This window comes from Lontra canadensis, unplaced genomic scaffold (assembly GCF_010015895.1).
Source record: "Lontra canadensis isolate GAN:19392208 unplaced genomic scaffold, GSC_riverotter_1.0 scaffold119, whole genome shotgun sequence".
In the NCBI taxonomy this organism is placed as follows: Eukaryota; Metazoa; Chordata; class Mammalia; order Carnivora; family Mustelidae; genus Lontra; species Lontra canadensis.
In genome coordinates this window covers 3,576,214-3,648,302 of record NW_022631113.1, presented here as the reverse complement: position 1 = coordinate 3,648,302, position 72,089 = coordinate 3,576,214, and the positions used below count along the sequence as shown (strand labels likewise).

General features: G+C 35.5%; 1 pseudogene; it reads right to left on the bottom strand.

The window, feature by feature from the left end:
- Positions 1-49,008: 49,008 nt before the first annotated feature.
- Positions 49,009-62,605, bottom strand: LOC116857174 (annotated as a pseudogene).
- Between the last annotated feature and the right edge of the window lie 9,484 nt (positions 62,606-72,089).

The window sequence follows — 72,089 nt, the reverse complement described above, 5'->3', positions numbered from 1 at the left end:
CACAGAGATGATCTGTTTGAGGCAACGAATAGCTAACTGTGCCAATCAGAATTAGAGGGGCAAGGGCAAAGCAGGAGAAATCTTGGAGTGGTCACCTACCTCTTATAGCTACTTCTATTCTAAGAGAATTCTCTAATTCTGATTAGAGCAGGAGGTTGAAGATCCAAATGATGGCTCAGGGAGTAGCACTGTGACTAGACAAAGATGCCAGATGAATTTCTGGTGGAGACATGGAACTTCAAAGACATGACTGATTTCTATCTTAATACATTTGCTGAATACTGGTTTCCTGAGGTTTATGACTAAAATCATCAGCAAAAGTTCTCTGACAAGCAAACAGGACATTTTCGGAAGCTTTATTAGGCAAATATTGGAGTTCGAAAACAATTAGAGTAATGGACCCCCAAATAAAAGAGGATTATAGTTGAAAACTCTGGAAACCCAAAGACAAATCCAAAGTAAACCTATATTTATAGGGATTGCAATATAGCCTCAACTCAAGATAGTCCATAATTAATGAGAATAGCCATCACTCTATTTGCCTAAAAGAAGGAAAGGTTAATTATTTCCAAAGGAGGATAACATTGTCTAAATACTATAAAATTTTTCTTTTTTTGAAATGTCTAGGATTGTCAAACTTTAATAGACTCACAGGAATTCCTGGGTGGCTCAGTTGGTTAAGTGTCTGCCTTCGGCTCAGGTTAGGATCCCAGGGTCCTGGGATTGAGTTCCACATTGGGCTCTTTGCTCAGTGGGGAGCCTGATTCCCTCTTCGCCTGCTGCTCCCCTTGCTTGTGCTTTCTTTCTCTCTCTCTCTCTCTCTCTCTGCCAAATAAATAAATACAGTCTTAATTTTTTTTTACTAGACTCACAAATATATACACATATAAACACAAACACAAAATGTATTACTTGACTAGAAATCAAAGAAAAAAATAGAATTATATCCACAGATAATTCATATATTAAAGCTACCTAACAAAGAGAAAACTAATCACAATTAATAGTTTCCAGAATATACAGAAAATTATTAGAAAATAGAAAAAAAATCATGGAAGATTTAACAGTGAATTGGAATCTGACAAAATGAATTTTAAAAATCTAGATGTGCTAGGGCATATGGAATTAAGAACTCTAAAAGTAATTCAACAGATTGTATACAGCCAAAAAAAAAAAAAAAAGAAAGAAAGGAAGGAAGGAAGGAAGGAAGGAAGGAAGAAAGGAAGAAAGGAAGAAAGAAAGAAAAAAGGTGAACTAGGTGATAGGCCACTTGAATGGATTTCCACGCCCAAGTGGAAGCATGGGGATAGAAAAGAGAGAAATCATTTTGCAAAATATAATGTTGCTTGTCAGCTGCATTTTTGTTAATAGCTGTTTTTTTTCCTCATTCCAACTCTCAACTGATACTCAGTGGTAATAAAGGGATCTGATAAGTCTGCACAAAATTTTGCTTTTTGTGCTTTTTTGCACATTGCCTCCATTGAAATATTTCTATTGATATAAAGACATATAACCCAATGAAACACATTGAGACACAATCCTTTGTTCCAAATTCTTACTTCTTTCTCAGGTACTTTTGGTCAAAGGATAAGCAGCCCCTGAAGTAGAGCTATGTCTTCTCAGGACCCATTTGGAGCCACTTGGGACTACTGCCAACTATTTCCTGAAACTTTTCCTCCAAGACTCTTTTCTGAAGTTACCTTTAGATAATTTCTTTCTTTCTCCTTCTTCTTTCTCTTCTTCTTCTTCCTTTTCCTCCTCCTCTCCCTCCTCCTCCCCCTCCCCTTCCTCCTCTTCCTCCTCCTTCTTCTTCTTCTTCCTCCTCTCTTCCTCCCTCCTTCCCTTCCTCCTCCTCCTCCTTTTTCTCCTTCTTCTTCATCTTCATATCCATCTTCATCATCATCATTATTAAGTAGCCTCCATACCCAGCATGGAGCCCTGAACTAACAACCCTGAGATCAAGACCTGACCTAAGATCAAGAGTTTGACATTTAACTGCCTGAGACTTGGAGGCACCCTATTTCTTTATTATTTTTGAACAGCACTTTACTGCATTAGAAGCTTTAGTTTATGACTAAGGAATGTATTGTTCTATTGATATGATATGGCCTAAGCACCTCTATGCCTTATCATTTCATATATTCAAACAGCAATCTCCAAGGATCAGAAGGCAATCTGCTCTTGAATTCTAAACCCCATCTGAATCAGCAACTGCATTTTTTTCTTTTCTGGAGTTGGAGGAAGCTGCATAGCCAAATGTAATTCTCTCCTCATGTTCTCCACAGAAATGTCTATGATTATGTTCCCCTTGGAGAACTGTTTTAATTCATCCAATTAAAGAGGGTCTGTTTGCTTGGCAATAAGAACAGATCTTCGGTCATGTCCTAGGATTTTAAAAAACTAAATATCACGACCTGGGGACAAGATTCTAGGTGTTCCTGTACAGCCCTGTATGGTTCTCCCACTTCTGCCTATTTTCAAGTCTCACTTTTTGACTTCTGCAGGCAAAATGGTAATAGATTTCCAACTGAAATGTGAAAATGAGATTTGGAAGATTCCATTGGTAAACTGGCTTGCTTTTTTGTTTTCCACAAACTTGTAAGTTTTGGTCCAGTCAGCAAAAAAGATAGTAAAATTCCTTTGGGGTTCTATTGGTTCCATGAGGGAGGGCTACAAACAGTTCACAGATAAGATAATCAATCATCAATGACACATTCCCGATTAGCATTGTATCTCCCTAACAGCTCCTCTTGTACGGCAACTCTTTCGAACAACTCTTTTTGTTCTGAACCCTAGACAAATTCAGATTCATTTCTGATAACTTTTTGTATAGATGTTCAGAGGATATGCGATGTATATGTGTCCACCAAAATCTGACAAGTTTCATATAGTGTTGTAGTGCTTTATTGTTCAAGGAATGCAGCAGTATGTCTGTTTATCACATTGTTTGTGGAATGTCTTTTGTGGGCCATGCTCAAGCTGTTCTAATAATTTGACAGAATCATTAGGGTCCTGTACTTTAGATGGTTTAACTTACCATTATTATGTATCTCAATATGTATAGTATATATGCCATCACTTTCAGTCATATATACTATTCCATTTCTAAAAATTTCTTGGCCATCTTTTTTTGTAAAAGATAATGCTATGATATAAATCAATGTAATGAATCAAGTCTATACTTCTCATATCATCAGGATGTAACACTACACTGGAAAATTCAGACACTCTAAGGAATGAATAGTGGATGAACTCAACAAAAAGGTAGGGGGTGGGGGAGGATAGGAAAGGAAAGGAAAGAAAAAGAAAAGCTGAGCTTTCTTCAAAATTGAGATAGAACATAAAAGGAAACCTTAGCCAAGTCTATGACAGTCTAACAGTCCATTTTATACTTTAGCCTGTCATCATACCTGCCAGCTGATGCTATTAGAGAAAGTACGTAATTCATGCCACCAGAGTGAGCATTTACTTTTCAGGAACCATTTAGTTTTCTTAGAGGTCAGTGGGGACTCTCAACAAGTGGAGATATTTTGGGTCTAGTATGCTTACTTCTGCCATCCAATCACTGAATACAAAATTTCTGCTTTCAAAAATTCCAAAGTTTCTATTTAGCATAAAAATAAAACAAAGTTCAGACTTGCCCAACATCCTACTATAAGCCACCAATGATAGTTGCTCCCATTTATAGTCCCATTCCAATTACTCATCCTGTACCATTCAATTGTACAGGTTAATCTATAGTTTCACCATAACACTGCTTCCATGATGTGAATTTACCCACCAGGTTTCATTTTAGTATATTTCCAGATTTTGTACATCAAAATCTGTTTCTTCCAAAATTTGTGTTTTCTACCCTGGGCTATTTAACTTTAACCATAGCACTCAGGCTTGGAACCCTAGCTGGAGATTTGGTGAAATGATACTCTTCCCCACATCATTCACCGTCTACCACTAGCACATTGAAGGACTGAGTTTATTCAGTACCCTGGCCTGACATCTTGGTGTGTTTGTTTGTTTGTTTTAATTTCCTTTAACATTATTGGAATTAAGTGTATCCACAAAGATGAAGGGAGGGAATGTAGTTAACAGGTTCTTTTAGCTGCTGTGGGGCCTGGCCAGAGGTTGGTTTTCCTCCACTTAGATGACAACAATGTGCCACTACTTTTTTGTAACAACCACATTAGTCTTCTCTTTTTTCTTTTTTTTTTTTTTAAGGTTTTATTTATTTATTTGACAGAGATCACAAGTAGGCAGAGAGGCAGGCAGAGAGAGAAAGGAGGAAGCAGCCTCGCCGAGCAGAGAGCCCCATGCGGGGCTCGATCCCAGGATCCTGGGATCATGACCTGAGCCGAAGGCAGAGGCTTTAACCCACTGAGCCACCCCAGGTACCCCTAGTCTTCTCTTTTTTATTGGGGGCACCTGGCTGGCTGAGTGGGTAGAGCAGGCGACTAAATATACATATATGTATATATATAATTTGACAGAGAGAGAGGGAGAGAGAGAGCATGTGCACATGAGCAGGGGCAGAGGGAGAGGAAGAAGCAGGATCCCTGCTGAGCAGGGAGCCTGATGCAGGACTCAATCCCAGGACCCTGGGATCATGACCTGAGCCAAAGGCAGCCACTTAACCGACTGAGCCACTCAGGCATTCCTCGTCTTCTCTTTTTTAACTACCCATTATTGATTTAATCATACATACCACTCAGTTTGCTTCTTTCTTACTTCCACTATTATCATTATCATTATTTTTATGTCAACCATCCTCCTGCTTTTGAACGATTCAAACTTTGTTAATACCATTAAAGACCTTACTTGCATAATGGCAGTTTAGCCCAGGTTCCAGTATGGTCTCTTATACTCTTAAAAGCTCTTAAAAGGAGAGTTGAATCAAGGTTCATGCATGGGATGATGGCAACCTCTATCATAGCTCCTGCCATCGGTTAGATCACAGCCATATCATTTGACTTGCCTCTTTACTCATCACTGTTTTTTCCTTATGTCCCTAGTACCTATAACTGTTTTTGCAGTTGTGACAAGTTGCCACAAATTTAGCATCTTAAAACAATTTAATTTTTTTTAATTGTGTATTCTTAGAAGTCAGAGTAACAAAAATGTGTCTTTGGGGGGTAAAATTAAGATGTCAGCAGAGCTATATTCCTTCAAGGGGCTCTAGAGAAGAATGCACTTACTGCCTTTTCAGTTTCTGGAGTCGGCCTGTATTCCTTGGCTCCTGGACACTTCACTCCAACCAATACTGCTTCTACCATCTTTCCTTCTCTGACCCTGAACCTCCTTCTTTCCTTTTGTAAGCACTCCTATGATTACATTGTGCCCACTCAGATAATTCAGGAAAATCTCAAGGTCCTTAACTTAATCATATCTGTGATTCTTTTGCCATGCAAAGTAACATATACACAGATTTTGGGAATTAAGACATAGCATGTTGGAGGGGGGCATTATTTTTCTTGCCACAGTTTCAAATGTTTCAAAAACTTTGATTTTGTTTACTTTGCCTCCTATATTAGTGGAAGTACTATACTTAGAGATAGACAGCAATCAGAAAATGATATTTCATAACCACTTTCTATTTTTTATGCTTTTCCCCCACCCTTTGTAATCTACCTTGCAATGTCCCTTCTGCCTTTTATGCAATAGTGGTCATGGGTTTAGATTGACAATCAGATTCATGAGAAAAAACGGGCTTCTTTCCATACCAAGTTTATTTACCTAAAAGCCAAGAGAGGATATTCTCTTTTTCTGAGAGTAAGAGAACCAAAAACAGCTTAGCTAAAGTCTATTACTAGTAGTCTCTATTTCCAAAGACCCAGATATTCTGCATTCAATATGTGTATAATTGTAAAAGATGAACATAATTGTTTGAGGAAGAGGTCAGCTCAAAAGAGCTGTGGTTTCCCTTCAGTGATTACCCTAGCTGGTCACATTATTCCCTTAAGGCTATGTGACTAGCTAGCTATAAAATTCTCCAGGGATACATAATAATGTCCATTTTCTAGTGCAGCTGCATCTCATCGTCTCCAGTTACTCATTACTTGATAAACAATGTTGACAATGAGATACAGATGCTTTGTTCAGTGCATAGCCCTGGGCTGGATTCTCAGTTATCATTGATCCAATATTATCAAATTCCTAATAGCTCCTGGAGTTAATGTTTCAAGGTGAATTTAATCAAGAATCAAATTTTCAGGTATCTGTAATGTTAGAGGAAAGTCTACCAAACTAGGCATCTACCCTTTCTTTTTTGTATCATCCATTGGATTTTGGAAATGCATGTCCATTGCCATTTCAAATACTGGCTTTTTATAGCCTCTCTCTTTGTATTCTTGGATTCCAATTACCCATTTTTAGGTTTTCATTGGTTTCCACAATTCTTTAGTGTCCTCTTCTCCTTCCCCCTATCTCATATGTTCTACTTTTCCTGTTACTGACCTTGCTTTCATTGGGAGGAAAGGTATATATTCTCTCTCATGGAATCTGAGTTGGCCTTATGGACTGCTTAGACCCTTAGAGTCTAGGCTAAAGGAGTACTATATGGCTTTTGAAAATAAGTCATAAAAAGATTAGCTTCTATCTTATGAACTCTAAAGGTAATTGCCCTTGGAACCTAACATTCATCCTGTGAGGAAGTCGACATGGAGAGTCTACATGGATTTCCAGGATAGTAAATAAGGTCTTTCTCACTGTCAGTCAGCATCTTCCCTCAGACATGTGAATTAGTGATCCTTCAAATAACTTTATGTTCGGAGTCTTCCAGGGATATCCAAGAACATAATAGATTGTTTTATTTTAAGATTTTATTTACTTATTTATCTCTCAAATAAGTAAAAATAAATAAATAAATAAATAAATAAACGAAATCTGTCAAATAAGAGAGAGAGAGAGAGCACAACGCAGGGTTTGGGGGAGAGGGAGAGAAAGAAGCAGACTCCCAACTGAGCAAAGCCCAATGTAGGGCTGGATCCCAGGACCCCGGGATCATGACCTGAGCCAATGGCAGAGGCTTAACTGACTGAGCCACTGAGATGCCACAATAAATTGTTCTCTTTCATTTTGTTTTGCTGAGGTGGTTTGCTCACAATGTTGTAGGAAACTTTGAAATAATTTGCTAAACTGCCATTATAACTTTAAAAGGAGATGATAAGGGCATGAAGGACTGGCTGCCTAGACTGGCCAAATTTGTGCTTTATCTAAATATAAGGAATAGTAAATAGGGAATTCTTTGGAAAGTTTTCATATGTGTTGATGAGAATGGGGGCATGTGTTGGGGAATCCAGGGGATCATAAAATTCTCTCTCTCCTACATCACAAAATTTTGCCATTCTCTTGCCAGATACAATTACACCAGGCATCAGACTGCACTTACTATCCTGGCCGAGGGAGGCTTCTGCTCAGGACAGTATTTTATTTCCTCAGAATAACACAACAGTAGGTTGAAAAGTGACTTCCCTTTAGAGCCCAAACTAGACTTAATGATGTGCACACAAGATCCCATTGGTAAAGACAATCCCATTAGTATTTTATTTTCCCGGCACAAATCCTTCTAGAGAACAAACCAAAAAGGAAACTCTGGTAGTCTATTCCTGAAACTTTCCCTGTGGGTAGCCGGTATAGATGGCTCAGTCAAAGACTCCCATTCAGAACGTCAAGTCTACATAATAATAGGTAAAAAATGGAAAAGGCGGGGAAATTGTCACAGAAAGTAATGGAGCCCATAAATGGAAAATAATGCTGAGAAAGGATACCATCACTCTCTTCAAAGAACTCCTCTATCAGAATAAAAGAATATTCACACTTGTTTCTCTCAGTTGTGGTACCAATCCATGGCCAATTCCCAAAGACATCCCTGATTTGTTATCCTCTGAGAAGAATTGAATAAATTCAAGCTATGAAATTCACCTGACAAGTATACTTTGATGATTTGAAGGAAAGACATCAATCTGTGTCCTGTGATATTTCACTTGCAACGGCAGTGTGGAAATTTTCATTTGGGTTATTTTTTTTGTTGTTGTTATTTTTATAATATTGGTTCCTATTCAGCACAAAGATAAATCTTCCCTCTGAGCTTGACTAGATTTACTCTGACTGGCATACAACATCTGATGCATGTGTTGCTGTGAATCAGAATGACATCCTGTTCAAGCAATTTCCTGGGTATGAAGGACAACACATTTCCTGGGGGACACAATTCTAATAGGCAAATATATTATATGTAAATTGCTTCAATGCCACGGCATTCAATAAACGTAGCATTTGTAGTAACTTAATTGACAATGGGCCCAATTCACAGGGCATTGGCGATCTTGGGAACTAGACTGACTGTGTGGATCTAAAGAGAAATTTATTATCTGGAGGTTTGGGCACAATGATGATAACAAGGTAACTCCTAGATGGAAACACTACTGTCATTCTCTTCCAGGAAATTGGACATGTTTGTTAGTCACCTGAAAAATCTGACAAAGCTAAATACAACTATTTCAAAACTAGCATTGGAATAATCTCATGAAAATCCTGGAGAGGGTGCATACCTTCACTAAAGAAAGTATTGTTAATGTGTTAATTACAATACACTCTGATGTATTTAAAGGACATGGCTGGGAATGCTGGAGTCTCAGGATAATGAGGTCGATTTGGTGGAATCCCATTGTCTGTGGATATAATACAAAATCACCACTATCAGTTGTGCTATTTACTTCTGCACCCTCTTTACCACTGTGCCCCAATTTAATAGGAACTTATATTTCCAAGTACAATTGGTTAAACCAGTCATATTAATGATCAACATTGTATTGACTCCATGTAGGTAGACGAGTGACCCTTCTCAGTGATATTGGGAAACATATATCAAAGAAAAACATCTTTTTTGCAGGTTAGTTATAGTTAAAACCCCCAGATACCATGGAACTTAGAATTTACAGAGTAGTATGTTCTAAGGACTCTCAAGGGAGAATATGTACAGTACATGGGAAAGAACATTTTTGTTTGTTTGTTTTCCAAGAAGAAATAAAACTCTGACATTGTTATTAATCCACATGTGGTGTGTTAATCATTATACTACAACAAATCTATAGGGTTAAAAAATGTATTTTTGGTTGAAATGTATACTTAAATAAAAACGAAATTCTATAGAGAATGATCTCCGAGAAAAACATACATTTTGAATAGCTGACCTAAAATTCAAAGTGATATAATAAACATGGAGACTAATAACAGAAAAAAAGAAGAAATAAATTTAGCTTTGGTGAAGTTACACACACACAGTTAAATACTTCTATCAACATCTATTGAAATTTGCAAGTAATAATAGGTAAAGTTATGTGAAAAATAATCTATTGTTGAAGGATTATCAGAAAGCTTATTAGGACTATGGTCATGTTTAATGTGTTTCACAAGAGAATTCTAATTCTGTAATTTTTCCCCTTAAGGGTTTTTTGTTTTTGTAGTTGTTAGTTTTTGTTTTGTTTTGTTTTGTTTTTTGTTTGTTTGTTTGTTTGCTTTTCTAGATAAGCTGTAGCAAGGATATCAAGGTAATCCTTGACAGGTGCTTTAGGGAGGGAGTGGAAAAAAGAAACAGATAAAAAGAAGTTCTAAGATTTTTATTATAGTCTCAGGATGCATGAAGCTTTTGCCCATGTTTGAATACTTTGTATAATCTTTATTTATGGAACCATTCAGGGCTGCCCTGTATCTACTTTATCCAAGACGAAGGAGAATCTGAACAAAGACTATATGCCAGACCAAGCACCTGTAATTCCTTGTTGAGATTGTTCATTCAGTGCTGAGAACTAAGAATGATGAATTGCAGCTTGCCTGGGGAATGGAAGTAAGTTGCATTTCCCTGAGTGGATTATGTGAATAAGCCAAAGAAATCCCTTGGTGCATGGCTTCCTGGAGCAGAGATTGTCTATGAACACTCAGCCTCTAGTCTTGTGAACATCTACAGCCAATATGGAATGACTAGAACATCAGATGCATAGGAGTTAGGAGATAATTGAGATGCTGTTACTGAACATTCTTTGCATTTTTCCTTCCTGTTTCTTTTCTTAAAATTCAGTAAATGTTGTGTCAAATGGAGATACTGTTTTTATGAACTATATAGCAAAGCTAAATCTACTACTATTACTGCTAATAGGATGTGGGCATCAATCCATGGGATGAAGATTGTCTGTAAGTCATAAACAAAATAATTACAAACATATCAAGATATATCATAGTAAGACAACCAGACAGAGAGCGCCTGGGTGGCTCAGTGGGTTAAGTCTCTGCCTTAAGATCAGATCATGATCCCAGAGTCCTGGGATCAAGCCCTGCATCAGGCTCCCAGCTCAGCAGGAAGCCTGCTTCTTCCTCCCTCTGTCTGCTGCTTCCCCTGCTCCCCCCTTTCTCTCTGTCAAATAAATAAATAAAATCTTAAAAAAAAAAGACAACCAGACATCAAAAACACTATCTTCACACTATCTAGAAAAAACACGTATACATTACTGTCAAAGGAGCTATGACATGACTGACAGCGGAGTTTTCAAGAATATTTATTTCAAGTGAACATAGACCATTTACCAGAAGTGATTATATTTGCTGGCCATAAAGCAAGTTTCAACAAATTGTACAATGTTCAAATTATCCACACTATGATATCTGACCAAACTGACCATAAACACGTCTCAACAAGTTTCAGTGTATTGAAATCATCCAGGATATTATCTCTTGACATATAATTTCAAAAAGAAAACTAAGAGCTAATATTTTTGTCATTTACTTAAAGTGATATGGGGGAATATTTTGTCATGATGAAAATATTCTTAAGCTAGATTGTAGTGATGATTGCATACTGTGTAAATTAACTGAATTCTTTGAAATGTACATTATAATGGGAGACCTGTATGTTATGTGTGTATGATCTTATCATTTTTATTCTTTTTAAGTATTTATAAAAATAAAATAGATATAAAGACATTTTTAGAGTTAATCAAACCCACAATTTCCTGGACATGGCTTTACACCGAAACATGCTGAAACAAATTTTCCTACTACGTGATTTTTAAAAATATGTAAGTGTCTAGTATGGATAGAATATTGATAAAATGCAACGTGAAGTTTAGACATATTGGACTCTAAACAAGTAAAAATTTTTTTTTCAGAGTTGCTAATATGCTTAATAGATTCATACCTCTTCATGTAATGGAAGATATTAATCACTTAAGTTGAAAAAAATCACCATCATTTGAATAGATATCAAATCCATTTGCTTAAATTTAAAGATAATTTTCATCTTTTTTTATCACAGATTTTATTGTCTAAAACCATAGAGTAAGTGAGAAAAATCAGTAAGATCGCTTTTAAGTATTGGCTTTTATTCAGAATGATGTAATATGAGAATGATTACAAAGGAGAGTTCTACTTTGGGGAATAACAGTTTAGTCATAGCAAGAGGTGTCGGCCAAATTTCAACTAGTTTTGAGAGTAGGCCATCAAATAAGAGTTTTAGAAAATAAAGGAATTATTCTTGTAGTTTTGTACCTTTGGTTGTTTGGATAATAACATGTATTAAACAAAGAAGATAGGGAGGAACAAAAGGAATGTGTGACTTTTTTTTTTTTTTTTTCAATTCTATTGGGAGTCTTGGCAGAGAGAAAAACATAATAAATCCCAGCTACACATCAACCACGTTAGCAATTATCATCAATTTGACTTTTTTTTTCATTTTTATTTATCCACACATTCACTCTTAAACATTTAGTTAGTTAGATAGCATATTATTCATTCATTTACCTATTTCATTTAGCTACATTATTTGATTAGTTTAACTATTTTTTACTGGGGTATTTTAAAGAAAATATCAGCATGATAATATTCAGTTGGCTAAGACTAAGTCTCTGAAAAGCAAGAACTTTTAACATACACACTGTGCTACTATCATTCACACAATTCCTAAAATAATTTGTTAACATCATCTATACCCAGTTCATAGTCACAGCTCTTGTTAGATTAAAAAATGCATGTCTGTTTGAATTAGGATACAGGAAAATGTCTACATATTAATATTAGATGATATATATCTTAAATTGCCTTCATTTTCCAATAATCTCTCTATTTTCTGAAGTTATGAATTTGTTAGAGAATTGGGGCAATGAAATTGTAAAAGTCCCCCACACTATTAATAGTAGGTTAATTAAAAAATAAAATATCTTACTGAAAGATAGAAACATCCATTATGCAATATATCTTTAGTGGTGTGTCACAAACCTTTAAAATACTAAAATTATAACAAAAGATCTATCGAATTTTAAAACAGAATGGTTCATAAAACAGCACTTATGCATTAATGACCTATGGGGCATATCAAGGGGCAGGAAGAAACTCTCATGTAAAACTAAGCTACTGATATTCAGCTAAGTATTTGCAATTATGGTCATTTCCCAACCAAAAAAGAAATAATTGTCAACACTGCCAAAGTTAAAATCTATATGAATCAACAAGGAAATCATACTGCTGCAATATGCAAAGAAAGGATCATTAGTTACTTTTATTATACACATTCCTTTTAGCACTCAATATAAAAATCAGATTAACAAAAGGAGGGAGATTGGAAGATTGGACATAACACTGGAACAGTATTTAGATCCACAGAATTTTAATTATGATGATATAAAATATCAGCTTCAAGCTAAATATGTATATCAGGGGCACCTGGGTGGCTCAGTGGGTTAAGCCTCTGCCTTCAGCTCAGGTCATGATCTCAGGGTCCTGGGATCGAGCCCCGCATCGGACTCTCTGCTCAGCAGGGAGCCTGCTTCCCCCTCTCTCTCTCTGCCTGCCTCTCTGCCTACTTGTGATCTCTGCCAAATAAATAAATAAAATCTTTAAAAAAAAAATAAATATTTACATCAGTTAGGAGTCCTCCAAGTTTTCTGAAAATACTGAACTTTTCTTAGTATGAAAATGTAGTATTTTAATAATTTATTGTCCAACCAAGGTATGGGTAGACCACTGTTTTATAAAATATAGGGAAGAAGACTATGTGATTTTTTTACCCAGCAATTATGGAAGGAAGGATTCCCTTAGATCTAAGAAATATTTATAAATTAATTTCTTTTCCCAGTTTTAAAAATTGAGGTAAAGCTTCACATTCATAAACTAACCATTTTAACACGAACAATTCAGTGGCATTTAATACATTCAAAATGGTCTATAACTACCATCTCTACTTAGTTCCAAAGCATTTTATCACCCCAAAAAGAAACCTTATACCCAGTGAGCCCTTGTTTCCCATACCCCTGTCCTCCAGCCTTCAGTAACCACCTTTGAACTATGCATTCTTATAGGAATCATTTCTTTACATAGGAAACATTTGAAAGTATATTATGTATTTAAAATAATTATATGCTAAAAAGGAAAACATGAGTTTTGCAAACTATGTAAAAGCTATCACATAGTAGTACACATTTTGATGCTTATCTCGATGAGTAAACACTAAAAGTTTTGCTTCAATTTTGTAACAGTGCACCATTAGGTGATAAATGATCCATGTAACATCTACATTAACATATTTGTTCTTAAATTATCAACTGGAAATATACATATACATGTGTACATGTGTGTACATATATATATGTACATATACATATATAATGTATATATACATATATAATTATTAACTGGAAATATATAATATACAATTATAACTGGAAATATACATATATATTATATATATAGTGATGCTATATAATGATGTATTAATATGCTATAATCTCCCAATTGTTTTCACTAGTACCTTCTTATTTTATGTTCACAATAATCATTTTAAGTAGTTGTGACACTTTCATTTTTTATACAAAAAGCTTATTCTGAGACATATCCAAGGATACATATTTAGAGAGTGGTGAAACCAGAACTAAAATCCAGATGTCCTACCTTAAATGTAGTGATGCTTGCACTACACTGTGTTACATGTTTGTATGTGTGTATACTAAATATACACCTGTGTGTGATTTCAAGCAGTGTACACTAGAATGTTAAACTTCATATGCATGTTGATGCCATAAGGAAATAACTACAACCAATGCACCAGCATATGGAAGCTCCCTGAGTTCTCACCTCACCACTTGTCAGGTAACTGAAAAATAATGAAAATCTGAATCACAACTTCCTGTCACAGTATTATATTCAAGTGTCTCCTTGAAATTTCATATGGAGTTCCTGACAAACTTTGAAGAATTAACCCTTAATAGCTATGGCATTGTTAGAATTCAATTGTTGAACATATAATCCAGCAAAAAACATGTCTTTAGAGATATGACCACAGGGTGGCCAAAGTCCAAAGCAAAGGCAATAGTGTACGGGGATTGGAGTGGATGGGCACAGGACTGGAATGACCTGGAGTACTGAAAACAACTTTAGGAATTGATAGCATCATCTATACTTGTTGTGACCAATTTCTCTTACTTATTTTGTCTATAAACCCCCTCTCATTCAGATTTCACACGAAAACCATTGAAATTGCCATGTCAGTAGAAAATGATTACCCTCACTAGTGAAAAAATGTAAAACTATTGGATAATTCATTTTTTAAAGTCTCATAATTTCATAGACACATATCCTGCAACATAATGTCAAATAAGGAGTAATGATACTCCACTATATCAAAATCAAGGCAATAATGATCATAAAGATAAAAGTCTGAAAGTTAGCATAAATATGACTGTATAATTGTCTTCCCTCCAGTTATCTCATCACACAGAGACTTAAGAATATATAAAGTCCACGAGTACAATTTCTTAAGGAATTACCATTTGCACTATTCTTTGAAGTCATTTTAAAAATAATTGACTTATATAATCAGATTTTTATGAATTTATCTTAAATGCATAATTATTGTGGGTAAAACCATCTGGAGGAGATTATTTGGATGATGATTTTTGCAGTAAGATTACCTTTTATTTATTTAAATAGCAAATAACTGTATGTTCCAGAAACTCTTCTAGGCACAATGTAAACAGTGATATACTAAATAGTTACGATTCTTATGGACAATCTCAAGTTCACAAAGTAATAGAAGAAATAAATTAATGAAGAATATGCAATTGTTAGTTGAGAAAGATAGGCAGTCATAAAAAAGAAACAGAATAATCAAATTATGATTGAATTTAAGAAAACCTTTCTATGGAACTCATATATAAGCTAAAACCTAAAGGATGAGCCCAATTAAATTAGTAAGACAACATTTGAATTATGTATAATGAAGGCACAGAATACAGAATGTTTCAAAATACATTGACAGAGGGGAGCCCGGGTAGCTCAGTCAGTTAAGCATAAGACTCTTGATTTTGGCTCAGGTCATGATCTCAGGGTCATGAGATCAAGCCCTGTGTCAGGTCCACACGTGGGACCTCCTTGAGATTCTCTTCCTCTCCCACTGTTCCTCCCCCTGACTCACGTTCATGCATGTTCTCTCGCTCTTAAAAAATAAATACATTGGTAGCAATGAGCTTGGTGTTCCAAAGAAAATAAAAATAGACCAGTATGGATAAATGGAAAAAGATATATGAGCAAATGTATGTAGAAGTAGAGTTTGAGGAGATGAGTAACTTCTAGATCATGCAAACTATTATAAGTAAGGACACCCAAAAATTTGCCACTTAAACCCAGAGCAATCTTTTAAGAATATAATGAATCATGTGAATAAGTATGCTATGATCATAAATGTATGCCAAGACTAACCAAGTCAAATCAGGAATCCACATATAGATCATTATTTGGTTTTAAAGCAGAAAATTTCCTTTTAGACTTTTTAAGGTGTTGGGTTGACTGTAAAGATACAAAGTAGCATGAATACAAATGAAGCAGCAGATAAGAAGCAAAAGGATAGGGAGCAGGAGTTAAGTGGTAGCAGGAAGACCGTAAAAAACAAAAAGAAAAAGACGATGACACTCATGTCATGTGGGTAGGGCATGCCAGTGGCACAGAAACAGAAATCATCAAACTCAAATGAGAAGTGAAATTATGCTTATTTAAATTTCTGTATTCACTGAACTTTTTTTGTCATTATGTTATGCCCCCAACCCATGGGTATTTAATTTTCATTTTTCCCTTTAGATTTTAAACAACTAAATCCATGAGTTCGATTAAGGATGAGGAAACTTGAACAAACTTGAAGATCTTTGGTGTATGAATCCAAAGATCACCAAAAGAAGATAATGGCAGTAGTGCTGAATGTCTTGTAAATTCTAAATCTAGATATATTGAAATGAAAAATATTAAATATTTATAAAAACATTCTAACATTTCTAGAAATTCCCACAAGTTTCATGTTCTTATGGAATATGTGTATTATATCATAGCAGATATGCTGAATGAATGATGACATCATTAAAATGATAATCCCAACAAAAATTGCCAAAGTTTATATTAAATTGTTCGTATTGCTTTTAAGTAAGTATGAAGTATCTGGCTTTCACATATGAAGACTAATATGGGTCTATCAGACAGAGTTTGGTTGAGGAAACAGAAATCACTGTACATAGTTTAAACCAAGGATGTTGTACAAATAATTCAATGGCTCCAAACCTTTGGAAGGGCTGAGGAAAGGGCTCCTGCTAAGCTTCTAGGAATAATGTAAGAGGAATGCAAAACAGAACCAGCAGGGAAGCAATGAGCTCTGAAGGCACTAATGAAATTACACGTTCAAGAACAGTCATCTCCTCACTCTCCTCTTCCTGATTGGGAATTGTGATGTAGGCAAAGCTGGAATGACCACAAAGTTTTCATTGCTGCTAAGTGGATTGCACTCAACAGCTTGGGTGCTGCAGAATGAACAATGGATGTGTGTTCAGGAAAGATCTGAGCCTGGGTTTCCTGGTGACAAGATGTTGATGTGGTTATTAAATGTACTTACTTCGTTATTCAAATAAGTTGCAGTTGATCATGGGTATATCACCCTTCTTATATATGGCTGGATTTTATTTAATCAACATTTATTATGGCTTTTTGGATCTATGTTCATGAAGGACGTGTGTGTGTGTGTGTGTGTGTGTGTGTGTGTGTGTGATGTCAGTGTCAGATTTTTATATTTGGCTGACTCTGCTTTCTTATAATAAGTCATTAAGAACACCTGCCTCGGCTATTTTCTGAAAGTATGTGGGTTTGTTACAGTGGTGTTATTTATTTGAGAGATTGATGGATTTTTTTTTTCTACAGTGAAATCCTGAATCTCAATATTTGTGGAAAAGGTTTGTAATACAAGATATATATATTTTTTTAATTCTAAAGAATGCTGTTTAGATTTTCATTTGTTCCACTTTCTGTTTTGGTAAGGCAAATTATTTTGTAATTTTTTCCATTTAATCTGTCATTTTTTTTCACATAAAGTTCATGTCATTAGGAGCTCTAGTATTAATTTCTCTTTTCCTGTGTTTTCTGAATTAGTATTACTTGGGGTTCGTTTATCAATTTTACTAATATTTTTGAAGAACAAACTTTTGGCTTTGTTAACTTATGAAATAGTTGTCCTTTTTCTTTCTTTTTTTTTTTTTTTAAGATTTTATTTATTTATTTGACAGATAGAGATCACAGGTCAGAGAGAGAGAGGAGGAAGCAGGCTCCCCGCCGAGCAGAGAGCCCGATGCGGGCTCGATCCCAGGACCCCAAGATCATGATCTGAGCTGAAGGCAGAGGCTTTAACCCACTGACCCACCCAGGCGCCCCAGTTGTCCTTTTTCTATATGATTACTTTTTTCTCTTATCATCCCCTTCTTTTAACTTTCTGGGACTTTAATGTGCTTTTTTTTTTTCTCCTACTGTATAATTTTAAGGCTTAGACAAATGATGTGATACTGTTCCCGTTTCTAAGATAGGTATTTAAAGTTATAAATTGCCATCTGAGCACTGCATTATCTTCATCCCACACATGTTGATATGTTGTGGTTTTATTAACCTTCAGTTTGAAATATCTTGTAACTTTTTCTTTTAAGTCCTTTTTCGACTTATGGGCTATTTAGAAGCATTATCTTTCATTTTCAAATATTTGGTAATTTTCTAGGTGTTTGCTTTTTCTTCATTGACAGTTTAATGTAATTGTAACAAGAGAATGTATTCAGTATATTTTTAACCTTCTGAAATTTTCTGTGGGTGTTTTATGGCCCAGAATATGTGTTTTAATTTGGTAAATTTTCTTTGTGCACTTGAAATAATTGAAATTAATAATGTATATTCTTAAATTGTTGGATGTGTTCAATAGCTATCAGTTACTGGATTTGATTAAGTATTATCCAAATATTTAACATCTTTAATGATTTCCTCTTTATGGCTTCCTCAGTTCCTGAGCAAGGAACGTTCAAACATTGGCTGGGTTTATATGGGCTTCTATTGTGCTATTCTTTCTATATCTCCATATATTTAAAATATGTGCAATAAAATATTTTGGTAAAAAGGAAGATTCTACCTCTTAAGCATGCTTAATTATGTTATTGTACAAGGTTACTGAGCACCACACCTTTTTCTAATAGTAAAACAATTTTTAAAATAAATGAAAGCCAGGAGCATATATATAGCAGATAAAGATAAAGCTGAAAAAAAACAAAGCAATGTGGTGGTAGTGTCTGGGAGATCTTGAAATCTTTAGTGGAAGACTCTGTCAATTTAGGGACAATTTCTCAGGCAGTTTTTCAGAGCCTCTGTTATAGCATTGCATAGTGTAAATTCTGTCATGATAGAAATATTCTATATGCTACCAAATATGGTAGCCATCAGCTACGTGTGGCTATGTAATATGGCTAGGAAAACTCAGGAACTGAATTTTTTATTTAGTTCAATTTTATTAATTAACAATTAAACTTAGTCACATGTGGCTAATGGCTACCTTCTTTGACAGTAGAACTCTATAACTTTAACATTCTGTTTAAAGCCAAAGCACAAAATAATACAGGTAATTTGGATATATTATAGGCTGGCTATTACTTTGTATCTAAGTAATGAATAGGTGATCATAGAAGTACAATCCAAATCATTGTTATTTCTAATGTTTAGTTATTTCACATAGCAATAGCCAAAGTAAAAATTTATGTATTATTTTTATTTAAAATTGCATTATCATTTATATAACTATTAAACAATGAGAAAGATAGTTCCTTCTAAATATCTGAAGTCCTCAAATTGGCTTACATATTATTTGGTAATGATTTTAAAAATAAAATTTATGTATTTGATTTATATTTTTGTGAATTTCAAAAAGAAGTGTGTTTATGGGTATATCTTTGAGTGCTCATTACTACACCTTGAGCATAACTAATTGAGACGTTCAATAGATTTTGCTCCTAAAAAAATAAATATTTTTATCTCATATATATTAAAATGCAAACAGAGATTAAAATTTTAAAAAAGGTGAGAGGCTCCTGGGTGGCTCTGTCAGTTGACCATCTGAGTCTTGATTTTGGTTCAGGTCATAATCTCAGGGTCATAGGAGTGTGGCTCACATGGGGCTCTGTGCTCAGTGCAGAGTCAGCTGAGGATTCTTTCTCTCTCTTTCCCTCTGCTCCTCCCCCAACTCACATGCACACATGCTCTCACTCTGAAATACACACGTAAATAAAATTTAAAAAAATATATAATAAAAAGAGAAAGATCTTTTAAAAAATGTCAAAATCATGTCAACATTAACTTATTTCCCCTAACCTTCTGGGTGACATGAACAATTATACTTAAAACATTTTTAAGACTAAAATTCAGTTGAGTATAATAGTATTTTAAAATAGTGGATCAGTGTATTTCTTCTGAAGATTTTTTTTCTGTTAAACTTTGTTTTATAAGTCTCAACACATTAATACTTCAAAGCACTATTTTTTTCCTTGAAGGGAGAGTATTTAATAACATGAACAGAACCTTTGTCAATTATTATTTATATATAAGAATGGATTTCTAGAAACCAATGAAGTGTAAACTCGAGGGCCCTTTATTACATGAGATACTTATAGGTTCTGTATGGAATTTTGTATTTTAACTTGTATATTTCTTTTCTTAAATAAAATAATACACAGATGTTATAATCATTAGGTCCAGAAAGTCAAGTACAGAAACTGAGGAATAATTAATTAATACCTCACTTTTTTTTTTTTTTTTGAGAATTGAGAACAGATATCTGGAATATTCACTATCAGTTCTCATCATCAGGTTCAAAGATATGCAATCAATATGTTTAATTTAAAGCAACAATCACATTACTTTTGTCTAATTGCATATCTTGATCACTAGAGATAAATGTCTAAATAGAGAGGTGAGTTTGTTGCCTCCTTCCCTAAACCTCCCCTTTACTTCATCCTGTTTTTTTATTTTATTTTATTTTTCCTTTTGGTGAAAATTTCAGACTAGCACAAAAACACTCTGACAGTTTCAGAGCACTGTCAAGGTGAAAATGATTTTGTCATTTCTTCTTAGAAGAAATAGCTTATGAGAATTCTACATTTGTCATTCTATAGGAAAAATCAATTTCATATATACATGATTAAACACTATAAAGAAAGATATCACGTTCCTCAAATGATACATTATCATTCCTAAATTTGGCTTTAAAAATTAAAATATGTTAAATGTTCCAGTGGTGTGCAGATAATGCATTCTTTTAGTGTTGAAAATAATATAGCTGTATTTTTTGCATGTCTGTTTATGTGTTTTCACTTTCAGATTTACAAGTATATGTGTACATGTGCATTTACTTTATACAGAGAATTAAATCCATGGTCTCTTTATATGGTGAGTAATGTTTCTGGATTGTTTTGTTTTGTTTTGTTTTAAGTGCACTAGCTGGGTAAGCAGGTTGGCAAAGAGGAAAATGAAAGATGAACACAGTTCCTGCTGAAGATTTTTTCATATCGAGTCAGAAATAAAATTTATATAATTTAAAAACATATCTTCAGTTTATCTGTTAAGTTCAAGTGAATTCAGCTAAATGAGAGAAGGTCTTATTTTGGAAATGCACTGTGACGACAGGAGTTCACTGTTACATATTTTCAGGTGAAGGAGGAAGATGTACACTGTTCACATGACTCATCTCAGAATCATTTTAGTCTTAATGTTTCTGAAACCAAGGAAATATTGTGTATTTTGAGCCTTTCAAGTATTGTACTGAGGAAAGCAGGTCACTCACAACAGCATTTCTAATTTGACAGGGGATTACAGAAACATTTGGTGCTCTTTAACTGTTGTCACAACCATCTATTACATTAAGAACAAGTTGATTTTAATATTAGTCAAATTAAAAAGCATTGTATCATGCTAACCTTGGGCATTCATTTACATAATTGGCTCTCTGCTTGCTGTGTATTGTGTGACACCCTCATTTGATTAGTGTTCATTTTTCCTGAAACTCTGAAGCAGCATCTAACATAACCTGCATATTAATATTTCATTTTCATCAGGCCTTATTTTATGTAGTCAAGCTGCAGCAAATGTTACCTTTTCATTATTAAGCTCGTTACAAGTCACTTGTTCCTGAGCTTTGAAGGAGACAAAGTTCAATTCACTGCTCCGCAATCAAACAGTAAAACTGCCCTCTAAAGGGTTAGTGTAAGTAGGTACAGACTCCTCTTGCTGGAGTTGGTCTTCAGGAAATCTCTGAGGCTTAGATAAGAAAAATGGAACATTGATTGGCCCTTATATTAGTCAACTGTGTATAACAATAAAATTAAAAAAATAAAAAAATCAAATCAAATCTTAGCAGCTTACAGCAAACATGTAATTTTCTTTCTTGGATCTGCGGGTTATCTACATTTCTACCGGGCTCTGCTGGGTTAAGCCCCAGTCAAAGGTGTGCTTCAGGTCTGTTCTACCTGTCTCTCATTCCAGGACCTAGACTGATAAAACAGTGACTGAGTACTTGGGCATGTTCTTCTCATGATGGAAAGCAGGCCAGTTAGAGTATAATCCAAGCTTCTCAAACATATCTAAAGCCTCTATTCAACAACTAATCATCACTGATACTCACATCCATTGACAAAAATATGGTTAAAAGTGGACATCAGTGGTCCCACAAAATGTAGACTTTTCATTAATAATAGAAGATATAGTGAAGAAGGGCACTTCGGTGGCTCAGTCATTTAAGTGTCAGACTCTTGGTTTGGGGTCAGGTCATGATCTCAAGGTCGTGAGATCAAGCCCTGCATAAGGCTCCATGATCAGCATGGAATCTGTTTGGGAATCTCTCTCCCTTTCATTCTGCCCCTCCTACTCATGCTGTTTCTCTCTCTCTAAAATAAATAAATAACTCTTTTTTTTTAAAAAGAAGACATAGTGAATACTTACCAAAAAAAATAGTACACCCTGTCCTAATCCTTTAAGGGTAGGTCCAATTTACTAGACAATTCATACCTGTAGAGTCACTTGGTTCTCACGCAACCAGGATAGTCAGATCTTTTGTTTCTCCTTTGCAGGTTATGAAAGTAAAGCACACCAGCTTTAAGAGAGAACATGTACATGGTTGAGCTGTTTACTGAGCCAGGATTGGAATGGTGAGCTATTTAATCCAAAAGCCTTTTAGGAATACATCCCAGGTAGGCCTTGGTCCATCTACCCTACTCACTACATCTCCATCTCTCACTTTATAAGCTCAACTTTTGAAGACCAAAACTCTATTATAGTCTAAAAGAAAAGAAAGAAAAAGAAAAGAAAAGAAAGAAAAAGAATAGAAAAGAAAATTGTGTGTGTGTGAATTCTTTTCTTTTGTTCCTGCAACCTAACCTACCTTCCTGAATGAGGTATTTTTAAGAAAGCATCTAGTTAATTTTAGTCCAGGAGAACTCATAGAAGTAGCCTACATTTTTGTTCTTCTGAAAGGTCCCTATATAAGTAATTTGGGATATAGACCTGAAAGAAAAAGAGGAAATAACATTATAGCTAGCTCATGTAAAGAGATATGGAATAAAATGAGGATTTCCTACAACATTAAATGTCAAGATTGAATATAAATCTTTATGTCTTGTCAAATACCAGGTCCCAAGATCAGCACCAAAGGATTATAATGCTTTATAAATGTATGTGATTTACATGTACCAGGAGAAAGTCTTTCCTCTGGGAGAAAGGCTGAGGAAATATAGTAGACAAGAAGATGCAGGCAGGAGAACAATTAATTCTGCAAAACTGCTAAAGACTAAAAACTGCAGTTTTGTGTATGTATTGAGTTCTCAGTATCCAACCTAAACCCCATTTTCTAAAAAACTTATTTATTTACTTGAAAGAGAGAGAGAAGGAGAGAGAGCATGCAGAGGGAGGGGCAGAAGGAGACAGAGGGGATCTCAAACAGATTCCCTGTTGAGAGTGGGGTATGACACGGGGCTCGATCCCATGACCCCGAGATCATGACCTGACCCAAAATGAAGAGGCAGATGCTTAACCAGCTGAGCCACCCAGGTCCCCCTCTTTTTTTGTGTTTTAGATGATATTCTTTTATTTACCAAAAATGCAAGTGTTTTAAATAAGGTAAGCTCTGTGCTGAGTGTATCAGAAGCTTATTCTGGCAAATAAAGCAGAAAAGGCATTTAAAAAGTCATTTTGGATGTGTGGGAGTGCCAGAGGACTAGGTCCAAGCCTGATCTTCCACAGCTCTAACCAACACAACATAGATCTGGTCTGAGAAGGAAAGCTGCTGCCACCAATGGGCATTAGATGATGCTTTCTGCTACTTGTAATTCTGTAGTCAAAAGCCAACTGTGGGTGACCACCAACACCACTGAACAGCCTCATGATTTTCTCTTTACTTCTTACTAACCCTGAAATCAGTATAGAAACTGGTGCATATGTGCTGGTGTTGAAGAGGCAGTGGTAGAGGACACTACCACGTCTAGCTTCTCTCAGTAGTAGAGGCCAAGCAGGATTCATAAGGATGGATGTTCCACAGCAACGATGGTCAAATAAATGGAAACAAAAATCTATGTTCTAGTAAAGTGTGTAAAGTCTGTCAACATTGATCTGCAATTTTTTTAAAAAATATTTTATTTATTTGACAGAGAGAGATCACAAGTAGGCAGAGAGGCAGGCAGAGAGAAAGAGGAGGAAGCAGGCTCCCTGCCAAGCAGAGAGCCCAATGCAGGACTCCATCCCAGGACCCTGAGATCATGACCTGAGCTGAAGGCAGAGGCTTAACCCACTGAGCCACCTAGGCGCCCCAGATCTGCAATTTTTTTAAAGATTTTATTTATTTGAGAGAGAGTGAGAGAGCATGAGCTGAGGGAGAAGGAAAAGAAGACTCCCAACTGAGCGGGACACCAGATGTGGGGCTCGATTCCTGGACCCCGGGATCATGACCTGAGCTGAAGGCAGACGCTTAACCAACCAAGCCACCCAGGTGCCTTTTGATCTGTAATTTATAAAGGAATGTATCATCTCAATGAATTAAAAGACTAAAAGCAAGTTTATTCAGTTTGTTTTGCCCAAATATCTTGTTTGCAGTGTATATGGCTATTACATATTAATGCAGTCTTTTGGCATGCAAGTTACTTAAATATATCAATATGAATGACACGTATGGAATATCAGTGCACTGGATGCAATTAAATCTGTTGCATATTAATGACCTTATGGGAGTTTGCTAAATATGTGCAGAAAAACCTTTTGTAGTATTACAAACCATTTATTACTCATGTGGCTACAGTGATTTAAAAAAAAAAAAAAGATTTTATTTGTTTGAGAGAGAGAGAGTGAGCGAGTGAGAGAACACAAGCAGGGTCAGAGGGAGAGGGAGAAGCAGACTCTCTTGCTGTGCAGGGATCCCGACACAGGGCTGGATTCCAGGACCCTGGGGTCATGACCCGAGCCAAAGGCAGACACTTAACTGACTGAGCCATCCAGGCGCCCCTACAGTGATATTCTAACTTTTTTTTTTTTAAGTGCTGACTCTATACAGTGAAAGTCAAAGCACCTATGTGTAAACATCAAGTAGGATACTATTTAAAACAGAACTTGTGTTAATGGTAAAATAATGTAACAGTAGAATTTGAAATTTAGTGTGACATCAACTGTACTATAACTACCAATTGTCAGTTTTTCAGAGCTAGAATAGTAAACCTGACTTTACCCTTTTTCCTTGCAAAAATACATAGTCATTTTCTTCATCTAATTTTTCTTATTAAGCAATACTAATCAAATACTAAGTATAGGTCTCCTACATTTAAGCATTGTAACCAATACATTTTAAAGTTTTTTTGTTTTAAAAAAATAATAAAACAAAATAAAATTTTATGTTTCCATAAGAATAGAGAATAAATTTTCTACAAGCTGCAGTTAAGAACTTCACTAATGATAATGTAGCTTTTATGATATATAATGTTCTGGGCATTTTTTTTCACAATTTCATGGCATTAGTAAAATTATTTATTATTATTTTTCAGCATCAGTGAAATTATAAGTCAATGTATTTTATTTCTTTTTTTAAGTCAGTGTATTTAAACTTCTGGTAAAATAAAAAAAAACACCTTTTTATTTTACAATTTTGAAACTTCAATTCAGTTGTATTTCTGAATTTAGCATAGTATTCAAATAATGCATCAATGAAATTGAATAAAAAACTCAATTTACTGAATTCATTTAAGATAATACAACTTCAGGAGCACCTGGGTGACTCAGTTGGTAGGGCATCTGACTTCGGCTTGGGTCATGATCTTGGGGTCCCGGAATTGAACCCCACATCAGGATCCCCACTCCCTGCTTTGTCCCTGCACTTTGTCCCTCCCCTTGCTTGTGCTCACTCTTTCTCTCAAATAAATAAAAAAAACCTTAAAAAATAAGAAATAATAAAAAATAAAACAATACAGTTTCATTTATGATAGAAAAGAAGAAAAATTCAGAGGGAAAAATAAAGGATGAGTATGGTTAAAAAAAACTTGGAAAATTGTTTCATAAATATATTAGATATATGAATAGAAAGTAAATTGCCTTTCACTATCAAAATCAAGTAATATTTAAATTATGTGAATATCTTCATTTTCTAGTTGAGCATCCCATCAGAGGTGATGGGTTGTCTACCAAATATCAATTCTCCTCCCTTCCAACAGTAAATACCTTGATGTCATGCAAAGTACCAGTTGGCCAAAATAAAACATGCCTGCCTTATTCTCCCTTGAAGATAGGTGTCACCATGACATTAAGTTCTATCCAAGAAAATAGAAGCAGAGCTTGACTGTTGAGTTTTCAGAAAAATTTTCTTTAAACAGGAGTGACCCTTTTAAATCATGAGGTGACATCGAAGATTGAAACCACTTTTCAGGGTGGTGACATTGAATGGGAGATTGCTATATTGCGCCTACCTTGAATCTCTTTCAAAAAGAGAAATAAACCACTACTTTGTTTAATTTTTTTTTTTAATTTCTAGACAGCATTTCTCACAGCCGAAACATTTCCAAGTCATGACATAGACACAGGCAGCATCATTAGTTACATAGATTTACTATAGCCTTCATAGCCTCAGTTGCTTAAAATATCCTACAACAGTGTTAACACTCTAAAATATTGCCCATACTACCTCCAAACAAATTTAAAAAACATGCCAAGTAAAAGAGGACAGAGAGGCCAGAAATAAATTCATGCATGTATGGTCAATTAATTTATGACAAAGGAGCCAAGAATATACCATGGAGAAAGGACAGTCTCTTCAATAAACGGTGGCAGGAAAACTTTTTCTTTGAGGAAATATAGTTTTTACTAATTTTGCTAGATATCCTTTTTTTTTTTTTTTTTTTTTCTATACTCTTAGGTGCCCTTTTTTACACTGCTGCCTTTTTTCCGGAAAGCAGAATCAGAAAGACTAAAATAGTAGACTCTGGCAACCCAGCTTTCTGTTGTATTTCTCTCAGGGAAGATTTCTCCAAGCAAAGCTCTCCATCTAGTTCCAGTTTCCCTCACCTACTCCACATGCCTTGGAGAGCAGAACTCAAAATGTTTTTAGTTTTTTATTTCCCCATGTCCTACTTACACCTTAACCCCAACTTGAATGGTCCGAATTTGAGTGTGCAATCAATCTGTGTACTATTGGAAACCCAAACAGCATACTGAAGGTTTAAAGCAATGGCTGCATATTCAAAAACCTGCTGGAGATAAGAAATTAAGTATGCAAGAACTTTGATAAAAGATTGCTAATATTTTCACCCAGCATAACATCTGCCTCATCAGGGTGCCCGCAATGACTTCAGGCAATATACATCCCATTTGTGACTTGTGGTTTCTTTTATATTTTCAATTGCTACAAACACTGTAGCGTTTCTTCCCCTGAGTTCCTATAGGACTGTGTATTTTACATTTTACTGTATTTTATAGAAGCTAGCTACTATAATTTTATATCTCCCCAAGACTGTGAGCACCTGGAGGGTATGATGGTCTTATCCATCTCTGAATTTAATGCACAGCAATCATGGCAACCGCTAAACAGAATAGTTACTGACTTTCCTGATAATTATTTTGTATACTTAATTCAACATGTATAAGCAGTTGTCCTATGAGAGGCTGAATATAAATGTGAGGACAAAGGGTCCTTGACAATTCTTAGAGGTGGAAATCCCAGATATTTCTGTTGTGTTAAGACTCCATGCTCAGCATTCTACAGAGACCATGCCATACAAAGATGTAGTTTATTTACTTTCTTATAAAAGTGAACACATTACTTTAATCTGCATATGTTCCAGATACCCTGAGATAATGTGGGTTTGTTTATAGGATATTTAGGTTATGTATTTAAATCTTAGTCTTAATATTATTTCTGACAGTTTGTAATCATCTCGATTGAACAATCATGAACAAGTTTCTGTTACCCACCTCAGTCTCATCCTTCAGAATAAGCTTGTACTATGTTGTAAAAACTAAATCTACATTTTTTAAAAAGACTTTTTAATTTATTCATCTGAGAAAGAGAAAGAGAGCATGAGCAGGAGGGAGGGTCAGAGGGAGAGGAAGAAGCAGTATCCTGGTTGAGCAGGGACCCCTCCTCGGGGCTGGATCCCAGAACCCCAGCGTCATGACCTGAGCCTAAGGCAGGTGCTTAACTGACTGAGCCACACAAGCACCCCAAAACTTAATCTATGTTAAAAACAAAAAAACTTAATCTGCATTACATGACGACATCTTCATGGATGGATTTTGTGGAAGATATTTTGAAAGACTTGATGATTTTCAAAGGTTTTTTAATCCTAAAATATTTATTAAAATCACTAATGAAAATGTTAACAATAATTTAGAAAGGAAAAACTAAAGGTAAAATTTAACATGTGTCTGATCTTACTACAAAATGTTTTATTCATTAAAAATTGAAGGATTTTCAAGATCCTTGTGGCTTTCATCTACTGATAGAAATCCATGATAATGATTAAATACAAAATGAATATATTACTTTATAAACACAATATTTTCCCCCAGTAAATTATTTGGTTTTTGCATTCTTACAAATGTTCTTGCATCAAGATACCAACAAACAGTTATTAAATACTAGGTGGCTAGAGGAAAAGAAGAAAGAAAGAAAAAGAAAGTAAGTCTACTAAAGACAGATGGCAGAAAAATGATGCAACCAAAAAGGCATCTTATCAGCAACTAGCATATGTGTGCCACCAGTGAAGCCTTTTCTTCCACTTGATACAACAATCTCATCAGTCATAAACATAAAACCCAATTCTTGCAGTAGACAATCTTTACTTCTCTGTGAGAGTCAGATTATGCAGTTAAACTAATGCTTTGTTAACTATACTCCCACTGCATGAGTCATAGCACCTGTATTTTCAGGCTTAAGGAAATTCTTGCTTTTTAAAAAATCTTTTGCCCAGCTAATATAGCGCAGATGGTCTTATCCTTAAGCTATGAGAATTAAAAATAAAATGCATTAAAGCATTAAATAAAATTATTTTCTACCTCCACTGTTTTCTTAAGTAGTTGAATATTAAATATTAAAAATGTCAAGGAGATTAGAAGGCAAAATACTATAATTCATTACATCTTAGCTCTCTTTTAGGTCATTTTCTATAACATAGGACTGCTTGAAACATAAAGGAGTTTTCTGATCCCCTGGTCAAAATATTCCTAAATGTATGCAATATTTTGTTAGACAAATTAACATTCTAGCATTCAGTTGAATCATTAACATGTTTAACATATTGTCAAGGAAAATGTTATTTATATCTTAAATTAAAGGAGCTATTGTCCTTAAAGTATAAAATTTAATTTATTAATTCATGGCATAAAAATATGACGGAAACAATTCTAGAATGGCAATATGGAGCTGGAGATTTGGTCTCTCCTTTCATGTTTGAGTCTTCTTTGATTTTCCATGAATATGTTCACAATTCATTTTATTATTTCTACAACCTTGAGCACCTACTATCTGTGTTCAGGGAGTTGTGGTAGAACTCTGTGTTGCAAAACAGTATGAACCATAGACCTTGCAATCAATATTGCTTATGTTACATCTGCATTTACGATATACATAGAGGACTACATATTAAGTGTAAATGGATAGTTCAGTTGTTAATTTCTTTTTTTTTTTTTAGGATTTATTTATTTGAGGAGAGAAAGAGAGAGAGCGTGGAGGGGAGGGACAAGGGGAGAGGGGAAAGAGAGAAAGAATCTCCAGCAGACTCCCTGCTGAACACAGAGCCTGACTGGACTTGGGGCTCAATCCCATGACCCTGAGATCACAACTGGAGCTGAAAGCAAGAGTCAGTTGCTTAATTGACTGAGTCACTTCAGTCCCCCTGTTGTTAATTTCTGTAGAGACTAAAAAGTGGAAGAAATCAGTCAGGACTAGTGGAGACTAGAAGTAGTTCTAGAGCAGATGGTTTGAAAGCAGGGTCTTAAAAGTATGAGTCTATTGGAGAGAAATTGAGCTCTTAGTAAGAATAGGCAAATGTTACTAATTCTACGATACACATAGTAAAATGATCGAGCTGACTCAGTTTAGGTAGATTTTGCATGTAGGAACAAAAGGTAAATTAGGGTAGACGAATAAATAAGGATCTAATGTAAATAGCCTTGAATTTACATTATATAATTTATATTTAATATTTTCAGGACTAAAGGCAATAGGGGTTTATTATTTTTAATGCAGAAACATGCTTATGGTGTTTAAAGAATACACACCCATAGATGGATAGATATATAGGTAGATAGATATACTCACACACATACGAATGTATTTTAGAAATATATATATAGAAAGAGAGAGAGAGTGAATAGCTGATAGAGGAAATAGCTTTTAGAATGTTTTGCCAATATTTTAAAAAAGCATAAACACTTTTACTTAACAAGGAGATAATGAATTCACCTTCAATACAATGAAGACTGAAACTCCAGAGAAAGAGTGTCAGCAGGAATTTCCAGCTGCATCCTAGTCCTCCCTGGTAACAGAACTTTGATTTCCTAAGAGGCAGCAATGGACCCAGAAAAAAGAATCCACTGTCCAGCCTCCCTTGCAGGTGGGTAGGGCAAAGTGACAAGGTGTGGTAACTGAGCTGTACACAGATATTGTCGGGCAGGATTTCACATAGAACTCCTATGAAAGGAAGAGATGCGTGACACTCTCCCTTTTGCCCTTCCTAGTTTGCCTTTCCTGCTATCTGTCATGTGCCTGTGATTCTGGAAACTCCAGTAGCTCTCTTTGTGCCCTGAAGCAACTTTAATGACTGATGCCAAATGTCAAGATATTGACCAGAAAGATAGAATTTGGAATGATTAGTAAGTGCATACCAGCTCTTGGCTGCCTACATTCAGAGTAAAAAATAAACTGCTGTGTGTTTATGCCAAAATTATTTTCAATTTTCTCTTATATGGTGCTCAAACGGATATTGATAAAGGATCTCCGGTGAAATGTCAAATAAGGCGCTAATACTGTAATGCAAGAGTCATTAGAATGAAATCAAATACCTTATTTTTTTTTTAAATCTCCATTAGAAGAAAATTGGTTCCAATGAATTTTTATACATATTTGCATAGCTGGAAGATGAATAATAATATGCAACTTCCAACAACAAAAATAGAAGTAGAACATTCTAGGGAAAGGGGAATTTCTCAGAAGGGTACTGAAGATCCATAGCTGCCTTTCCCTGTTGAGAGGGTATCATCTGATGCAGGATATAGACTGTAACTATTCATATATAGTTATAGACTATAGGATAACTATAACTATATAACTATAACTGTAGTTATATAGTTATAACTATATAGTTATAGTTATAGACTATAGTTATATAGTTATAGTTATAGACTACAGGATATAGACTGTAACTATGCATATGATCACATAAAAATTCTCCAACAATAATTTATTGTGGTGAGTTGTATTAGTGGATTTTCTTAAAATGGACTCATCTTGAATTCCTAGAATAAAGAAAATTTATAACATATTAATTAGTTGTGTTTTGTAAAGGACTACCTAATACTGTTCCTAAGTTTGCTTCTATATTAAATGATATTAGAACAATCAGGTATGGGGATATAAAACTCAAGAGAGCAGATGACAGTAAGGAACATGAATGACTATAATGATGTATGGTTTAAATATTAGCCTTAATTTCTTGTTATAATCTCTACTCATTTCATAGCTGCTATCTGAACTACATGTGTATGAACCATATTTCATGCAGGCAAGCTGGACTTAAAGCAATTGAACTGAAATTTGGACTGCACCTGTTGCTGGAGAGAATTGATAGTATGGACTCAGCCAGATTAATTGCCCCCTTGAAATAATATTCTTCAGAGGAATGTGGCAGAAATTCATAATCTTTACAATATGTCATACTACTCACAATTTCAAAGAAAGACAAAAACATGACCCATTTGCAAAAGAAAAGATTGAGAGAGAATAAACATGAAATAACCCTGAATTTATAATTATCAGAAAAGAGTTTTAAAGTAGTTAGTAGATCTATGCTCAAGGATGTAGAGAAAATATAATGATGAAAATAAAGGGAAGAATTCTCAGCACAAAATAAACCAAACTGAGGGGTGCTTGGGTGGCTCAGTCGGTTAAGAGACTGCCTTCGGCTCAGGTCATGATCCTGGAGTCTTGGAATCGAATCCCGCATCGGGCTCCCTGCTCACCAGGGAGTCTGCTTCTCCCTCTGACCCTCCCCCTTCCCACGCTCTCTCTCTCTCTCATTCTCACTCTCTCTCAAATAAATAAATAAAATCTTTAAACAAAACAAAACAAAAAACTGAAATTCTCAATGTGACAATGCAATGTATAACATAAAATATTCACTAAATAGGCTTAGGAGCAAAGTGGAAATGACAAAGGAAACAGACAGTAAACTTGGAGATTGACCAGTAGAAATTATCTAACTTGAAAAAAAAAAAATGATCGTTGTGAAAAAGAAGTGTCTCAGGGACCTGGGAGATGATATCAAAGGTCAAACATAATGTGTAATTATAGTCCCAATAGAAAGAAGAGTGATGCTCAGAAAACAAAAATGAGGAAATAATGGCAGTTTGGGAAAAAGCATACATTTATATGAATTTAGAAATTTAGAAGCTTAGAGAATATCAAACTGAAATAATAAAAATAAACAAATAAACCACTTACAAACATCACAGCCAAATAGCTAAAGAACAAAAATAAAGCAAACAATTAGAAAGAAGCCAGAGAAAAATGGCACATTGCATATAACAGAATATTGAATATTCTATTCAGTAGAATAGAATAGAATAAAATAGAATAGAATATTGAATATTCAGAATATAGGGAGACCAGAAGAAGTGAGAAAATAGTTTTAAATTGCTGTGGGGGGGGGAGAGTTAACCTAGCATTCTAAAACTGTCAAAAATATACTGGAAGAATGAAAGCTAAATATAGATTTGAGATGAAAGGAAGCTAAAAATTGTGTTTTTTTTTTTCACCAAAGGACATGCAATACAAGAAATGCTAAAGTAAAATTCTGACCTGACACAAAATACAAAAAAGGGGAAAACTGAAGCCCATTGGAAATACTAATATGAGTGAAATAATCAAAATTATAACATTGTATTCTGCAGTTTATTATGTACAGAGATGTAATGTATATTAGAACTAAAACATCAAAAATTACACAGTTGAACGTGTTCTTCATTTTAGGAAGAGGGTAAAATAGTAACCCTAAGCTCTCTGATATTCAGTATTTATACTGGGACCCTTAAAAAAATAGACAAATGAGGTAAAAAAAAATGTATTTTTCTGGAAGTTCCCCCATTCATGTAGAACTTCTTAGGAAGTTCAAAAATGAAGTTAAATCACATTATAACTCTTAAAATTATGGGAAAACCTAAGAAGGGAATACACAAATATGTGCTTCTCTTTTAGAGATGATACTATGGTGACTTTTTTTTTCTTCTTTTGACATTTCCATTGATACTTAAATATGTGTGAAGCACTAATTAAAGTGGAATGTCTTACTAAAACAGAATAAAAATGATTTGAAAAAAGAGGAAGAAAATGTTGTAAATAAAAGACAAAACATGGTGTTTAATTTGCTGAATTACATCATACTCAATGTTATAGCCATACCCCAGAATAACTCACATGAGGTTAACTAATTCTAGCACCTGCTATAGGGCATGCTTATTCTCCTGATGGCTTTGATATGGTGAGTATTTGTTGTTTACCTGGTTCATCTATATTTTTATTAATGATAGAATTACTTCTATATTTTTCTGTGGATTCATTGATAGCCTTTAATCTGTTATTAAATAGATTTAAAATCTTTATTTTATCTTTATATTCTCCAAAATACACTGGAAAGTGGTTTATTCTGAAAAAGGTCTGTGATTAAGTATTTCATTTTTTAATACACCTAGTTTAGTTATTCTCGACAGAGTTTGTCAAGCATCTGCCTTAGGGTGAATGGCGTACTAACAGGGTCTCATTCCAGATGGTTATACTAGGCATTTTAATACAGAATCTTCATTTTCTGTGCCAGTGCAACCAAATTATGTTTCTAATATTGGACTATTAACTATGAGAGATCTTCAATTTGATGTCTGGATCACAGATCATAATATCAATGTAATTTTCTACAACAAATTGTCCCCTCATTTTTTCCCCCATAAGCATCTGCTGCTTTGAAAGGATTACATTAAGCTTTAGCCTGGATTTCAAGTTCAGGTTTGCTGTGTACAATTTGCACTGCTTTGAACAGCTGGCTATCACTTTTGCTTTCCCATTTCCCTCACAGTTGAAATGATTTACCACCTGTAGACGCATCCTGTTTCTTCTGTGTTCATTTGTTAGGTTAATTAACTTTTACTCTTTTTTTTTCCTTAATACAGTTCTTAATAGTTAATTCAACCATAAACAGCTAAAGGGTGTGCATTTTTGTACAAAAAAAAAAAAAGCACTGAAACGTCTATAAATTGTGTGGATTTTTCAGAAAAGCAAACTATTCCCTCAACTAACAAATATTATATTAAAGAACAGTCTTTTCATAGGAAATTTGATTGTGACATTAGAATGTTAGGCTATCAGTAAACAAAATTTTTGGTCAGAAAACAATCTTCTCTGTCTTCATAATTTTTCCCAAAGAATATCTGCTTCATTACCACAAATAAAATCAGAGAGCCCAATTTTATTTCCAACATACCCTTAGGTTGTGATATTTTCCTGATGGCTATAGACAAAATGTCAATCTGCAGATAAAAATGCTTCTCCCCAATTTCCCTTGCCACTTATTTTTCTTTTTGCATACCTCAGTTAACATGGTTCCTCTTTCCCTTAGAAAAAATTATAAATTCTAAAATGGTTGAGCCATGATGTAAACAAATAAAAATGATTTTATACTTTGTTTTTGGTTCTAGTGGATTTCACCTGAGTAACATGGATATAAACATTGTATTATTATTATTATTATTATTTTGCCATAATTACCTACAGCAGTTAATTCTACTTTAGTTAACATTGACAGAGAAGGACTCCAGGATGAGAAGTTCTGTGAACCATAATTTGGCCCCAGCTCTACCTTGAGCTGTTCAATCAGCAACCAGTATCAAGCATTCTCTGATTAGTTTTGTTCAAGTACAACTGGGCAGTCTCCTGACCAAAATCTTGCCATACACCTTTCACTTTTTTTTTCTTTTTTTTTTAAGGAATTTTTAGGAGACCATGGAAGATGCCATCTATGACAAACCAGGTGGGAATCACACATTCATACCTAGAAAGAGCAAGATTTAGTACTACAGGGCAAATTTGACTGTTTGTAGATGGCACCCTGTGGTTAAATGCTTCCCATCTTTCTCAGAGAATAGAGGATTTGAGGCAGGGGGTGTCTTTTTTCCTTCCAGAGTGCAAAAATAGCTTATGTCCAGATGGTGTCCTTTCAGCTTTCCAATCAGTGAGAACCCATGGAGTTTCCCTTGATCCTCTCTGAGCAAGCATCCCCTTCAGCATGCCCTGTGATCTTGGCAGATCTTAATTCCAGTTTGTGGTGTTTGTCCAGCTTTATATCGGTGGTGGGTCTCCACTGCTACTGATTTGTTGATGATTTGTGCCTCTAAAGGTATTTTGTAATTCCACCATTTTTTTTTTTTAAAGCCTCTGAGTGGAGTTTAATTCTCAAGAATTTAGAATAGGACTTTCAGGAATGCAGACTATGATGATACAAAGTCAAATATCTTCTCTCTCTTCATCCATGGTTAGAAGAAACTTTGTAGCAATTCCCACCAACAATTCCCAAATGTTGCCGTATTTCACTTCCTGAGATTTGCCTTAAAGCCAATGGCAAAACTCTTAACATTCTACTACTTGATGAAAGACTAATGAATGTATTTTATTTAGGAGCTTAAAAACCTTTACAGATTTAAAGGAAGGCTTAAGAACTGCCTTGAAGCTGAGACTTCCGAAAAATATAAGCAATTTTCTTCAATCTTTTATGCACAGAACCACAATGAACTCTCCAGCTCATCAGGAGTCAGTGAGAGGTGCCTGGGTGCCTCAGTAGATTAAGCCTCTACCTTCTGCTCAGGTCATGATCCCCGTTGTCCTGGGATCAAGTTCCACATGGGGATCCCTGCTCCCCGGGGAGTCTGCCTTTCCCTCTACTGCCTCCCTCGCCCCCCACTTGTGCACACTCTCTCACACATACTCTCTCAAATAAATAAATAAACCTTAATTAAAAAAAAAAAAAAAAGGAGTCAATGAGCATATTGACCAATCATCCTTCACAGCAGTTGCCTTGGCAATGCCTGTTGGATTGCTTTCCCTTTTTTCAAGAGTCCACTCCTCTGGTTTCTCATTCCTGCATACAGGAATTATTTTCCAAAGTAATCATTGGCATGGAGTTTTTGATGCAGATTAAGAAAAAGTTAATATCATTATTATGCTTCTTTTATTTCCTTTTCTCTTTTGATACTCTAATCTGATTCTCTCTCTAAGAAAAAAATATGATTACATATTACATAACTAAGTTGAAATAATGAACAACTCAAAACAAATGGACATGTGAAGGATATACATGGAGTTATCCAATTCTATTATAGCTCTATAACTGTAAGTGAACAGGTGTCTTGGACCTAAAAAAAAGGCATAACCTCAAACATTATAAAACAAGTAATAGGGCAAACTGGAGGTATTATTATCTAGCAAAAAAAAAACAAAGTAGCCACTTAAAAATACCAGAAACTTCCCACCCTTTTTTCCCCCTGCTATCTACCTGTGTATTCCAATTCTCTCATTTAACATATTCTATTTTCCATTATGGAAAATATTTAACAGCAAAGACACTGATGGAATTGAAAATCACATGTTTCTGCTGACCAAGGGAGTTGTGGGCGAAATGGCCAACGGCTAATGTTTTCGGCACAATTTAAAGCAATGCGATTACTTATCTCTGAGCTCTAGGAGAAAATGGTAAGAACAGGAGAACAAAACTTTGAAATGCATAGATCTCTAGCAAACACACACAAGCACACACACTTACACATAATGCTTAACATACTTTCACCACCATTCCTTTGCCCTGTCTTCAACTTTATAAACATTTCTGTTATTATAAATGAATCTCAGTGGAATGAGTGCTGATGGTAAGAGTTATGCCATCTCCTCCCTGGAAGCAGTCAGCACAATTCAAGGCAGGGTAATGTGCTTCTTAGCATTCCTTTGCTCTGCAGTTCTTTTCAGATTTTCATTGATGTGTAAAATAGAAGAAAAAAAAATAGGGAGCCTTGTATTTGTCTTTCATAAACCTGCTGTTCTTATTGTTTTGAATATAGAATCTATCTTTGAAAAATGGGCAAAAAAAGAAGTATAAAAATTGAAGTGGAATTTTAAAATAGCTAATGATTTTACAGTACCATTGTTGGAACCTATAGGTGCAAAAGATCATTTCAGCTAAAATGTGAATATACAAGTGAAAGAACTAGAAGATTATAAAATGGGCAGGAATAAAAGCAATTTCAGAATCCATAACAGGGACTCTAAAAAGTAATCTATTGAAAATCACATTTTAGGAATTCATTATCATGATGTATGAAAGTATTTATTTGATGTCTTTTTTTAGTAAGCAATGGTAAAGTCCAAAAGATCTACAGTGATTCCCTATACCTAGTCTAATCACCTAATTTTGCAGAAAGAGATTTCCCAAAAAGTTAAATAACTTTCTCAACATAGTTATTGACAGAAATGAAAGTACAGTATATATTTTCTAACATATTTAAAGGGATTCATATTAAGACAATATGGACTAGTGACATGGTGTAAAGCAAAAATAATTTCAGGGTTAATTTCTATATAACAACAACAATAATAATAATGATAAGCTACTGACTAGCAATTTCAATTGCAATAATAATAAGTTGCATAAGAGTTTACAACTATTAGACAACTAAAAATATATGTATTTGAAAACCCAGATGTTTTAGGTTCAAGATACTCACCACAGCAGTTCTTATCATTGTCGTTATATATACTGTAAACTGTAGTTAATTTTCATTAGGACTAAATTTCCAGAAGCCTTTGCTTATACCAAATTATCCAATACTAGAATTAATAATAATAATAGAATATAATAATAATATAATAATAGAATAGAATAACAATAATAATACCTTAAGAGTTTTACAGAATTATTATCACATAAAACACACTCATGTTAAATAAATTGATGTTAGAAAATACTTATTTCCCTCATGTTGGTCTTATTCCTTGTTTTATTATTATGTTATACTGATTTAATTAAGTGATTGAAATGGATTAGACAGAGATAGAGAAAAATAAGAATTATATACAAAGTTCTGTCTGGAGGAACTAGGGGAATAAGACTTTTGTCAAAACTAAGAACACACAGGAAGAAAAAATATCACTTTATTCTATACTTTCACAAGGTTCTGCTCAAATATTAAGAAAGTACTTTATGATATATTCTCCAACAATCAATCATCCATCTGTCCATGAGTTCATCCATCCATCCAACCATCCAAATTCACTGAAGATTGAACATCTATATCTACATCAGCTTTTGCTGATGAACTTAATTCTGTGTAAATATATGATGTTTAAGTTTATCATATCAAGACAGTTTATCAATCTTTATGTGCTTAAAATGAGGCATTTTGAAGAACAAATATTGTTAAAATGTTCGTGCCATCCAAAACAATCTACACATTTTTTTAAAAAGATTATTTATTTATTTGAGAGACTGAGAAAGAAACCATGAGCAGGGGAAGGGGCAGAGGGAGAAACAGACTCCCTGCTGGGCAGGGAGCTTGACTCAGGGCTCCATCCCAGTACTACAAGACCATGACCTGAGCCAAAAGCAGACACTTAACCAACTAAGCCACCCAGGTGCCCTGTGGTCTACACATTTAAAGCAATTCCTATCAAAATATGACCAGCATTTTTCACAGAGTTAGAACAAACAATCCTAACATTTGTATAGAACCAGAAAAGACCCTAAATAGCCAAAGCAGTCTTGAAGAAGAGCAAAGCTTGGAGGCATCACAATTCCAGACTTCAAGTTACATCACAAAGCTGTAGTGGTCAAGACAGGATGGTACTGGCATGAAAAAACAGACACATAGATCAATGGAACAGAATAGAAAACTCAGAAATAGACCCACAACCATACAGTCAACTAATCTTGGACAAAGCAGGAAAGAATATCCATTGGAAAAAAGACAGTTTCTTCAACAGATGGTGTTGGGAAAATTGGATAGCGGCATGCAAAAGAATGAAACCGAACCTCTTTCTTATACCATATACAAAAATAAATTCAAAGTGGATAAAAGACCCAAATGTGAGACCAGAATACATCAAAATCCTAGAGAACACAGGCAGCAACCTCTTTGACCTCAGCAATAGCAACTTCTTAGTAGATATGTCTCCTGAGGCAAGGGAAACAAAAGTGAAAATGAACGATTGGGACTTAATCAAGACAAAAAGCTTCTGTACAGCAATGGAAACAATCAATAAAACTAAAAGGCAACCTACTGAATGGGAGAAGATATTTACAAATGACATATCTGATAAAGGTTTACTATTCAAAATCTATAGAGAACTTAACAAACTCAATACCCCAAACCCAAATAACCCAGTTGAGAAATGGGCAGAAAACATGAACAAACATTTTTCCAAAGAAGACATCCAGATAGATAACAGGCACATGAAAAGATGCTCAACATCACTCATCATCAGGGAAATACAAATCAAAACCATGACGACATAACTACCTCACACCTGTCAGAATGGCTAACATTAACAACCCCGAAAATAATAGGTGTTAGTGAGGATGTAGACAAAGGGGAACCCTCTTACACTGTTGGTGGGAATGCAAACTGGTGCAACCACTCTGGAAAACAGTATGGAGATTTCTCTAAAAGTTAAAAACAGAACTCCCTATGACCCAGCAACTGCACTACTAGGTATTTACCCAAAGAACACAAAAATATTGATTTGAAGGGACACATGCACCCTGAGGTTTCTAGCAGCACTGTCAACAATAGCCAAATTATGGAAAGAGACAAATGTCCATCGACTGACGAATGATTAAAGAAGAGGTGACATATTTATACAATGGACTATTACTCAGCCATAAATAAGAATGAAATCTTGCCATTTGTAATGAGGTGGATGGAGCTAGAGAGTATTATGCTAAGTGAAATAAGTCAGTCAGAGAAAGACAAATACCATATGATTTCACTTATATGTGGAATTTAAGAAATAAAGCAGATGAATATGGAGGGAAGAGAGAGGCAAATTAGAAAAGAGACTTTTAACTATAGAGAACAAACAGGGTTGCTGGAGGGGACGTGGACTATGGGATGAGTTAAATGGGTGATGGGTATTAAGGAGGGCATTTGTGATGGGCACTGGGTGTTATATGTAAGTGATGAATCACTAAATTCTACTCTTGAAACTAATATTGTACCATGTGTTAACCAAATGGAATTTAAACAAAAACTTGAAACAAAAAAAAGTGGCATTTTTATATTTCAAAAAGTCCTTGTACATTTTCATGTGACTTCACCCATATAGAAATATTACACTAACATAAGAAATCCAAAAGGTCCATTTAGGATCATTTCAGACCTTGCCTTATTTCTCTCTTCATCTGGCTATTCATCTGTATCCTTTCTCCTATCCTTTAATAAACTGGTAAATGTAAGTTAGTGTTTCCCTGAGTTCTGTGAGGTACTCTAGAAAATTAATTGAACAGATGGAGGGATGACTTTAGCAAAAAATGCAAAAATGTATCTTGTATTATACATATAAAGAAAACTATCACTTGTACTTTTTTCTTTCTTTCTTTCTTTCTTTTTTTTTTAATTTATTTATCTGAGAGAGAGAGAGCACATGCAAGCCAGGGAAGGGACAGAGGGAGATGAGAGAATCTCAAGCAGACTCTCCACAGAGGGCAGAGCCTGATCCCATGGGGCTTGATCCCACCACCTCATGACCTGAGCCGAAATCAAAAGTCAGACAGTGAACCCACTGAGCTACCCAGACACCCTGAATCTGGTATTAATTTTTACTGGTTTTGGGGTTTTCAATAATTTTAATAATACCCTCAATAGTTTCATAATTTTTTTATGGAAATTCCTTAAAAGTTAAAAGTTAGGTTTAACCTATCACCAAATGTACCTGGTTGTTTTAAAAAATGCCTACACTTTGCTTTCTGCCTCATTTTGGGGCTACATTGTTTAAAACATAAATTGAGGTCCACCTGGGGACTCAGTCCTTAAGCCTCTGCTTTGGCTGGGGTTGTGATCCCAGGTTCCTGGGATAGAGCCCCACATCAGGCTCCCAGCTCAGCAGGAAGCCTGCTTCTCCCTCTCCCACTCACCCTTTGTGTTCTCTCTCTCGTTGTCTCTTTCTGTCAAATAAATAAATAAAATCCTAAAAAAAATTAATAATACAATTTTTTTAAACAAACGCAGTTAGACCATGAGGTAGGTCATAGAAAATAATTTCTTCAACAGCTATTAAAGGAAAAAGTTTAAAAACACTGTACTTAGACTGTTTCATATCTTTGTTCCATTGTCAGCTAAATTGTACTATCTTCATTTTTGACAAACTTATTTTTAATCACAAATTATGGTTAAAAATGAAGTTTTGAGAGAACGTAAATTGATGTAACCTTACTTGTAACTGAAATGACAGGATGTAACACGTTAAAGTGTGTCCCCCAAAAGACAGATTTCGTATCCCTTGGGATCTGTAAACATTGCTTTCTGTGGTAAAATATGGGATTAAATTAAGGATTTTGAGAGAAGGAAGCTTGTCCTGGATTATCCAGGTGGACCCTAAATCCAGTGACAAGTGTCCTTAGAGGAGTGAGACAGGGAGATGAGACAGGTACAGAAAGAAGAGAAGTCAACACGAGGACAATGGCAGAGATTGAATCAATGCAGCCACAAAACAAGGAATGCTGACTCCAGAAGCTGAGAGAGTCAAGGACCAACTCCTGAAGTCTCTGGGAAGTGTGGCGTTAGCTAAACTTTGACTCTCAGCCTCTGGATTGTGAAAAAATAAACTATTATTATTTTTTAAAAATATTTTATTTATTTATTTGACAGAGAGAGAGAGATCACAAGTAGGCAAAGAAGCAGGCAGAGAGAAAGGGGAAAGCAGGCTTCCCGCTGAGCAGAGAGCCCTATGCGGGGCTCCATCCCAGGACCCTGAGACCATGACTTGAGCCAAAGGCAGAGGCTTAACCCTCTGAGCCACCCAGGTGCCCCACCTATTATTTTAAGTGCCAAATTTTTGATAATTTGTTAGGCCAGCCCTAAGTAACTTACCATGGAGAGAAAACCAACATTTTAGTTAGCTGATAATTTGAAATTAAATAGTATGGTAGGTTTTAAAAAATTTGTAAAAGGGTTGAAACGATCACAAGATAGATCTGTGGGGTTATATCAGGGTACTTAGGCCACTCTACTGACAAAACAAGAAAAAGTTATTAATTAGTACAAAATAAATCATTCTGTCTCTAAGTTTCACACACAATTTAGAAGTTTTTAAATTATGGTTAATTAGGTTGGTTATGGAACAAACCTGTTGATGTTTTCCTTCCACTGTAGTAACATGAAAACTAAGGCTTTAAACTTCAGGCATTCAGAAGTGATAACAAATTGGATTGATATCAAGAAAGAAACATTCGGCTTAATAGTGTCTTCTGCATTTCATGTTTCAGATGTGGTCTCAAGTGTTTACAATATGCTTCCTTCTTATTTGTATCAGTAACTCCAAATATTTGCCAGTTTTTCATGAATTCAGGGCAAGGATTACTATTTATGCCTCTCTTCATTAAATTTCCTTTTACTTCTTAGGCACACTTCAATGTGATGATTTAAAATCAGATGGTTAATAGGATACTTTCGAATTTTCACTATGCTCATAATTGAACCAATATATACACATGGGATGGGTTTTTGAAGCTGGTCAAGGTCTGAATATTAAAAATGAAGAAGAATCCACTCACTTTTATTCAAGGCTGTCAAACAGTGGGAACATGACTCAGTGAGACAGGTCCATCTTCCCTGAAATTTATTTCTCCTTGAGTCCCTTTCACTACATTTGTCAGGCTTATCTCCATGGAATTAAGTCCCATTCATTTTCAATAAGTTGATACTGCTTTTCACTGATGGTCATCTAGAACTTTTTCTGTCTGTGGTGTTCTGTAGGCTCTCCTGTGCACATTTTATAATTTTTAAAAATCTTTCAAAGCATAAGCAAGGAAAAAGTACTAGCATTTTCCATGGTCTGGCTCCTTCTTTTATTTTTTTTAACACAAGAATATGAGATAGGGTAAGTGAATTCAGGATTTAAAAACATGCATACAATATATCGTGTCTAGACATTGCTGTGTGAGTAAAGAAAATATCAGAGCACAAAGGCTGGTGTGTCTTGTGTCAGGTAACCTAGAGGCTAATAGCACGTAGTACTCCCATCCTGCAGCTTAATATGTTGAGCAATAAAACAGCAAACAATGGTGTCTGTTGCTTTTGTAACTCCTTTAAGAGACATTTTTAGTGTCACTCTGACTTCATAACATCGTTATCAACAATTTTTTGAATATACCACTATAATAGAAATCATGGTCCATTTTATTTTTGAAGACTTCACCTCAGTATTATTTTCCGTGCAGGTCTCCACAGTATTATGAATGTATGGATTGATTTATTCATTTATCAATGGGTGCATAGCTAACATTATCTTTTGTAGATAAAATAATTTAAAAATTTAATATAAATGTGCATTTAATATTCCCAAGAAATAACTTTTCTTTATTCTCATGCTGTTATCTTGACTTGGTTGTTTATAATTTCTTGTCTGGCATAATATATTAGTGTAGTTAGAAAATATTCTCCCTACCTCTGCTCTTGCATTTAATCTGAAATTGCCTAAAGAATTACCTTAAATTATCTAAAAACAAAGGCAACTCTATAATCAGCTTTTTTAGATAACTTTGTGATTTCTCCAATGTCACCAATATAAAATCTCAAGTTATTTGAGGGAAGTCCCACCCAGCTTAGGTGGTGCAGACTTAATTTACCTGTTCCATCCAAATGGGTGAACATAGAAAGTCAGTGAACACAGAAAAATCAGTTTAATTTTTTTATACAGTAACTGTGAACAATGCAAGAAGAAAATTAAGAAAACATTTCCATTTATAATACCATCAAAAAGAATAAAATTTTTAAGAATTAATTTAACCAAGGTGGTGAAGGCAGAATATAATGTGGTGGTATTTTTTTCTTACCATTCTGTCAATCTCTGTCATTTGATTAACATATATAGATCAATTACATATAAGGTAATTATTGATTGGTGACACTTAAGTCTGAGATTTTATTATGGGTTTAAATTTTTTTCTTGGCTTTCTTGTTTCTCTGTTTCTCTTTTCTGGTCTTACTGAACGTTTCTTGAATTTATTTATTTATTTATTTAATTATTTGGGATTCAGTCTTGTTTTATTTAGTGTTTTGAAAATACTTGTTTTTATAAGTTTGTAGTTGTTACTCTGAATTTTACAATATTCATACATGACTTATATCAGTCCATTGGTACCAACATTTTACCCAAATTTGAAAAAATAAGTTGTTTTTAGTACCTCTAAATGAGACAAGCGTTGTTTCAGTTTTTTAGGTTATAGACCACAGGCCATTAAGACCTCCATTTTTGCCTTGAAGCTAATGCTCTCATCTAGGAAATACCTCATGTCATAATGCAAATGTTCATATATTCCTCATAAATCATTAATTATTTATTCCACAGGTTTTTAGTCTTTGATTTTTAGTATAAAGAATCTCTTATATACTAATTACATGCCAAATTCTTATACATTAACACAAAATATAAACATAGAAATATGCTTATATATGCTACATGGTAATCCTTTTGAAATAAAGATTGTAATATTTGAATATATTCTCTCATGTTTTTAAAACATTGCTAATAGTTCAAGATATTAGTTGATAATATGGTTATTTCAAGCCATTTTCTTAAGAATAATAGAATCATAATGGCATGCAGGATTGTTAATTTGTGTTTTAAAGGACATGAAGATTTTACAGTTTTGGAAATTTCTTTAATAAATGTTTTTACTGTGTTAAATTAAATACTATGATAAATATATATGTAAAAAATAATTTGCAAATTGCAAAAAGCTGGAAAATAGCATAAAATCCAGAGAAACAGGGGGTGCCTGTGTGGCTCAGTTGGTTAAGCATCTGCCTTTGGCTCAGATCATGATCCTGGGATCATGGGTCCTGGGATCAAGCCTCACATTGGACTCCCTGCTCAGAAGGGGTCTCCTTGTCCGTCTCCCTACCCCCCAAACTCGTACTCTCTCTCTCTCATTCTCTCTCTCAAATAAATAAATAAAATCTTTAAAAAAAATCCAAATAAACAATCAAGGAATGTTTATATAACCTCCTAGCCATAATAATAACTCCTTCTTTCCTATGTAAGATTCATTAGCTTCTCTAATTCTGAAAATAAAATATTCTCCAGTAATAATCATCACGATGTTGGTAGAGTTGTATTGATCATTTTTTACCAGGATTTTAAACATCTGTTATTTGGGGGAAAGGTCACAGAATATACAAAACCTTAGAGCAATAGGGAATAAACAAATATTAGGAAGTCAGTATTTTTTAATGTAATGGAAGGAGTTAGACATTAACAATCTACTTGGTTTTCATGAGAGGCTTTCACCAGTAGAGATGAGAGGGGAGGGGAGGCAGGGCAAGGGAAAGGTGTTATAGAAACATGGAAATCAAAACAGTTTCATTTTCATTCTGATATTAAGTTTATGGTGCGTGATCACAATGAAACAGATGATAGGTACCCTGGGCTTCCTGACTTAATCAATGCAGATTATAGGAATAAGGAGTCCCTAGATGGACACAGTCTTCTCCACACCACCCACTCTCATGTCAACAAAATCAGTGTTCATCTATCCAGTGATTTAAATGTACTTCCAAAATTGAGGAGTCTGAAGAATAGGGCACAGTGGGAGGCCTGAAGAGGAAGAAAATTGATCAGTAGCAAAACCTGACTGGGGAGAAGGTACGTAAGCCCAAGGATTTGTTGGAGATAAAAGACTACAGATAGATCAGAAGAGAAGAAAGTCAAAAGAAATTTTAACCAATTTCCTGGTTCTTTGGGCCCAACCCCTACCTTCTTTCTTTCCAACTAGCTATAACCTATGGAGACTCCATGAAGTCTTAAAATGTAGGACCAAATATTTGGATACAGCAGACATTTCCAGTGTTGCGGTCACATTGGTGAGCTGTCAGTCAGTCATAAGAGAGGCAGGGCACAGATCTCCTCCTCTGGTATAAGCAACCTCTGCTGCTTTTTCCCTTAAGGAATAGAATTGGGAATGGTTGCATGCTCTACCATTGCCTTCTCAAAATTCATAATTTTTAAACAAAGGGCTCTGCAGTTGGTCCCGAGTACAGTACAATAAAATGAGGAAAGGGAGAAAAAAAAAGACATTCGAGGGTCAAACAGAACTTTGGAATAATATGGCAGAAGACAATGTTCAACTGGGCTCCACGGCAGGGGGGGTGGGCAGCAAAATTAAATGAAAGAAAGGTTGAAACAAAATGAAACAAAACAAAACAAAATTTTTTTAAACAAAACAAATTGAATAAGTTCCACCAGTTACCCCAAAATCCCTTTGCCACAGTATAGTTTTTCAAGTAAAGCAATTCAGAGAAAGGTGATCTGGAGTCAGAGGCAGCAAACAGGCCTCCAAACAAAGGGAGGGGTCAAGTGAGAATATGGGGATATGTAAATGAACAGGGTTTGCTCAATGAACCTCTTGAGCTGCTGACCCTATTACCTCTCTGACAGCAACACATGGGACCACACTGATCAACCAGCTGGCTTCAGGAGAATCAAGGGGTACAGTTTTTGTTTAGTGTTTCAGGTGTTCAGTTTCAAGGATTTGATTTTTGATTTACTGGCAAAAAGGGAAAATTCACAGTTTCAAGTTAAGTATAGAGATCATTCAGCGTCCATGATGCCCTCTCAAGGAAAAGGGTTTCTCCAGCTCATGGATCCATTCTCAGTTACCTGGCTGTGTTCCGGTAGGTGTCACCTCTCTCAGATCTGACTATTCAAAAAGCAGTCTTCACTAAACGTCTGGGAGGGACCACTCAGGCTTGAAAACATAGCAGATATGTGACTGTCGTCTTTTACACATTTTCCTTCTTGAATCTCTAATGCTCAGTGTGGCAAAGCAGGGGAGAAGCTAGTCACGGATGTTAAGTCTCAGCACTCTTTCCCTGACAAGACTGTCCTGAGGGAACATGTATCAAGGTGATAGATGATGGTGGAAAGTGACCACTGACACAAATCCTTTCAGGCACCATTCACCCCACCAGAGAACCATGCACCTCAACTTGGTGGTTTTATCAATTTCAGGCTGGGGGAGAGGAGCAAATCCAACAAGGACAGAGATCTGGTTCACCTGTATGTCTTAGTATATCTTTCCAAGTTTAGGAAAGATGAGAAAATGTACAAAAAGGTCATTCCCATGACTTGATTCCCTCAACCCAGCCCTCAACCCAGTCACAGGAAGGAACAGTGATGAAGGTCAGGAATTCAACAAGCCCCAACTTTCCAGACTCATATGCATTACCTAACAGGTTCTCTGGATTTATCCTGCAAGAGACTACCTGGAGAGAAAGTCAAGAATTTGCTTGTTTAACGACTTGACACTTCCTTCCCTAGTTCTAGCCCTTGCTTCCCAAATCTCAGGCCAATATTATCCCCCTGAATATGGCTACTTGCTGGGGAGAAATTCATTTTCCTGAAGCCACTTATCCAAAAGAGATGCTGGGAGATACATATACAAAAGCAAACATAAATATTAATGTACAAAAGGGCTTTGTGAATTCATTAAAACCACTTGTTTGTGAAACAGCCCTGGGATCCTACCAAACTGAGTCCTACCAAGGGCAGTGTCCAGCCCAAGGCCAGGGACTCCCAGAGCTCAGCCAAGCAGGGGAAGGTAGAGTATTACTGCGGTGCCACCCTTTGAATATGTGGGACACAAGGGCCCTCTCCCTCAAGTCTTCTCTGGCCAAGACCTCCTCAAAAGTCAATGAAGAACAGAGACATCCAGCATCAAAGACTGGGTAGATGCTTTCTCCCATCACATAGGGAGGGCGGGAGCCAGCTGCTGTCCACTAGTGCCCTCTAGTGGGGACGCAACGACAGATCAGGATAAATTCCAACAGGTCAAAGGTGAACTGCACAAGCTCCTGCCCACTTAGCACAAAATAAACAACAGGCTACCTGAAGGGGAAAAACAGAATGCACATCCCTCTACACACCATCAGTTCTTTGGGTTTCTTTAATCGTGAAGGGCTCACAGTCCACTATTCTACCAGCTCATGGGTTCTTCTCATCTGCACTACAGACCAAACACGCTCCCAGGTGGGAGTCTGGATGTAAATTAAGGCAAGGCTGCTGCTGTCAGAGTCATTCCCACCTCTCCACCAGGACACCCAAGGTCAGTGGAGGTAACCATCGTAGACAAGTGACTACATCACAGTGGCTCCCTGTCCTCTTTACCCCACAGAGAAGGCCTGACATGCTGGGATGTCGCTGCATAAAATCATGTTTCTTTGGAATTGAGGAGAAAAGAGAAAACTCCCTTCCTGCCCATCCAGGCTGCCATTTCAGCTGGCACTGCAGGATGCTTCTTCTGTCTGGCAAGGATTCATCCCAAAGCCTTCTGACCCCAGTTTGGATCTAATTGCCGAAAGGTTTTACTGTCCAATCAGCAGAGTAGAGTCTGAGAACAAGCAGGCACCTCCAGCCCATCTTCTTCTCCCAGCTAATGGCTGGGCCTGGAACTTGAGGTGAGCTGTCCTGCTGACTCCTCTTTTCTCCCTCACAGCTGGTGTTCCAGTTGGAAATCTGGTGACAATAACCACAGTGAAGACTTCTAGATACCTCCTCTATTCAGTGAGGTTGTTGGTTGGATTCTTAGCAGCCTAAAACCTATCAGTAAAACTGGAAAGGTTGGGGAAGGTGGGCGCTCCCCTGGTTCTGCTAAGATCCAGTCAGTGGTCCAGGCTCTTTTCTGCCTCTCGGCAATGGATACAGTACAAGAAGTTCTGCTTAACGGGGCAGTCGAGCAAGAGGCTGCCCTCACACAGACCCATGTGCTTGCTCATAAGGCTGAGGTGGAGCCGTTCCGGCCGCAGACTGCACTGCAGTACAGGAGAGCCGCCGAGTGCATCCCCAGGCAACACTGGAGGCCCCAATGGCCCCGGAAGCACTTGTGGCACCCCTCCCGCTGGGCAGCTTCTCATCTATGGATCCACCAGGTAGCTGAACTCACTCACTCGCTTGCGTGTGCAAACGTTTTGCCACAGAACTTGCTGCTATATACTTGCTGTTCCCAGGCCGGCCCTGCAGATGGGCCAGCTCCTCACTCAGGAACTCCTTCAATGGAAGCTTCCACTTCTGGACTGCTGGGTGCGATAGCCATGCCTCAAGGCCACTGCTGTATTTGTGCTGCTGACACAATCGTGATAGGCACCCTCAGTCTTGAAGCTCCGGCTGCAGAGGTGGCAGGGATGAAGGCGTCTTCCAGGCTTTGGTGCTCAGCCGTGTGCTTCTCTAGGAGATGGCGGGCCACAAAGCCCATCACACAGAGGGAGCAGGAGAGGACTGAAATGCCCAGGTGGAAGAGCATGTGTCATCTGGGGCTGCAGTGGGGAAGTGGTACTGGTCACAGATACCACAGGCTTGGCACCTTCCAAGTGGAGATGGTCAAGGATGTGGCTCTGGACCATGTGGAGATCTTTGGCCTGTGCCTTCCTATAGACAGTGCATTCCAGCTCCGTGGAGGCTGAAAACACCTGAAAACAAACCCGGTTGCCCAGTCATGAGATCATTGGGGTGGGCGATGATATTCTCTAATATTCCATATCTTCGGTGGGTGGTCAGCTGCTGTTTGATAATGAACTTAGTTTCACATGGGTCACAAGAAAGGAGGAAAACACCAATGTGGACTAGAACGTGGGTCACCCGGGAGTTTCGGTGTTAGAAGTGGGTCTCCAGAACTTGTGGCTGCCTGTCAGCAGGTCCACATGGTATCGAGCATGCTGTCGGATCCAATGAATGTTGTGCTCTAGAAATTTTTTGCATCCCTGGCCGGGCATGGCCTTATTCTCGTGGTCATCATTCTCTCTGAAAGTCAGCTTGTCTTCACTGGCATCACTCAACTCAATCACCTCCTCAGCTATACCTGTCTCCCCAGTGAGGTCTTCAGACTGCCAGTCATCACCCCTAGGTCATCCAGCTGGAGCTCATCCATCTTCCCAAAGCCTGGATCTTTGCAGTGGTTGCTGTTGCTCACACACGAATTAGTTATCCTGGTGATGTCTACTTGCATTGTCAGGAGGAAAGAAACTATTTTTATTAAAGTCTCCACTGCTTTCAAATTTGTATGGCCTCCAGGAGCTTGTGCTGATTGGATGGCCATGCTGACTGTGACTGGCTGGGTCATCATCCTAGTAAGAGGCACGGAAAGAGCAAGAACATCATGGTCAGAAGAGGGTGGTCATGGCCACTGCAACAGACTCAGGCTATGGTTAGTGTCATTGGCCGTATCTGTCTTTTCCTCTTTATGACTTCCTCCAGCAACTCTAGGTTAACACATAGTTCTTATTAGGACCAAACTGCTCTCCATCATCCCACCATTCTTCAAAGGGGACGAGTGGGTTCTGTTGACCTACAGCTCTGGGTAACACTGGTGCTCATTCAGGGCATGGCCACAGCAGTGCTCTCCAGGTCAGGAAAGGTGAAGTGATCTTCCACACCCAGACACTCATTTACCGCATAGATGACCCCAAAATTGATTGGGTCTGCCCAGGCTCTGATGTGTAGACAAAGCTCAGAATCTTCTCAGCATTGGCAGGGGTGATAATGTCCACCACATAGATCCTGGTAGCATCAAGCCCAATACTCAGGAAGAGTTTCTGGAAGTATTTAGTCATATAAGCCAGCACTGTTTTGTGAGCCAGGAAGGAGAGGCTCCCCACAACAATGGTAACATTACACATGGTTTCCCAGAGCTGGCGCTTACTGAGTTCCTTCAACAGGTTGTTGGGACAATTGTTGCTTTGCAGTTTGATTCTCATGCCCACCTTAGCAGCTCCTGTGAAGTGGCCCCCTTACCAGCTCAGTTCATCTGGCTTCTCCGGCATGAGCTCCATCGCTTCCACACATAAAAGCCCAACCCGACCAGGAGGGGGCGCCCTGTATTGCTTGTTTCTTAAATGGTGACTGTGTGACCCAAAGGGCACTGCAAAAGGATCCCTCATCTTTTCTCCCCAGCGCACTCATCTCTGGCCTGGGCACCTTCAGGAACTTCCTATCACATCTTCCAACTTTCTCTCTTATTCTATTTCAAACATCTCCCTGGCTGCCAAAGTGATCTTTTTAAAAATTAAAATAAAATAATAGGACTTGTCCACTTAAACATATTATCTTCTCCCAGGGCATAGAATCAAAATTATTTCTATGTATTCTATAAGATCTTATATGACCTGAGCCCTATGTATTTTCACAGTGCCCTTTCCAACCATTCTTTCCTTTTGTTCAATATACACTTATCACACTGGTCATTTTCAGTTCTTTCTCAGTTTAGAGAATTTCACCATGGAGGTTCTAAGACTTTGAGCTGTTCTGTCCTCAGCCTTTCACATAGCATTAAAAAATTAAAAAAAAAAAAACCAAAACAACAACAACAAAAAAAACCTTTATTTTTTTTAAAGATTTTTTTTTTTTTTTTAATTTGACAGAGAGACACAGCAAGAGAGGGAACACAAGCAGGGGTAGTGGGAGAGGGAGAAGCAGTCTTCCTGCCAAGCAGGGACCCCGATGCAGGGCTCAAACCCAGAACCCCAGGTCATGACCTGAGCTGAAGGCAGACGTTTAAAGACTGAGCCACCCAGGTGCCCCATTCATCTTTTTTTATAAATGTCATCTCTTCAGAGATTATTTCTGTGAAATCCCATACAATACACAGCTTTTCCCATAACATCATGTTACTCTCTATTATAAAGATATACTTTATTGCTTAAAGTATTTTTAAATATTAGCTATATAGTAAGGTATTATTAATACTTGCTAACTATATTATGTTAGATACTAATTGTTTAGTTTCTATGATTTTTTTCTTTATTTTGAAGCAGATCGGTCAGACATTTGTGCTCTCTTTCACTCAGATGTGCTTCGTTCTGCGAATGATGTTAAGGTGTGGATTGTAGAGAAGAAAATAAAAAGACCCTTACAGAAAATAGGATCTCTTACTTTATTCTCTGGAAAGCTAAGTTCCTTAAGAACTTTGCGAATAGAGAACAGAGACAGATGAGTGCCTCTGAGGAGAGAAAAGATTGACTAGGAGAAGCGGTCGTGATTTATTCTAGGTCTGATAGAGAATGGTGTTCCCATGATAGTAATCCCCAGACACCACTACCTTGCAGAGACCTGAGGCAGTGGTTTCAACTTCAGATAGATGATCTCATGGTTTGGTTTGAAATGTTCTAGAAGATTGGTGAATGTGAGGTTGCACATTAGCAACAGCCTATTGTAACCTCAGGGTATTACTGAGCATAGATAGGGAGCACATCAAAGTTGCCCCTAATGGGATAAAGATATGGCAATTAACCTCCTTTTTTATCACCATAGTTGGACTGTATTGTTGTGAAGCCCTAGAGAAGGGAGCATGGTCCCAGTAATACATTAGATTTAATTCCCTGTCCTCGTTATAAGAGAGGACCTCAAAGTTGGTTTCAATATGATTTCAGGTCAATAAAGAAACATGGCTTTTTATTCACACATCTGAATTTTTTATGTAAGATTCACATGGAAAACTCTCATGTTCTCCTCATTGACGTCTACCACCAATGTGGTCAAGGTTTACATCTGCTTGAGTGAATACTACATACCCAACATCTAATAGACTTAACTGGTGAAGAATAGGAACACAATACATATTTTTATTAATTGTTTAATAAAATGTGATCTGATTTTTCCAGGGGAGGAAAGGAAAACTCAGTGAGATAAAAATAACACAGCCAAAACGAAACAACTATTTAATATGGGAGTCTGGCCTTTGCTTATGAACCTTGAGCTCTTAGCCACAGTGCTGAAGCTTCCTCTGTGTGAGGAAGGAAACAACCCCAAACTGGTAGTTCAGGCACTTAAAGCATTCATGAAGACAACACATCATGAGAACAGATTGATGATGAGTTAAGATGAGTGTCCTGAGGGGACTGGAGGACCAAGGATATTATAAAACACATTTAGGGAGGTTTATCAGAGGTCAGGTTTTTTTGTTTGTTTGTTTTTCTGAAAAATCAAACTCTTAGGAAAATACTGGGTAATTTAGGCAACATAAATCATGCAGCAAGTTGTAGAGGAAGCAAATTGTGGTTATGATCTAACTGCTAGCAATTAGGTGGTTTGAATTCAGCAGGATAGCTGAGGAGGAATATATGGGGCTCTAGTCACTTAAGGAGTCACAGTGGAGATTATTTAGTCTTTCAGGTTCTCTATACCATCATTCTCTGTTTTTTCTATACCTTATATATTTATTTTTTTATAATTTATATCAAGATGTATCAAGCTTATTTTAATTATCAATCAATAATTTACAGAATTATACTGCAAATGCAACTTTCAGTTGATGCCTATAAAGTAAATGATGTCATTTATTTTATAAAACCTTCCAGAAATTCCTGTTAGATTATTTCCTGATACACATTTTAGTAGGTATTAGTTTTATTATTGACAAACGAATATAAATTAACATTTTTTCACCCCTGTAAACAAACGTGCCTATAAGGATAAGCAAGAGAATCATTTTCTTCAGAGATCTCTTTAACACATATTTGAATATAGATGATATTAGAGTAAAAATATCTTCCCCCAAAAAAGGAATTTTTCTTTCCTATGTTGAATAAGTCAATAATGATTCATTAAAATAGGAGTAAAAAAAAAAATTCCCCAGCTTTTCTAAAGCAACATAGTAATGACTGATAGTCTCAATAGACAATTAGATGATCAAAAAGATTTAAAAATGATGAAAAATAGTATATGAGAGAATGGAAAATACAACTGTTGCCATAGAACAGGATATTTTACATTGTTTCTGGAGGCAGGAACTTGCTCCCACATCACTAGTCTGTGTCACACGGGTAGGAGAGCTGTTGAAGTGATAAATGGGAAGGAAGACAGAAGTGGCACTTTCTTACAGATCCTAACAGGTATAACCAAAAATTCTGAACTAAGTTCAGTTTAAGAAGTAGTTTTAAATGTCTCCTACAGAGTGCTGAAACTTCTGTGGTTAGTAGATAATTGGTGACAGAAGTCCTGTAAGTAAAAAAAAAAAAAAAGAATCCACAACCATTGAGCTCCTTGTGGACCCTTAAGTCCCATTTGAGCCTCTCCTAACTATTAGCGAGTGTCCCTATTAAGGGAAATTACCACTCCCAGGAAGTCGAAGAACATGTCATCAGATTTAATTTAGTTCCATGGAAAAGGTGCCAAGTAAGTGCATGTCCTCTTAAAAAGCACATTTCAATTAATAAAGGTTTCTGTATTTAGTGAGACCATATAAAAGTAGAAAAAGTAATCAAAGTTATGACAATTTTGTGGTAGTACAAACTAAATGGGCAAACTCATTCTGTGAAATAAACAAAACATCTAATCTAAAGAAAATCTGTTCTATGTTCAGTTAACTTTACCTGTTCAGCTTATATATGTACAACATAACATGTTAAATAATGAACCAAAATTCTAAATAATCTAGTAGGATATTAATTTGGCAACTGACACAAGAAAAACACAATATATCATATACAGTCTTCCCATTATATTATTTTCTTCACACACACACACACACACACACAATTAGAAGTGCTGTTTATAACATCATTTTTTTTTTTAAGATTTTATTTATTTATTTGACAGAGAAAGAAAGAGTGAGAGAGGGGACACAAGCAGGAGAAGTGGGAGAGGGAGCCTGATGCAGGGCTCAATTCCAGGAGCCTGGGATCATGACCCAAGTGGAAGGCAGATGCTTATTTACTGAGCCACCCAGGCACCCCTATAATATCATTTTTCAGTACAGATTTTTAAAAAAATATTTAATTTATTTATTTGACAGACAGAGGTCACAATTAGGCAGAGAGGCAGGCAGAGAGAGAGGAGGAAACAGGTTCCCCGCCAAACAGAGAGCCCGATGCGGGACTCAATCCTAGGACCCTGAAATCATGACCTGAGCTGAAGGCAGAGGCTTAACCCACTGAGCCACCCAGGCACCCTCAATACTGAATTTTTTATTCACATACCATCACCTTCCAATATATTTTTCCAGTTTAAATAACAGGGAACAAGTCACAAATAAACTTTTGTAACCTAGAGATTTCAATTAGGAGATCTAAATCTTCACAATCCAAAATGCAAAGCTGACATTCTCATAGAAAATGAAAGTATATATCTAAATTTACTAAAAGAAAAAGCTATTTTAATGGTTTACATTAAATACTTATTTCATTAGTGAATTATTTCATTTTTAACCAATTTCCCAAATTCGAATTTTAAATGAACACTTGAAGGAACAATTAAGATTGTGGTTTCTTAATCAGCATGCCATCAGCTCATCAGCTATAAATACTAATCAGACTAGTCTCTTTTCTGAATTATTTTTTAACTATTTCATTGAACAAAATACTAATAAATGTTAAATAACAAGTGGAACAGATATTCACAGCATGTATAACCAGTGAAGGGCTGACATAACAATGTATAAAGATCTTTAATGAATCAAAAGATATAATTGGGCATTTCCAAACAGAGGATATTCAAATGGTTAATAAACACCTTAAAATGTAGTACCTAACGAGTAACCAGATAAGTGCAAAATAAAACCACCATGAAATATTAATGACCACACATAGATACTATGTATCTAAAATTTGAAGATAGCTATAACTGTTTTAATTATGATGAAGATGTGATTCAAATAAGAAACTCTATAGATCTCCAGTAGAAGACTAAATTATTACAATAAATTTGAAAAACACTGTGTCATTATCTACCAAATAATGAAATTTATGTATATGACACAACAATTCCAAACTCAGGTGTATATATATCTTTAATTATGCATTTCTGCAGAAATCATCATTTTTTTAGTTGCCAAGACATGTGAAAATCCAAATGTCCATCAACAATATGATAGATAAATAATGTCTTCTATATTCTTTTAAAGAAAACCAATAAATAAACATATTTTAACTTCATGCAACAAAATGGTTGAAAAGTGTACTGTGGGCACAAGCAAAATTCAGTTAGGAATTAATTTAGGCAAATTTAAAATGAACCATGGTGCTAGTAGTCAAAAAGTTGGAAGAAAGAAAAGGAGGAATCAGTGAATAAGGAAAATATCATTAAAAGTTGAGCAGTGGTTCTAGAATGTTGGCAATGTTCTCTTTCTCGATTGTGAGGTGACCACATGAAAAATATTTTAATAGATTACAATTTTGTGCATTTTTAAGAATGATGTGCAATTCAATCATTTAGATAGGGGGACGAGAAAGGAGAAAAGAAATAACTTGGTATTCAGGGGGGAATGTATTTGAATTAATCCCAAATTGGGCAGGCAGATGTGAGTCTAAAGTAGCATGTGGGCTCTATCATGGTGAGCTTTGCATTATTTTAAGACATTTGGCTTTTATCTGGAAAAAAGTAAAAAAAAAAAAAAACATTGAAGAGGAGCAGGATCTATTTTAGATATTTATTTAGTCATCATGGGGTAGAGATTTTTGGGGTGAAGTTGGGTAGACTAATTGGGAGACTGAGTGTAAGTCGATAGAATTTATATGAAATAAAGGGCACTTAAGGATGCTGAATTATGAACTGTTTTCTGAAAAGAAAGCACACACACACACACACACACACACACACACAGAAAGGGGAGATGATAGAATTATGTTCCTGAAAAACAGAGGGGTGAATGTCTAGAAATCTGGTGGGGAAAAAAAAAAAAGAATAATTTTAGGAGGATTATGTAAGTAAAAACCCCAGAACTATTGAAGAGTTTTCTTACAAAGTGGTAAGTTTGCAAAGTCTGAGACAGCAAAATTCCAGGTGATGTCAGAATTGAAGGTATAAATGAAACCTTTGTTGTTGGATCAGAGTAGAAGATAGTGGTATGAACGTGTGTGAGAGAGAGAGAGAGAGAGAGAGAGAGAGAGAGACAGGTATAGAAGTAATTATAAATATAAGTACATACACAGATATGAAAACATACATACATTTTCTAATTCTGTCTTCTGGGACAGGCTATAACCAGTGACACCACAAGAGAAATGAGCGATCTTTGCACCCAGATCTTGGTTTCTCAGTAAAAAGATCAAGGACTATTTGAATTAATGTTTAATTCTGGGAGGAGGGCCACATATATCATGAGTCATAAGATAAGGAAGATTTTTTAACACCAAGCACCAACCTGAAAGAACTTCCAGAAGCTAAAGCTGGAAAAATTAGAGTAACAAAATTAAACAAGGACAGTATGAATTATGATAAAAAAGAACAAAGGAAATATCTTTAAGTTCATCCTGATATAAACAAATTATTAAATAAATGTTAGATAAGGGAAATATTTTCCTTCTGAAGAATTCCAAATAATACATGTGTAAGCAATGAAAGAAAAACTCATCATCAGAACAGCATAATAATAGTTGCTATAGCCAAGATCCAATGACTTAGTGAAATTGTAGATGAAGATTTAAGAAACAGAATACATGCATAGCCTCAAGGTATTCCATCAAAAATAATTCTAATTACTGTGGTGGTTTGATCACAGGCCTACAAATTACAGGCTAACCCTCCCTTCAGAAGTTGGAGGTGAATTCCCTTCCTATGCGTATGAACTGGACCTAATGATTCCCTTCCTACAAACTGAGGATGGCATGGAAAGAAGTAGCTTTGCTATGTCAGACTCTTAATCAAGTAATCAAGGTTAATGTCATCAGGGTTAATATGTGGATAGCAGGTATGATGCTATGAGGTTACTTGTCCTGTTCTTTCTCAAACCCGTAACCCCAATCTACTCATGATAAAACACTACTCAAACTGAAATTAAGGGGAGATCTACAAGATATTGAAGACTAATTTTCAAAAAAGTCAAGGTCACGAAAAGAATGAAGAACTGTCACAGATTGAAGCAGACTATGCCAGCCTAAGAAATCAATGCAGTACAGTGTCCTAGATTGATTCCTAATGGCAGCAATAGTAGAAAATAAAAAATGTGGGTACATCTTTATCATGTTTGTTGTTTAATAAATGTACTTTAGTTATATAAGATGTTAACATCATAAGAAGCTAAGTGAAGAGTACAGAAAACTTTGTACTGTATTTTATCTATAAATCAGAAATTATTTCAAAATGAATTTAAAAATACTATTTCAAAAAGTGGACTTTAAGAAAAAAATTTCAAAATAAAAAAATAAATAATAAAAAATAGTATAAAAATATGTATGTGCTTTTGCTTGTCTTTGAGGGGACCTATACCTAGTTTACCCTTTCCCATACTTAATGACCATGAATATTCATTGAAATTCACAAAAATTACTTTTCATAATAAAATTTTACATCTACTTTGATTTTCCTCTTTGAAATAAATTCTATTTGCTATTTTTTTTCTTCAGTGTAAATAGACAAAGGGTGTTTTAATCTTCAGACTAAGATATATCCTTAGTGAAAATCTTCACTATTTATAATTAGAGGATGATTTCTAATACTACTATCCTGGGGTATCAAAATTTGCACCAAAATCTTACTTTTTTAACTTTTATTTTTTAAGTAAACTTTACCCCTAATGTGAGGCTAGAAGTCACAACCCTGTGATCAAGAGTTGCATTTGCCCCCTAATGAGCCAGCCAGATGCCCCTGCACCAAAGTTTTAAATGTGAATAGTAATACAGATTACTGCAGAGGGAAAACCGATTTCTTATTTTTCATACCAGTCTTATTAAAGGGGAGAGTCTTCACCTTCAAGAGGATAGAAAAAGAGATGGTACTGATGATGGATGGGATGCCTTCTATTGTGATACCATATAATACAACTTCTAAAAGGAGACATTTCTGAGTGAAAGGGGATACTATCAATTATTTTGTCAGAACATCAGGCATCAAACTAGAACTTCTCAGACAGACTGAGAAGTTCATTCTGAAAAAACAAATAAGTGTGAGATAAAGGGAAAATTTCCCTTCGCACTTTGTGGGCCAGAACTTAATTTTTAATTAACTTCTTTCTTTTGACTTGAACTAGCAGACTGTGTAACTCAGGGTAACCTTCTGAATTATTACATATATCCCATTTCATTCTTGCATAAATATAGTTTACAGGAGCATTAATGCATCACATATAGCTATTTATGTGATATACTACATATTTCATATATAGATATATATATATACACATATTAAGTTGTATTCAAACTTAGTTGCCCCTTTTCTCATGTAAATTCTGAGTTAGAAAATAATTTTTTGTCTTGACTTCAGAGATGATTAACATTTCTGTACATCACAGAAGTGATTATGTAAGGAATATTATGAAATAAAGACAAAATATTTGGTATAAATTGAAAAACAGATTGAGTAAAATTTTGGATTATAGGATAAAGTTGAACTGGAAAGAGCAAATTCAGTGTAAGTACTTTAGAAGTAGACCAGAAATAAGTCAATCGGAGAAAGACAACTATCATATGATCTCCCTGATATGAGGGAGAGGAGATGCAACATGGGGGGGTTAAGGGGGTAGGAGAAGAGTAAATGAAGCAAGATGGGATTGGGAGGGAGATAAACCATAAGTGACTCTTAATCTCACAAAACAAACTGAGGGTTGCTGGGGGGAGGGGGGTTGGGAGAGGTGGGGTGGGGTTATGGACATTGGGGAGGGTATGTGCTATGGTGAGTGCTGTGAAGTGTGTAAACCTGGCGATTCACAGACCTGTACCCCTGGGGAAAAAATATATTATATGTTTATAAAAAATAAAATTAAAAAAAAAAAAGAAGTAGGCCAGAAAGTCAAGATATGCCTGAGCTACACTTGCCATCTTTGCCAGCTGTAGCTGACATTCTCACTAGTTTGATATTTACAGGTACATAATAAAGATGTAAAATAATATGTTTCATTAAATTTTTCTTGAAAAAAGACTGATACATTGTTGTTATTGTTGTTGTTTTTCACTGCTATGCTAATCAACTCAGGTTTTATCAAAGAACTAATGGAAATCAGAAAACTGGGTGTTGGAATTTATCCACAAAGATTTATGGGTTGTTTCATTTTTAAGAATAAATATTGCATAGTGTAGATTTTAAGAAAAAAATTCACTTTCATCATTCAATCTCAGCAATAAATTTATATCCATCACCTGATGACAAAAGCTACAGTAGTACTAGTTACTCTTAGAATGAAAAATACTCTCCATTTCTAAATAGTAACAAGATTGGACATAATGTTTCCTTTCCATTTTCCACCCCATCCTCTGACAATGAGTGAAAAGATATAAGGCAGTTTTAGAAGTATCAGGCAGGGATTTTCTACTGAAGCCTTAAGGAACAGCAAGTTTCTACGAAAGGACTGTCATTTTTGGCTTTGGGGCAGAAAATGTGTAAGCAAAGAAAACAACCCAATATATAAACACACGAAGTTCAACCCAAAGGCAACTCTTTCCCAGTCCTTATTGAAGTTTATTCATTTATATATCTTGGCAAAAGAATTTCAACAGCACCTGACATTTACTAACATAGTGTATGAGGTTTCTGCTGACATCTCCAAGTGCCATGTACATTTCTTTTTATTTTAGACCTTTATAAGTTTAGAAATGTCTGTAGCTTTGTGATCCTAAAAGAAGAATGTATGTAAGCACACACATGAACCAGAGGAAGAGGACAATAAAAAATAAGCCAACATTTTGTTATAGATACTATGCTGAAAACTAAAAAATTGCTATATTCCTTTAAATAAGTCTTTGGTTTTAACAATAATTTATTCACACCTTTATAAACCTACATATATTATTAGATATGTGGACACTTAACCAAGTCTTTGAAAAGCATTTCCTGAAGATACTGGATTTAGGGTTATTATGTTATGCTATGTTATGTTATGTTATGTTATGTTATATTATGTTATTTATTTATTTATTTGCTAGAGAGATAGAATATGAATGGGGGAGTGGGGCAGAGGGAGGAGAAGCAGACTCCCTGCTGTCCCTGCTGAGAAGGGAGCCTGACACAGGGCTTGGTCCCAGGACCCCCGGATCATGACCTGAGCTGAAGGCAAGATGCTTAATCAGCTGAGACACCAAGCCACCCCTGGATGCATTTTTTAATAATCTTTTTAAGTTTTCAATTTGTTTAAAAAAAAACCCGAAAGTGTAGTAGAGAGTTCTTATATCTTGTCCCTAGTTTTTTTACTGTTATTACCATCATTTGTTAGAATAGCAGATTTTGTCAAAAATGCTGAACCAATATTGATATCTTACTAAGGTCAAAGTTTATTTCAGTTATCTTAATTTATTAGTATATGTGCTGCCGAAGCAAGCACTCAGTTGTCTTAATTTATAACTAATGTCCTTTTTCTTCTTACAAGATCATATTTAGGATAAAACAGTACACTTAGTTATCACGTTTCTTTGGGTTCTTCTTGACTGTGAATGTTTCTTAGATTTTCTGTGTTTTTGATGACCTTGAGAGTTATGAGCAGTAGTATTTTGTAAGTATATCTTTTTATTGGAATTTATCTATTGTTTTTCTCATATTAGAATGGGTTATGGTTTGGGGGAGAAAGACCACAGAGGTAAAGTGCCATTTTCATCCGACCTATTGATGTTGACCTTGACCGCAAGGCTGAGTTAGTGTTTGTCAGTTTTCTCCACTATAATATAAGTTTTTCCTCTTTCTATACAACATTCTTTGGGATCAGCATACACAGCATACACTGAAGGGCTACAAGTTTATGCATCCCTTCAATCAGGGTAAGAGTATCTACATTATTGGAATTATTTTACACAAGACATATCTATCTTCTCAACTGTTTTCATTTGATCATTTCTTTAGAACAGAACAGCATGGTCTCCTATTTATTTTATATCACTGACATTTTTATTTTTAACTTCTTGCAGAATCCCATATAATTGGAATCACAGCTTGTCTTTGCTTAGATTGACTCATGTTTTATTTTTTTTTAAAGATTTTATTTATTTATTTGACAGAGAGAGAGATCACAAGTAGGCAGAGAGGCAGGCAGAGAGGGAAACAGGCTGCCTGCTGAGCAGAGAGCCTGAGGTGGGGCTTGATCCCAGGACCCTGAGATCATGACCTGAGCCGAAGGCAGCATCTTAACCCACTGAGCCACCCAGTCACCCTGACTCATGTTTTAATACTTATTTTAGGCTCATCCATGTCTTTTTGTTACTTGCCCCCTTTTTTATTGCTGAATAATGTTATTTTATATAGATGTCATACAGTTTGCTTATCCATTCACTTACTGAAATACTGTTTGGGTGCTTCTGGTTTGGGATGATCACGAGTGAAGCTCTGCACGTGCAGATTTTGTGTGTGGAACATGATTGCTGAATCTTCTGGTATCATTAGATTAAGCTTTGTAAGAGACCTATACAATGTCTCCCAAAGGGGCTGTGCCTTCTTGCATTCCCAAGGGCAATGAATCAGAGTTTCTGGTATTCCACATCTTCACTGGCATATTGTGTGGGCCAGTTTCGGGATTTTTGACTCTTCTAATCAGTGCGTAGTGCTATCTCATTATTGCTTTAATTCTCAATTTTCTAACGACAAATGATGTTGTTTTTCCCATGATTATTTTCCATCTGTATATTTTCTTTGGTGAAACGTCTGTATCACTTGGCCAGTTTTTCATTGTGTTACTGTTTTTTTTTTCTTTTTTCAGTGTTGAGTTTTAGAGTTCTTTCTGTAATTTAGTATTATATCCAATGCATATTTTGCAAATATTTTCTCCCTGTTGGTAGCTTGTCTTCTAATCCTCTGAATGCTTTCTTTCACAGAGCCAAAGTTTTTAATTTTAATAAAGATCAACAGCCATTTCTTCTATGTATTTTGCTTCTGTGGTTACATCTAAAATTATCACCAAACCTATGATCCACATGGTCTTCTCCAGTATTTTCTTCCAGAAATTTTACAGTTTTGTGTTTTACATTTAGGTCTATGATCCACTTTATTTTTTTTCACTTTTATGAAAGGTCTGCATCTAGATTTGTTTGCGTATAGAAAAATTTCTAGTTTTTCTAGCGTTATTGTTGAAAATCTATCCTTTTTCATTGAATACCTTTGTCAAAGATCAGTTCACGATATTGTTATGTCTATTTCTGTTACCTACTCTCTTCCCTTGACCTAGAGATACTGTATATGTCCAGTCTTTAACCAAAACCGAAACTATCTCTGTTTCTATAGCTTTACAATATGTGTTATTCTCCAGGTAAGGTGATTTACCAGCTGTGATTATTGGTCTTACTACATCTCTCCAGATTTAGAAGTGGGAGCTTTTTTTAGGTCCAAAAAAATTAATTGACTTTGAGTTTTCCAGGTTTTTTTTTTCCATAAAGTTGCAAGTGACAACTTTTAGGCTTTGATATATTAAAGCTGAACTCAAACCAGATTTATAAAGTTCAACACTTTTCACTAAATTACTCTATTTATAAGTTTAATTAAAAAAACATAATAACAATGGGAAAAATATTGTCTACCAAGTCCTTCCTGAAGCAACAGTGAAAGCTAGAAGAAACAAACATTTTGCGCCACTATTAGAAATTTGAAATCAGGGGCGCCTGGGTGGCTCAGTGGGTTAAGCCTCTGCCTTTGGCTCAGGTCATGATCCCAGGGTCCTGGGATCAAGCCTCACATCAGGCTCTCTGCTCAGCAGGGAGCCTGCTTCCCCTTCTCTCTCTACCTGCCTCTCTGCCTACTTGTGATCTTTCTCTCTGTCAAATAAATAAATAAAATCTTAAAAAAAAAAGAAATTTGAAATCAGTTAGGATAAAGAGATAGCATATTGTCTTGCTCCTTATTCTATGCTAAGTTTTCTATAGGTACATAAATGACCTATTTTCAAGATCATGTTGATATTATAAAGAATCTGTTATGTTGATTAATGTATTGCTAAAACAAAATATTGCTTGATTTTAAATATATTAAAAGAGAGGTAAGTTTAACAAATACCTCTCATTTTAAGTCAGAAGTTTTGAAAACAAGCCCTCTTTAATTTATGCCTTGTTTAGTTTCTCCATTATAGAATTAATTTCAAGGGAAGCAACTAGATAAGTTGATCTTACATTATGTTCTTCATACAAAATACATTTTCAGAGTTGTTTTATTAATGTATTATACTTTGTTTTGATTAATTAATTAGTCACAGTAACAATTGTCATATCATGCTATACATATGAACATTGTATAAATACACTCTTTATTGAATAGATTTCATACAAATATAGATTTATAGAAACTATCATAGATAAAAAATGTTTTTGGCTTTAGCTAATTTTTAACTGAAGTTTCTTGTTTTTTCCCCACCAGCAGCAAAAACAGCAGAATATTTGCTTTTTATTTTTCTCTAAGATATTGGCTTCTAGGATTTTAGTTTAGTTTAATTTCTTGGTATCTTCTCATCAAACTTCATTTGGTCTTTGAAATATCACTGAACCTCCTAAAAATAATTTTACTCTCCATATTGAATGCTTTCACTCTATTTATTCTGACTGCTCTGAAAGTCTATTTATAAGCTATTTTAAAAATTAACTTTCTTCTTCCTTTCTATCTTAAAGATGTGAAGTTTTAGTTGTTTGCTAGAGCAGCTAAAATTCATTTTTGCTATTAATTATTTGGGCCATAAATATATCAAAAATAACGCTGTCTCCTTCAATAGACATCTAATATTAAGATTTTCAGGGCACCTGGGTGGCTCAGTCAGTGGAACGTCTGCCTTTGGCTCAGGTCATGATCCCAGAGTCCTGGGATCGAGTATAATGTCGGGTTCCTTGCTCCGCAGAGAGCCTGCTTCTCTCTTTCCCTTCCTCTCCCCTGATTGTGCTCTCTCTGTCTTTCTCTCTCTCTACGACAAAGAGATACATAAAATCTTTAAAAAATGTATTTTCAATATATTTATAAGTAGTGAAAAGATGGCTTTATAAAACAAGTGGCCAACAATTCTCTTTACATTACCTTTTTGCTGTTATTGAAGTAACTTCACCTTTACATATGTTTTACTTCAATGACCTAATTTTATACATTTAATGGAAACTTTTTTTTTTAAGATTTTATTTATTTATTTGAAGAGATCGCAAGTAGGCAGAGAGGCAGGCAGAGAGAGAGGAAGAAACAGGCTCCTTGCTAAGCAGAGAGCCCGTTGTGGGTCTCGATCCCAGGACCAGAGGCAGAGGCTTTAAACCACTGAGCCACCCAGGCGCCCTTAATGGAAACTTTTGATTAAAGTTAATACCCAAATGAAATTAACACATATAGAACCAGAAAAGTATTTTTTACAACTGAATTTTGAAAGCTTCCAGTTGATTCTTCAGCTTCTATTCACAGATAATTGTCAGTAGTGCCTTCCCACAGGCCACCTGGAAACCCTCTCTCAAACCACAGGAATTCTCACTGTTCCAGGGCTTAATTTTGTGTGAGTTCACTTTGCCCTTGGCTCACCATGGCAGGGAGAGGTCTTGAAACAGAATGAATGAATGAACAAACACACTCTAAGAAACCTGGGCCTTTGTGGGTTGGCATGGCAAAAGCAACTTTCTTTAAATTTATCCTTCTACATGAATACTCTGATTGGTCTTGTATGTGCATGTTTGTAATTTTCTTATGCAGCAACCCAAGGGCGTCCAGTACTTTGAGGCTTCATGCTGATAAATTACAGAATGCTTCTTTTACAACAAAAGATGTCTGTCTTTAGAACTTTATAATAGCTTCTGATACATGTAATGAATTAACATTCCTATTTTTCAGAGTCAAAGTGATTGTTATCAATATATATTTTGCCTCTTTAATATTTCTCTGCTAATAGTGCAGGTTGCAATGACACTTGAACCAAGACGTCTGTATCTGGCCTGTGAATGTGCCATTTATTCTTGCTCCAAAGCCAATGACAATGAAGTGTCCAATATGCATGAAACTACAGTTCTCATGAAATGACTTGAAAATAGATGGCTGAGAATTTATAGCTCTCCTATGACTCTTGTTTGAGGACCTATTCTAATAACCACTTATACGTAATCAGATGGACTTTATGCAACCTCATCTTGTAAATGGACCATGTGAATGTTTCCCTATTATTGCTGCCATAGCTCACGGACTGCATAAGAGTTGCTAGTCATTCTGCACCGAAACAAATTACTACTCTAACAATAGAAATTACAATGGCCTTCACATAAGTCATGCCTCTATAATGTGCAGAATAATAATAATAAAAAAAAACTGCTTAGGAATTGTAGAATTCACCCATTAAACTGTCTTCTCTGTTAAATGTGTCACTGAGATATTTTCTATAGATAAGGGAAATTGCTACAAAAAAAGGTATTTTGTCCCACCTCATAAGTCATAGGGTATGTCATGCTGCTATACTTTTTAAAAGGTATTTGTGAAATCTGAATATTATATACATAAAATAACCACCCCCAAATAGGCCGTATTTTGTTTACTTAGTTCTATACATGAACTTAGTGATTTCCAAAGTGCTTCAGCTATATTCTCAACACTTAAGAATAAGACAAACATCTAAATCTAAGAACTTTTAATAATCTAGAAATTGAGTTTTATTCTTTGCTCTCAAATGCATCTATTTAAAATCAAGAGATACCTATTGAATGAAGCCTATGTAAGTGTTTTCTTAAGTTTGAGAGGAAACAAGCATTCCATTAGCATTAAATATAAGTTGGAGAGTAAAATCTAAAATAGTAAAATAAATGCATGTACATACACATATATGGAATATATTTTGGAAAAGATAATAAATATATTTTAATATGACATGCTAAAATCATAGATTAGATAACTTTAAAAAAATTGTTTCTAAAACAATTGTGGATAGTAAAGCAAAATACCCGTAAAGAAAAAACAATCTTGGGACCCCCAGGTGGCTCAGTCAGTTAAGTGGCTGCCTTGGACTCGGGACATGATCCCAGGGTCCTGGGATAGAGTCCCACATCAGGCTCCTTGCTCAATGGGGAGTCTGCTTCTCCCTTTTCCTCTGTCCCTGCTCATATGCACTCTCTCTCTCTCTCTTTCTCTGTCAAATACATAAATAAAATCCTCAAAAAAAAAAAAAAGAGAAAAAACAATCTTAAAACCTTTTTCAACATTACTCAAATGTCTTAATCCATGTCCAAATTTCCAATTCCATGTATGTGATCTAAATAAGACTGGTCTAAATTTAATTAGCATTATGAAAAAGTTTCTGTCATGACTGTTAATGATGTTTAAAATCAAATTACTGCTGCTGAAGTGAATAATATTACCAATCTAGTTGTCCAGAGCAGCCCTGCAATTTTGACAACAGTGAGAGGATTTAAATGATTGTTTTTTGATCATTTAGTAACTGCCTACTATGGGGATTTTATATAAAAAATTTTAAATTCTTTATCTTACAATGTGGGGTGTGCATTCCCACATGAAAATAATTGGTGGTGAGGAAGGCTACTCTCTTAATGTTAGATACGATACCTAGAGTTATTAGTCCCCATAATTACTTGGTATTTCATACATGGGAGATCCACATAATTCATGTAACTTTTTCTTCTTGGCCTAAATGTTCAAGTTTGTGAGGAGAGTTCATTTCAGGAGCACAGCTGAATTTTGATGAATTTCATTCAGAAAAGTCTTGATATTCTTAAAGATGCAACTTGTCCTCTTGAGGCAAAGAAGATTTTTTGCTTCTCTAGTTTTTTTTTTGTAGGACTAACAGCGTACAAACTAATTTTGGGTGCCTGAGTGGCTCAGTAGGTTAAGCTTCTGCCTTCAGCTCAGGTCATAATCTCAGGGTCCTGAGATTGAGTTCTGCCTAGGGCTCCTTGCTCAGCGGTGACCCTGCTTCTCTCTCTGCCTCTGCCTGCCACTCTGCCTGCTTGTGACCTCTCTCTCTCTCTGACAAATAAATAAAATCTTAAAAAAAGAAAAAGTGTTTGCCCTCAACCATTATGCCATGTTTCATTTTGACATCTAAAAGAATGATCCAAGAAATACATGGCAGTAACTATTAGTAAACTATATCATCTTTATGTGATTTTTCCATTCTTATTTGGTGGTGGTGTGTGTATGAGTGTATGTCTTGGCACATATGTAGACATACATAAAGAATGCTGAGCTAGTACTGTTCTGTTTTAAATAATAATGATTTATAGTATAATTTCACTTTTGGCAGTAACAACTTTACAGACACAGACACAGACACACACACACACACACACACACTCCTCCCCTTTTATGAAAAAGCATTAAAATTGTTTTAAAACAAGAAAGCTAAAAGACTCTTAAGACAGTTAAAAATAAATACAAAATAATTTCTAATTAATAGAAATAACAGAGAAACAAAATAAATTTTTTTTTGAGAAGCAACATTTTGTTTATAGACAAAATCAAGTTTTTGGTTATGTTATAACTTGTAAGAGTTCAATAAGTTTACTGGTTTTAAAGTAATAACATGGCTCTAAAAATACAACACAAATCCATTTTAAACAAAAATTAACAAAAAAATTTTTTGTCATATATGTAAAAATATATCCAAGAACTTTGTGAAGAAAGGTAAAACATCTTATAAAATGGTATAAAAGAAACCTAAATAAATAGAAATATAATTTTCAGTGATGAGAAGACCAAAAAAAAAATGCATTTTGTTAGCCTATATGTTCAACAGAATTATGATTTAACAATATAGAAACTCATCTTTTCAGATTTCAAGGCTTTTATGAAACTATTGTGATCGAAATAAAGTAAATCAATCAGAGCACAGAATGTGGAGCAGAGAAACTGACCGAGACAGTTTTAACATTCTCCTTAGTCTGACTAATCTTATTTTTTTAAAGACTTTATTTATTTATTTGACAGAGAGAGAGATCACAAGTGGCAGAGAGAGAAGGGGAAGCAGGCTCCCCGCTGAGCAGAGACCCTGATGCCCTGCTCCATCCCAGGACCCTGAGATCATGACCTGAGCCAAAGGCAGAGGTTTGACCCACTGAGCCACCCAGGCACCCCTAGTTTGACTAATCTTTAGACAAAGTTCTTAACCTAGGCCCCTGAATCCCTTTTCTTAAGAGAATTTACTTTAGAAAACTTGCAATTTTAAATGTTTTCTCTGCTCCTTTGGGGTATTAATCTTCTACCAGCCCCTGGCCTGTTTTATAATTCAGGAATGTCTCAAGGATCTGAAAGTCATCTCTCCGAAGTGTAATCACAAAGAAACATAGCGCCCTTGTCTCCTAATCTGCATGAAAGTGTATGAATCTAACTTCCGCAGCTTCAGTTAACAAACAGATGATCTAACCCATTGACCAATTCGCCCTCTCCCAACTTCATCCTATACTTTTCCACTAGCTTGTCCCAGCACTGAAAAGTTCTCTTGTCATTTGTCTCAGAGTTAAATTCAATTTTTCTCCCCTATTACAATACTCTTGATTAATGACATCCTTCCCTGTTAACTTGTCCAGGGCAATTTTTCTTTGACAACACATATGCGTACATAAGGGACCTTGATACAAATAGCACAACAAATAAGTGAAGAAAATGATCCAATGAATGGTCTTGGAGCAACTAATTGTGGATATGAAATAAGAGTGACTACTGAATATTTTCTAATACTAATAGGCAAAAATAAATCTCTGCTATATTTAAGATTTGAATGCACAATTAATAAATCAGAAAGACAGTACAGTTTCATTATTCATGAAATACATGCTTAGTAACCAGGAAAATTATTAAAAATGTATAATCATGATAAACTGTATTATTTCATGAGATTACCTATAAAGGATTGTTACCTTAAGATCATTATGAAGAATATAAAGAAGAATGGGTAAGATTTATATTTAACACTATTGATCATGGACAATAACTGAGTTGAAAGAAATATTTAATACTATGTTTTCAAATATACTGAGTATTGAGATTACTGAATCATATGATAGTTCTAATTTTTAATTTTTTGAGAAGTTACTATTTTCAATACTATTTTCCATAATATCTATACTTATTGATATATATAAATAGAAAATACAAAAGTGTACAGGGTTCCAATTTCTCCAAAGTCTCATCAATACTCGTTATTTCTTGTCTTTTTTGATAAAAGACATCACAACAGGTCTGAGATAGTATCTGGTGGATTTGATTTTCATTTCCCTGATGGTTAGTGATGTTAAGCATCTTTTCATATGTCTCTTTGCCATCTGTATGTCATCTTTGGAAAAATGTCTATTCAGTCTTCTGAATGGATTTTAATGGGATTATCATTATTGTTATTAGTTATTGTTTTCCATTGATTTGTGAGTTCCTTATATATTTTGATTATTAACCCCTTATTGAATATGCAGTTTGCAAATATTTCTCTTATTCTCTAAGTTCCCTTTTCATTTTGTTTATGGTATCCTTTATTGTACAGAAGCTTTTTAGTTTAACGTAGTCCCACTTACTTTTCTTTTTTTTCCTGTGCCTTTGGTGTCCTATCCAAAAATCATTGCAAAGTCTATAGTCTAATTTTCCCAGTGTCTCCTCTAGGAGTCTTGTGATTTAAGGTCTTACTTTTAAGTATTTAATCTCTTTGAATTGATTTTTGTATTTTAGTGCATGATAAGGACCTAATTTATTTCTTTTACATTTGAATATCCAATTTTCCCATCACTGTTTATTAAAGAAACGATCTTTCCTTCATTGGTTATTCCTGGCACCCTTGTATATATTAGTTGGTCACATATATTTCAATTTATTTCCAGCTCTTTCTTCTGTTGCTTTGGTCTATGTGTCTGTTTTTTTGCCAGTACCACATATTGTTTTGATTACTATAGTTTTGTAATGTAGTTTAGAATCAGGAAGTAGAATGTCTTTGGTTTTGTTCTTCTTCAAGATTGCTTTGGTTTTTCAGAACCCTTTGTGGTTCCATACTAATTTTAAGATCGTTTTTCTATTTCTGTGAAAAATGCCCTTGTAATTTTATTATAGGCATAGCATTAAATTTGTAGATGACTTTGGATAGTATGGGCATTCTCACAGTATTAATTCTTCTAGTCAATGAACTCAGAATATTTTCCATTTATTTATGTCTTTTTTTATGTCTTTTCAGATATTTTCATGTTACATAGTATCCTTCTCTTTTAACTTTAAGAACACCCTTAAAGCATTTCTGGTAAGGCAGAGCTAGTGGTGATACACTGTCTTACATGTTGTTTTTCTGGGAATGATTTTATACCACTTTTATTTCTGAAGAATTGCTTTGTCAGTTAATATTTTTGGTTGGCAGTTTTTTCCCTCTCAGCACTCTGAATATATCATTGTACTTCCTCCTGGAATGCAGGCTTTCTGCTGAGAAATCCACTGATAATCTTATGAGGGTTCCCTTGTGTGTAGGGTGGCTTTTTTTTTTTTTTCTCTTTCTATTCTCAAAATTCTCTTTGTCTTCGACTTTTAACAATTTGATTATAATATGTCTTGTTTTAATCCTCTTTAGGTTGATTTTGCTTGAGATAATTTATTATAAAACATTTGTAAATGTCAACATTTTAGCAGATTAAAAGTAATAGCGAAAGAAGAGAGGACATGAAAGGCTTAAATTACTTACCCTTAAGTTTATCTTGGTATTTGGAGTAATCATAGTGAATACTTTTCTATTAAGGGAAATACTTATATCTTCTATAACATTAGCTTAAATATTGTTTATTTACAGAGTGAGAGATACAGGCCTCCACTTACGGAATGAGTAAATCATGAAAAATAAAAAGCACAGCATATGGAATATACTCTAAGATATGATAATAACAATATATGGGGACAGACGGTAGCTACACTTGTGAGCAAAGCATAATATATAAACTTG